Below are 60,765 nucleotides of genomic sequence, written 5' to 3'. Positions count from 1 at the left end.
AGGAAAGGGAAGAAAATATATGGGAAGAAAAGTCATTTCAGGTTTGTCATTAGATAATTTAAATGAAATAAAATTTGTTGTTAATTACATTTGCAGTGTATGTAATCTCTTTTTAAGGTATTCAGTCTTAAGACAATTGAATTAATTAATCAAACTACATAAGCTACTGTAGTTACTGAAATTAATTTTGCATCTGAGTTTTAACAGCTTGAGTATCAAAGAATACTATGGGCATTCCATCTTAGCCAGGTGTCAGTGCCAGTGTAACACTTGAGTTAAAGTTTTCTATGCAGCAAGCACTACTAATATTTGCTTGTAATACCACACACTTTATAATGATAAGATAAAAGGCCGCCATCCAAATATATAACTCCAGCATGGATTTTGAAAAACTTGGACAATTCTTTGTTGAATTTTGCATGCAACATCAATTTCCAAAACAAACTTCTTAAAAAAAAACAGAATTGTTTATTTAAATGTAAACTTTTAGTTTATACAGATTTATTATAGTTTGATTGTGTTGACAGCTGTCAGCTAATTGAAACATTCTCAAATCATTTCTTGGAACTAACCAGTATTAAGCAATGAATGTATAGTTTCTTGCTCAAGGACACAATGGCTAGCAATCTTTAGGTCACTTGTTAGACTTGTTAACCACACAGCCACATGGTCACACCAAAAATCATTTTTGCTGGTCACTATCCAAATTACACTTGAAATATTTTAAGTTCAAGTTTTGCTTGCTTTGCAATATTTATGTTTATAAAACTACTTATTCAATTCACATGCATTTTGAGAAAACAATTCATGGTCATTTTAAGACCTATGACTGTTGCATGGATTTTGAATAAAAGAGGCTTAATAAAAGTGTATTAATAAAATTCTTTGGTCAATATTCAAGATATGTACATTATTTGTATATTTGTAAATGAAATCATAATTTTTACATTGTCCAGCTATAATACTATTAAGCAATGAGAATATTCAACAAGCTGTCCTATCAACATCTCTTGTTGTTTTCGTTATATTGTAATTTTGTGGAACAAAGTAGACAATTATTTATAACTTTTTAAAATTCTCCTACAGGTCAGAATTAGATTTATTTGATAGTAAAACAATAGAAATAAGATGTTACATGTTAGGCTATACAATTAAAACAGTATTAATGAATTTGATGTGTAGTTGAACCATCTATTACTTCATTTCCAGAAAATGCTTTCATAATTTAAAATCTATAACTATGACATTCAAAGAGACGTCTTCAGTGATCATGAGATATAACAATAAGCAATGATAAATCTTCCCCAAAATCAATAAACGCTATGGTATGTGTATAGGCAGCACCATTTTATAAACCATTACTTGCCCTGTCATTTTAGACAGAAGGTAAGGGAATATTCTAGGTTATCAGGAGTATTCATAAAATTTAATACTGAATTTTACACTAACCATTGCTTTGCATTTTTTTTTTCAGAAAAAAAGCTTTTTTACAATTTTGCTGTTAACTTACTGCATGTATGAAAATTCTTGCTAAGGAACCTTAGTATGATTAAAGAAATTGTAAAAGAAGTGTGTCTTAATGTTTCCTGTTTGATTTGTTAAGAAACTATGGATCTCTTATTAAAGACAAAAATATAGTGCCATGTTAACATTTCATTGCAACAATACTATTTATTTCACATAAATTTCACACACCTTCTATTTCCAGAAATATGGATGAAAGGACGACAATCTCCACAGACGTTGACAGAGATTATTTCTTCAGAATTATCCCCCCATTTCTTGCCCTTTTTTAAATTTAACTTCTCTTTAAATTTATTTTTTATATTTGGTAATATTTAAACATTTTTTTCTTCAAATTTCATTTTATTTTGTTAATATAATGCAACAGAATTTTGAATTTTTTCTGTCAAATTTTGCTTGAAACTTTTCATTTATATATGAATATGATTGTCATGCAAACTCTTGGGCACAGCATCCATCAGAAAAAAAAAAAACAATTCAAAAAGGAAAGGGGGTTAAATTTTTTTTGAACTTTACCTTTAAACAACCTTGCTATCAAGGACCAATATTTATTACAATTAAAGGCTTGAAATTATGTTATCTAATAATATGTCTCCTGAAGCATTTGAGTTCATATAGTTTTGAGCAATAAGTTTGCCACTTTCTTCTGTCCCCCTATCTTGTCTTGGTCATTAACTTGCTGAAAGAACAAGGGAGGTATGCAACATATGAAGCTTTGTGTTAGGTTATATATAATCTCAATTTAGTAGTATGGCATTGCAACAATTGTCATTCTGCCTTCCCTGATTTTGGGGTTATTGCCCTTTGTTCATTTTTCCACTTTGATCATTGTCCGGGACATAGCTTTGAAACCATAAGAGGTATCAACAAGAAAATTCGTAGGTTGATAGATATCATTAAGCAAAAGAGCTGTATTTCTTTATTTTAAAGTTATTGTTGAGTAATTGCCCTTTGGTCATTTCTTAAGCTTTGAACTTGTCCTGGACATAACTCTGAAACTAAAAGAGATGTCAACCAATTCATTTTTTTTTAATTTTATTTGAACATGATAATAATGTATACTATGAGTACTCTTAACTATTGTATTACTCCTATGATGTGTTTGATTTGTAAGTCATGCATGTTCCATGCTAGGCAGTGGCCCTTGTTAAAATTTCTTTATTGTTTCTATTATCTGTTTTGTAAATATGATTACTATTTCATATTGTCATTTTAAATAAATCATTTAAACTATTCATATTTATTGTTTTTGTAAAGATTGCTTTACTCTGTAAACCTGTTTAGAAAGAAATTGTGACATTATTCTGTCAATGAATTACACACAAGCTTTGTTCAAGATATCACTTTCGCTGATGAAGCACTGATCATACAGGAACACTGATCATACATTTTACTGGAAGACAAAGCTGTCCTGTTTGCAGTATATCAAATGTACTGCTTGAACACAGGGCTAAATGAATATAGCATATGATTACTGTCTAAAAGATGATAATTATAATTCCCTTGTGGGAATAAGCAATGATATATTGTTTTTAGCTGACTATTTGATAAGAGTAAGAAGACCTTTCCTAGTCACCCGAGCGTCGGCGTTATCTTTATATTTAAGTTTTTCAAATATTTGCAAAGTTCATCGACGTATACATGGCTTTAAAGTTGATATTTTATACACTTCTTTGAAAACATAATAGGAATTATGGCTTTGAAAGTTTGCACACTTGTTCACCATCATGCCCCTAACATGTAGACAGGAGAAGGTAACACTATCAAGCATTTTAACAGAATAATGCCCCTTTTAAAAAAAATTGTGTAAGTTTGATACCACCGCATTGCAAGGTCAAGTGACATATGGCTTTGAAACTTTGCACACCTTCACCATCATGCCCACAACCTGTAGACGGGAAGAGATAACTCTATCTTGCATATTGACGGAATGATGCACCTTTTTGGACTTTGAACCTGGGTTAAAGTTTACATATTGTACCGCCTCAAATATTTTCTAAAGTCCATTGGCTTTGAAAGTTGAAACTTTTATAATTTATTTGAAAGCATAGTAGGACTCTACAAAACCTTTAACTGTAACATTGATTTGAAACAATTTTTCCCCATTTGTGAACTTTTTACATTATCAAAGCTCTTTTACTATCAAGCACTAAGGATAGTCGAACGTGCTGTCCTACCGACATCTCTTGTTTTAAATGACTTCAATGTACACCAGCTTGTAGAGCAACTCTTCATCTTCACTTCTTTCTGTATTTTGTTTTGTAAACTTGTCAAACTATTATAACAAAAAGTTACCCTTCTTAATGTCCTTAGTTTCCACTTTGTGCCATTTGAACTTCTTACAAGAGTAATTTCGGCTTATATATGACACTAAATACGATTTTTACAAAAATTTTCAAAAAATTTATTTTCCTTTTAACTTTCCAAAAGGTGGGGAAGGGTTTATAAAATTTCAAAAAACAAATCAACCCTCCAGTACTTTTAGTGCTTTAATTATGAAAACTGTTATTAGAAAATGGGTATGTTTTTACTGGATTTGATGCCCGGCAGCTTTGGAAACCCCAGAGAAAAGGGGTTTGAGTATATAGACAGAAAAGCCCAAAAAATTTTGTCACCCAAAGGGAACATTGCACCTGATGTTTTCCCAAAGGGCACGTTTCAGTTAAAAGGGCCTGCTTTTCTTACCCCATCTAACCTGATGTACCTTTTTTAAAAAAAATTTTCTTTGTTTTATACAGTGTTTACTTTTAAAATGGGGAAGTTTTTTTGTTCTTTAAAAAAAAATTTAAAAAAAAAGGGGAAATTAAAAAGCATAATTTTCCCGTCTTATGTGTTCCCGTTAAAAATTTTTTTTCATCAGGTGCCATAGTTTGTTTCAATTTCATAGTTATGTTACATTATCTGTTATATTACACATGTTTAAAGGGACTCCACTGAGGTTTTTTGACATGATTGGATTGGAAATACTTTTTCAAGATTTTAATAACTTTAACTGTAGGTCTATACTATGATCATGTGTGCAAAATTTTAGGTCATTAAGCAAGAAGAAAAGTAAGTGTTTTAATGCTTTTAACTCAAATCAGGCTAAGAATTGCATTAAATTTGGATTTATTTCTTTACTCTAAGTATATTTCTTCATTATCTTTTTCATACTTTTCCATTTTGTGTGCCTCACCTGATCTATATCTGATTTTCAAATTTTATGTTTTAGACTTTTGGACCTAAGTGGAACTTTTTTAATGTGAATGATCTTTTAACAGATTTGGCATGGGGGTGTATGAATATTTTATACTCATCTTGCTATGTTATCATTGCAGAATATAAATTTTACTGTTCACCCCGGGGAAGTGATCGCCCTTGTTGGTCCTAGTGGTGGAGGCAAAACATCCTGTGTTAACCTATTAGAATATTTCTACACACCAGAGAGTGGCCAGGTGCTGCTAGATAATATTCCTATACAGCAGTATGACCATCATTACTTACATAGACAGGTTAGTTTAACCCATTACCCCCTTTAAAATTGTGTTATGGACTCATCTGGCTGTGAAATTGGAAGTGTCCATTATTGATTAAAGGGATTTGATTTAATGAAATATTTTTAATGCAATAAAGCAGCCAACAGTATAGAGCTCGGTAAAACTACATGAATGAGCATGCTGGCCAAGCTCTATACTGGTGTCTAGCTGGGCCCTAATTACCTTATACAGGACTTGGGCTGTGGTCCTGAGGCAGGGGAATTTAACATTGTTTTGTAAAAGGGGAGTGTTTTTTATAAAATAGGTGACAATACATACATGTATATTAATTAAAATACTTAAGTCATGTATTTTAATCAAGGTCGTGAATGGGGCTGATAATGGGTCCCAAAAATCGTTAAATGAGGGTCCTGTTTAGTCATTTTGGCAGTAAAAGCTAGATTTATTGTATGTTGGTATACTTAATGGAGATAGTGGAAATCTGACAAGACTTTGCATATATCTATTTTTCAACCGCGTTCATAAGTTTAAAGTGTTATCTAAACAAACTTCTTTTTTTTGTTTGATAAAACTCTCAGAAAATACTATGAATTTGAAATCTTTTTACATTTTTTTGCCAGTAACAAATTTTCTAATGTAATGTGTAAGTCACAAAGACAATTATCAAAACAATAATGTGTTTTAATATGAGGTCTGGCATTTAGTTTTGTGCCAGTGAGTACTTAGCACAGTAATGAATTTTTATATGTCTTTCTATAAAGCTATTTTTGGAATCAGTCCCACATTTCAGATATGCAATGCTAAGATTTACTTACTAATATTGGTGAGCCAGCCTTGTGGTTAAGGTGTCTGCCTTTCAATTCATGAATAGTGGGTTTAAATGTCTGTCATGATCATATTTCCTCATGTGACATCAGTACTGGTTACTTCCAGAAATTATACCCGAGACTGGTTCAGATTAGGCTAAGATTCAGCTAATATAAATTTGATATAACTAAATTTATCACATACCATTGTGATTCAATAAAAATGGTATTGCACGGAGGTTCATTATATATATATACATAGCATTAAGACGTGCTTAATGTTAGTGTTATACTACAGGCGCGTTAATAGAAAATGCTTCTTTTTCACTTTAAACTGTCTTTTTTTGTGATAAAAAGATATTTGTGTAAGTTCATTACTAAATTTATTGAACTCGAATAAAATAATGTCACACAATATAATTATATTCAACTCGTTTAATAAATTCAGTATTAAACTTACACTCCTTTAATATCCTCTACATATTGACCATAGACCCAGCAAATCTGAGCTTTAATAATTGACCAAACGAGTGAAATTTTAGTAAAACTGTACAGGCTTTCAAGATTAATTATTTTCATATTATTTCTTTGAAATTTTATATCAAGACCATTCTATGACTCTGATTATGATAAATACAATGATATATATACATGTATATTATATATAAAAAAAATGGTTTTTTTTTTTTATTTCAATTAAAAATAGATATCTTTGGTTGGACAAGAGCCTGTGTTATATGCTAGAACTATCGAGGAGAATATAAGATATGGTCTGAATGAGAATGAATGGAGTGATGCTAAAATTGAGGAAGCTGCAGAAATGGCCAATGCTCACAATTTTATCACACAGTTAAAAGATGGCTACAAGACACAGACTGGGGAAAAGGGCGTTCAGATGTCAGGTAAGAAAACTTTGATTATGCTGATAAGAAGCTCACTTGAAAACATTTGATAATTACCCTGTGTCTTAAAAAAGTGAATGTTGCACAACAGCATTTTACTTGTTTGACAAAATTTCTGTGAGAGAAAATGTCATGTCTTTTGTTGAGCTATACTTAAGTTTTAAATGGTGGTTTTGTAGCATTATTTGTTTCCAGGTCTTATGTCAATGGGTCAAAGGCCCTTTGAATTGTGAAAATTAGTGCAGTAATACCATTATTTGTGGATATAGTTCTTATTTATACAGTTAAACATTAGTCTTGGAAATACACCTTGATTCATGACAAACACCTTATCTGATAAAATCTCATGGTTTAATTTCTGTATAACATATGATTTTAAGTCATGGCAACTATTTCATTGACTGCAATTAGACCATTGTGAAGTTTCATTCAGCAGTTGTGAATGTGACCCGAATTTGTCCCCAAAGCTACATTACCCAAAACACACTGACAAGCTGCACTGATGAAAGCACATCAGGTCCTCGTTACATAAAGACTGAGCACGAGTTGACACAACAACTTTTTTTAAGCTAGCTGGATAGCTTTTCCAAATTTAAAATTCTATACATGTGTCCCTGTGGGGAATCAATCCCACAGCACTGAGGGGTCACACAACCAATTTAGTGTCTGTAATCTTGCTAGATTATAAATATTTTGCTTTGTCTGGCGTGTTTCAGGTGGACAGAAGCAGAGGATTGCCATTGCGAGAGCGTTGCTACGGAAACCACGAGTTCTGTTGCTGGATGAAGCCACTAGTGCACTTGACTCAGAGTCCGAATATCTGGTCAGTGAATTTATTAAGAATTTGAGCATATTTAAAGTAGTCATCTACAAACCTTTTTTTTCTTTGCCCTACATATTTACATCTTTTAGATTGAATGTCAACTTGTATGAAGCACAATGGTGAAAAAATCAGCAATAGTACTGTAGTTAACATTGCCCTTACCAAAATGTAGAGGTGGTTTACCTGGTGAGATGTCCTAGAATTCCCTGTCAGTTTAAATTCTTGTGTCCTGTTAAGTATACAAGCTTGAAGCTGTCCAGTTAGCTCAATAGGTAGAGCGTCAGAGTGAGAATCAGGGGACAGGGCTTTGATTTCCGGAAATTTACTCATCCTACAGTCATTCCCACTGTATGTGGTTCTACTCAGGTGCCCGTTCGTGCCTGAAATAATGCATGGAAGGGTACCTGAGATCTTCCTCCACCAGTAAAGCTGGAACATCGCCATATGACCTATATATAATGTGTTGGTGAGACAAAAAAAACCAATTAAACAAATTTCCACTGTACCTCTGCTCTTGCATGTTCAGAAGTTATCAGTTCCGAAAGTGACGGAAACTAGTACTGGTAAACTGCTTGACAGCCTGCCCAGAAATAATGCAGTGGCTGAATAGTGCTCTAGTAAATTTAATGACACGAACTGCTGTGATCAGGTGTGAAAACGACCAATACTTCCACTAGTGTAGAAGCTGAAAGTGCTCCAGAATAATCTAAATGATTGCAGCTGTTTGTCAAAGCATTGAAAATTTTGAACATCTATGTAGGTTTATTATGCCATTAAAGATTTACTCTAGTTCAATGCAAAATGTTAAAGTACCAATGTTTATATTACAGGTACAGCAAGCATTGTATAAGAACCTGAGTGGCCGAACCGTGATCATTATTGCTCATAGACTCAGTACTGTGGAGAGAGCTGACCGTATTATTGTCATAGATAAAGGTGAGGTCATTGAAGAAGGAACGCATAAACACTTGTTGAGTTTGAAAGGAATATATTCAAATCTTGTAAAACGGCAGTTATTGATATCTGATAACGCATGGTCAAAAGATGGACCAACTTCTCCAGTAAGGGATGTGGGTCAGTTGTTGTCTCCACACGAGTGCTCGTGCTGGAAGAGACGGAGTAGACACACAAGCGGGAGAGTTTCTAGTCGACATGCCAGTGGAGCTTCGGTACTTTCCGAGGAGGATGGGACAGGGCAGCCAAATGTGACTTTTATTGTTGGTTCAATTTGAACATTTTATTTTGACTATTTGAACTTTTTATCTTGACTATTTTGAGAAATAGGGAGTGCTGGCGTTGATGGCAGCTGTGAGCGTCACTTTCGTTCAGTTTTTGCTGGGAAATTGACATCTCCAAAGCTACTGAAATGAATGGGTTGAAACTTCAACTTCTTCTCTGTGATTATCTAACATGGATTGGCATATGTCTCATAATTCTGAGTTACCTACTTATTATGAATACGAATTATGCCCCTTTTCTTACTGTCAAGCACTGACAAAAGTTGAGCGTGCTTTCACAGAGACATTTCTTGTGTTATGTGTTGTTCATTTTTTGTTGTTGGTTCTTTTGTTTTTGTGGTAATAATGCTCTGCAAAGTCAATAATGTATTCACGTAGATATATATATTATGTACAAGCTTTTAGTATAGGTATATGCTTTCATTTAAAACAAAAAACTAGTCGCAATTTTCTTATACATTTTCACTTATTGAAATACTTGCCTTTAAAAAAAAGATTTTGTTTAAACATTGTGATTAACTTTGTGAAAGATAATGGTTTTATGATACGACTAACAATATTTCATTGTATTTTGTAAATATCTATATTTTATGTTTAATGTGCAATTTAATTGTGGCATAACTTGAACAATATTCTTGGTATTTTTATGAATGCAAAAATTGTTTGGTTTCAGTTTGATAGTGACTAATAATTTAGTTAGGTAATGAATAGGTTAAGGTAATAATTAGCATGGTAATGAATAGGTTACATGTAGGTAATGATTAGTATAGTAATGAATAGGTAATGTAATAATTAGTATGGAAATGAAATAAATTATCCAAAGAGATATAAAAAAATTAACTGTTTTTATGGCATTTACTTTGCTTTTTAGAAAGAAATTAACTTTAGTCATAAAAAATATTGGATGTTCGCAGCCAATCAATGTTTAACGTCTTAAAGTTGTTAAAATAAAGAAAAAATATTTTGCTCAAAGCCAACTTAGAAATGATTCAGTGACTCTTGTCATAAAAAAAGTTAATAGGACAAAAGAATTGCTGTTATATTTGCAGATCATTCTCGTACATGAAAGATGTAATTGCTTTACTATAAAGTAGATATATACACTGCCTACCAAAAACACATTCTCACACATTGTTTTTATTTGTTTATCTTAAAATAATATGTTTTCAATTGTTTAAATTTCATATTTTGAATTGATTTCTTGAAGACCTTGCACCTATATTATACTGATTATTACATGTGTACATTTTGAAATTTTTATACAAATGTATATTCTCTAAATAGTCTGATATTGTTTTTCGTAATCAGCCATTATTCAGATATAATATATGTACGAGGGGTTATCCAAAAATTTGTGGACTTTTTAAATATCTCTTGAACATCAACGTGTATTGTAATAAAATTTTATCAGCATACATTGTAGACTATTATCAACACATTTTGAAAGAAACAGTTGTGTCCATAAATAATGATTTTATATTGCTTTTAAATAAGCACATACAGGGCACCCGGCACATGGTAGAAAAACGCAGTAAGTCATCGTATATTTTTGCTAAAAAAAAAAACCTAATAAAATAACGTAGAAAACCCGCTGAACATTGCATGGTTCTTGTATGATGTCATTTAAGTAATTTTTTAAAATAATGGACGTCATTTCCGTTTATTTTTTTTTTGATATCGCTAGAAACGCCAGACGCCATTATTGTTTACAACGGGAAAATGACGGACACGCGGTAATTAGAAAATTGCAAGATCATACAATGATCTTAAATTTTTGTTGTAATTTGGGGATGACACCTACAAAAACATTTCATAAAAATGAGCCAACAAACAGAAAAAAGAAAATTTCACAATCATTAGTGTTAAAGTGGCATAAGAAATTTAGTTTTGGACATGACTTTGAGAAGCAGTAACCGTCATTGACTGCGTAACGTTGAAGCACAAGTTGTACGTTAATATTATGACGTTGACGTCAATAATTTTTTTGGAGTGCGCCGCTGTCGCCGACATGTGTTTATGCAAAATTAAATATTGTTGGAATGTAAAAAGCTACTCACATGAATTTTTCTGTGTTTATTTGTTATTAATTCTACTAAGCAGTGTAAGAATTTCAAATTAATATCTCAAATATACTTTACGCAACGAAGAAAGTCCACAAATTTTTGGATAACCCCTCGTACATTGAATATCACATCATATTCAATGGCTCACTAGTCAATAATTGTATGATATTGATTATTGACCTTAAATAAAACAGGAAGGAATTGAAATTATGAACTCTGGTGTGCAAAGTGGGTATTTTGTCAGTAGGCTTTAAATAAAGTTGATGTTGATGATAATAATATGACATTTAAGAGGGTTTTATAAAGTAAATAATGTATTTATGATTAGCTAATTGATTTTTTTTATGCTGCAAAGTTTCAAAACAGAGAAAATCAATTAAGGCCAGTAAAATATTTTGTCTGAAACATTTTTGTAATAAGAAAAAGGCAAAAGAAATGTGAGAATTATGAAAATAAATTATCAAAAATTGTACAGTTATAAGTAGGGAAAATGATATATACTCATCTAGTCAATGGCTGTGTGGTTAAGGATGGTGGTTTTAAACCGCTTGCTCTTCTAACCATGGTTGGTTTGAATCCCGTCACATACTTTAGATTCTTTCATGTGAAGAAGTTATCCAGGTATCAAAATGTCTGTTGATCTACCCGGGTTCCCACTTGTGTCTGAAATATTGCATGTAGGGGCTCCTGAGGTTCTCCTTCACCAGTAAAACTGGAATATTGCCATATTACATTGACAGTGTTGTTATTACTTAAAACCCAATTGATAAAACACTATATAATTGTTTTTGTGTATATTTTCATTTCATGTTGTTTAAAAGTTTGATTATTATGTATTACTGAATGTTGTAGAAACAGGTACTTTTATGTTCATATATGGACATGTCCTTGTACATTTTAATCGTAAATAACCCTTTGGGATCTGTATTTTATGATAAAGAAAAATTTTGTCTATTTGAATGTACTGTGAAATCAATATTTGTAGTATTATCAATGTCTGTGAAATTGTATTTTTGAGTTTGTGTGCAATTGTAAATTTTATTGAAATAGGCTTCCACTTCACCTGTCAGAAATATAAACACTTTAAAGTGCTTTAGAATGTGTTACCATATCAGCCAGCAATGTTAAAGTTGAAACTATAAAATGTCTAATCCTCCAATAAATAATTATGTAGAAAAAAAACCTTTGACAAAGTAAATGATGTCTGGGCATTAAATCACATGGTTTGCACAGGTATTCAAAAGTACTTGAATTTTGTTATCACCTTTGAAAAGTACTTCACTTCAGTGTTGCCACATAAAATGCAAACAAATATTGAATTTTTAGGGATTTTTTTCTCTTGAATTTATGTAAAATGGCCTTAAATTTTTGAATTTATTTAAGATTGGCTTTTAATTTCCTGAGATTCCCAGAGGTCATGAGTTCCAGCCCTACTCTGGTCACAACCATGTTTCTTCATATGACACCAGTATTGGTTGGTTCCAGTAAGCAGACTCAGAAGTGGCAAGAACTTGTTTGGCAATCAAGCTTAAATTAATATGTTAAAACCAAATTTCCTGAGGGTCTTTTCCTTGAATTTCTGTAAAATGACCTTGAATTTTCTAGTTTTTTTTGTCCTTAAGTTTCTGTAAATGATCTTGAATTTCCTTGAGAGTTGAAGTTTCCCTGAACTTCTGTAAAATAACCTTGAATTTGCTGGGGGGGGGGGGGTTCTTGCATTTCTTGAAATTACTTTGAATTTCCTGGGGATTTTTGTCCTTGAATTTCTGTAAAATGACCTTGAACTTTCTATATCATGAGTCATTATCAGTTTTAGATGCAAGAAGGGGTATGAATTTTTTAGATAAGTTGTAATTGTTGAAATAAATCCATTGTTAGATTTGTTAACTCTCATTATTTTTATAATGCTCAACACTACTGTGATAGAAGAGTAGCCACAAATATCTTGTAATTTTGTCGTTGTTATGCTTATATTTTCAATTTAATAAAGGAACTCCACAACGACTCAAAGACATAAAAGCATAAAATTTGAAAATCTTCAAATATCAAGTGAAGCAGTCCAAATGGAAAAAAAGTCTGTAAAGGATGACCAAGAAATACAAAGATAATTAAATCAAAAATTGACATTTTTTTGCGATTTTTATCCGGATTTGAATGATAAGCGTTGCCAGGTTTTTCATTATTGGGTATATTTTCTAAATAGAAATGATTATTGTGATAAAAACAGGGTGAAGGAATGAGCTTAAAATTTTCACACAAGATACTAGTCCAGACTTACATCAAATGGTACACAAAATTCAAAAAAATATTTCCAGTCCTGTCATGTCAAAAAACCTCAGTGGAGTCCCTTTAAGAACTGTATGTAAAGCAAGATTCATCATAAATTCATTTGGATACTATGATGTTGAGCAACAGATTCTAGTATATATTTTATTACCAGTATTTTTGAGAAATGAGAAATATAGTTCTAACAGTTTGAAAATCTTTGTCCGCAATATATGTTTTTAACATTCTTTTGTAAATAATATTCCTTGATTTAAAGGCACATTATGCCTCAGTTCCAAATAATTTTGTACTTCTTTAGAAAAGGCAAACATGAGTTTTGAAATGTTTAAATAATGGTTTTCGAGAATGTAAGATTCTTGTTACCAGAAGAAAGTAGTGATAAATGTAAAAAATATCTGTCATAAAAGAAGTAAAATGTAAACAAATTAATATTTTGACTTCCATACAAAACTGTATTTATTGCCAGAAAACAACATGTGGAAAACATGGTTCAAGTAATTGCGATGGGCAACCTTTTTGGATATCGTAAAATTACACCAAAATTACAAGGCTCTTGAGAAATAAGAATAAAAGCATTTCTGAGGCAAAATGGGCCTTTAAAAAAAAGTCATAATAATATTGTATTTTCATAATTTTTGAACAATTATTTAAGGCTGGTATCATGTATAAAAAAACAGTTTTATTCATTGTATCAGTATAATAGAATCTCACCAAAAAACAAAAATCACACCTGTGTTTAATTGTTTGACATTGATATATATTTATATAGATTTATCTTTATTGGTTCTACCACCAGCAACTTACTACCTGCATGTAAAAGTAATGTCACAAATTCTTATTTCTTTTAATCTGCATAATAAATTTGATCTGTCATTATATATTTGTTACTTTTTTTAGCCCATGTGAGTCATATCTCGGGCTTCTTTTATATGCTGGCCTGGCACAAATGTTCACCATTCAAAAGTTGATTGTCCCATGTTAAATTGAGGTCTCTATGGTCAAGGTCACACATAGAGGTCATAGGTTAGGTAAAGACATAGACATTTGTGAACAGGCCTTTTGGTTATCATGAATTGAGGGATCCTAACTTTACTGGTCTTTGCGGCGCACAAAAAACCAGGTGCACCTGTATTTATGGAAATGATGATAGTAATCATTTAAGTTACCTTCCTATTTTGACATGGCACAAGTCTTGCATGATTGTTTAAGGAACGAATGCAAAATGCTTAAAATGGTCATGGACCAAATGTTTAGTAAAAACTTATTCTATTTAGCTTTTCATTGCAAATCTGGTCAAATACAGTGCATAAATTATGTTTAAAGCATATTTATGTGTTAATAAACAAAAAAACTGCAGGTGTTTAAAATTAATTTTTATTTTCTTAATCAATACTGGATATTTGTTATAATACGTTGTTGTCAAGGCAACCTAATGTTCTCGTGGTCTCAAAACAACAGGTAATCCATTCAGTGAACGCATTATGACGTCCGGTTGAAGTTCAGGAGTGTGGTCTTTCACAGGTAACACTTCAAATCTACAAAATATTATGAAAAAAAAAAGAATTAGAAACATGATGGACCAGTATAAGCTCGAAGAACGAATGAGTCAATTGAAAATGGCCAAACATTATCGATAGTATGAGCCATTTGGTCAATCGGTCACTTATTTTAGCTCACCTGTCACAAAGTGGCATGGTGAGTTTTTGTGATTTCTTTTCGTCCGGCGTCTTTCCGACGTCCGTTAACTTTTACTTTAAACCACATCTCCTAATAAAGTGGTAAGCCAATTTCATCCAAACTTCACAGGAAAGTTCCTATGGTATTCAATTTTAAAAATTGTTCAAAGATTTAATTCCATGCAGAACTCTGGTTGCCATGGCAGCCGAAAGAAAAGTAACTTAGTTCGGGAGTTAATTTAGAATCCCTTAACCTTCGACAAAACTTTTAATAATTTGTTCAAAGCATGGTAAGGTATTTTATACGAAACTTGTCTGAAAAAATTTAAAGATTTCATTTACCTCTTTACTAACTTGGCCACTGTTATCTTTATCTCGTTCATGGCAAATACTTGTCCGATACAATTCCTGCAAAATATTAGTTACTGTCTCAAGTTTCTTGTAATGTAATTCTAGTCCATCGGCCAAAATACACAGTATGATATTAAAACGATGTATATCTGGTTGTGTCACAAGTTATGATGTACAATACAATAGCATATTCCATAATATTGAGCATTGTACAACAAGGTAGAGAATTAGCCCTTAGTTTACAACATGTAGTTTCAAGTTCAAAGATTGAAAAACTATACAAAAAATCTTTTAATGCATGAAAAACTAAATTTTGTTTACATTTGCATATTTTTCTTGAGAAAAATATTTTGTCAATTTCTGTCATAGAAAAAACTATAAAATAAACATTTATGCATGGACATTTGTTTACATTTAAGTATTTGTGAAACAAAATCATTTCCTTTCAATGTTAATCATAATTTGTTGCTAAACACATATATTGTTCATTGTTTAATAAATGGAAAAACTATACCATATAAGTAGGATAAAGATGTTTATCGAACTTTATCAAAACTCAAAAATAAAAAAAACCTTGATGTAAGTTGTTCATTACTTGCAGGTCAAGTATTTGTTAATGTCTCTTTTTAGCACAGGGGGGGTGACATTTGTTATATATATAGAATCGGGAGCATTTACACTTAAAAAGTAGCCGAGGTACCAATGTACTCAACGTTTCTCTTTCCCTTCCCGCTTCTGTTTGTGTATGAAGTGAGCGAGAGCGTTCTTTGTATTGCATTAAAGCCCACAGCTACACCGATAATGTCATGTGATGGCTTTCATCCTTTGTCAGTTAAGGCATGCTTCAGATTGCTGACACGGACAACTGTGTAGAACCATTGAAGTTTCACCAGCGTACCTCATTAGCTTCACAGTGTATTCAAACCCCACTGACTGTGAAAGCATGCAAATGGAAAGACCCAGTGCATTTTACCATGTAACTTACACTGGATGTCTTTACGAAAATACAATGATCATTTATGAATTATTATTTTTTTATGTTAAAAAAGTTATGTTTGTAAAATTTTACCATTCACTAATATTAAACTATGAATTTTAGATAAGAGTGCTCTACTTTTGTATATTTTCATACTCTTTCCTTGCAATGCTTTGTAAGCACTTGAATGTTATTCAAAATACCTTGATCCGGCGGAGAAGGGTATGAATCCGTAAATGTTCGTTTCATCTCTATGGTGTTGGTCAAAACGTGATGGGTCAAAAGTCTGGAAAAAAATCAGTAAGATCTCAAAACGTGATTATTATTTTTTCAAAGAAATTACGGCTATAATTTACAAATGTATTTCGCTGTGCTACTATCTTTAGAAACTCCAAGAGAAAAAATCATAGTTATATCTTGTATAAAATTAACGATTTTATTCAACACATTAGTTTAGGATCGGATAACTATGATAAGTGAAAAAAATGTAACAAACAAATATATGATAGAAACTTAGTACATGTTTAAAAAAAGTTCAGGCCTGAAAATATTATTTGCAAACCTCGGGGTTCTTCCAGATTTCTGGGTTATGGTGAATTGCGTAAATATTAACATCAATTCTCGGCCCAGCAGGGATTTCTATGCCATCAATCGTAATGGGATCAGTGGTCCTCCTGGCGATCATCGGTACCGGGCTGTAAAGTCGCATAACCTCCTTTATGAACAATGGCAAATATTCGAATTGGGAGAGACAACTTCTGCGAGAAGAAAAAAAACACGATTGTATAAAAAAAACTTTGCAACGTCACAGTCACCCTACCTTATAAATATTATAGCAAGATTCTTCATCATTATGTCTAAAATTTGTTTTCATTGTTGTCCTAAATTATACATTGTACTGTTACTACAATGTTGTTTAATATATTACGATCGAAATGATTGGTTTAAATCATAATATGACATCTCATAAAATCATATGACATAAAATCATATTATGACATTTTATGTCATTTTTTTAAAAAAATTGTATGTAAAGCATCACACACTTCATGATAATAAATGGAATTGTATAAAACAAGACAACATATTATGCTCAGCGCATTTGCCAGATATTTATTTTGCGCATGTTGTCGTAAATCCTTTACCTTTTAAAAATAAACCAAACCACTTCAAATTAAGTTTTCTTTTGAGAAAATAGACAATATCACAGATCTTACTTGATCATATATACAGGTTTTGTTCAAAATTTCAGGCAAGATTACTAATCTCTAAAAGGGCAACGACAATTAATAAAGTGCTTAGAGCAAATCCTCGCGTGGGATATACATGCATTAGTCTCCCATTGGAATTTTACTAAGAGCCTCCCATTGGACTTATATTCAGAGATTCCCACTGGATTTTTATTTAGAGCCTCCCATTGAATCTATAATCAGAATCTCCCAGTGGATTTTTATTAATATCCTCCATTTGGATTTTTATTAAGAGTCTCCTATTGGATTTTTATTCAGAGACTCCTAAGAGCCTCCCAGTGGATTTTTTTTCTGTTTGCCATACGGAGTAAGATTTTGGCGACATAAAGGGAATACTTCTTCCGTCGTCTGTCTGATCCTTCACAGAATTGTCCGACACTTTACCCTCATAACTAAGCTGGTGCAATTTCATGGAAACTTTACAGGAATGATCAGTATCAGACCTAGTTGTGCATATTGTCAGCATTTTCCGGTTCAATGATTTTTGTAAGTGTTATGGCCCTTTAATAATTTTTAACTTTAAAGTTTGTCCGGACTACTTCTCTAATACCACTTATGCAATTTTAATGAAACTTTACAGGATTGATCTGTAGCTCAAGTCCTTGCGCATATTGCAGGGGTTTTCCGGTTGAATGATTTTTGGCCGAGTTATGGCCCTTTGATAAAAAGGTGTTTTTTCTGTGTGTTGCAAGGTACGCCAAAGCTTGTCCGAACTACTCCTCATAAACTACTGGTGCAATTTTATACAAACTTTACAGGAATGATCAGTACCAAGTCTAGTTGTGCACTGTCCGTCTGTCTGTCCGTCTGTCACAAAATTTGTCCCAACATGAAGTTGGCCATCATGAGGCGACACATGTGATTACTGATCCCTCTTGTTATAATCCTGATAAATATGTATACTTTTAAGTTGTTATAATTATTTAATTATGTGGAATAGGAAAGGAAATAAAATTTTCGTCTTACTGTGAGATGCCTTCACTATCTCTCGTTATATTTTGCACATCTTTGTACACCTTCTCTTGAAGATCCGGATGTTGTCCCAATGCATATATCGACCAGCTAATGGCCGAAGCTGTTGTATCGTGGCCTTGAAACAGATAAAAAGCAATTTACGTACATGTATAGTATTGAGTATACCAGTTTATCACATACGTGTAGATAAAATATTAAGAAATATTGATGAAATCAAACATATTTTTTTTCATTTTGACTGTGAAGAAATATTTTTATTGCGATGAAAAATATTTTCCGTATTTCTGCTGTACTGTGCCGGACTACTTCCTTATAAATGCACTCAACACACAAAAATAATGTTTAATTCTTTCGAAACTGTAAGGTTCAAAAAAGAGGAAAAGTAAGGGAATTCACCTAGTGGTATGAAAACTATCACATGTCACTCGTGGCTACCACGACTCGTGAAATATTTATTTTTTCATACCACCGGATGAAAAAAAATCTCGTATTTATAGAAAAAAACCTGAATATCTTCTATTTATTTCTTCTTTTTATTCATATGGTATGAGTGAAGAAACGGTAGCAAATAATTAATCTTATTAATCAATTATAAAGTATATTTCATGTTTAACTTAACGCATACAAAAGTTGTACAAATTTGTTGCTCAATGTTATTAGGAGATAAATTAAATGAAGTTTTATATATCGACAGTTTTTAAAAAATAAAGAGTTTGGAGCGTTGCTTGTATTTGTTTGTATTTTTATATTTATCTTTAATTTTTATTTATAAAAAAGAGTAAAAATTTGGTGTCAGAAAGCTTGGATGGATAATGAATGATGAAACGATTTCAAGATTAATAAAACAAACAGTGCAAAAATGCAACTGATTAAGCAACGATTTCAAGAACATATTCATTAATTTAAGATTAACGTTTATTGAGAATACAGAACTAATAAAAAACATTAAATTTTAACAATTCACACCGAAACTGTTCTGAGGGGAAGGTATCAGATTGCCATTGGTGATAATATAATACAAATGTACCAAAAGAAAGCAAACAAAAGATAGATTAATTAAATCATTTAACATAAGAAATATGCTGAAATGTTTAACGAATCTTTGACGGACGGGTCACCCTATAAAACGGACAAGAGGGGTTGAGCAATATATCAAAATAAACGTAGCAATACCCTCAAACGTGAATGTGTCCACTTCGTCTTGTATTTCCTGCTTTGATAAGCCGTTTCCGTTTTCATCCTTTGCGGTTAGTAATATGTCCAAAAAATCGAGACGTCTCTTTTGTTCCGTTAGGTCTGTTTGTCCTTTCTTAATAAGAAGAAAAAAATGCAGATAAAATAGCTCATCAATATACTCAAACAGATACTACAGATATGTATAGACCCTTTTAGCACGGCAATCCCAAAGTAACGACAGTTATGCATGCGCATTCTACATAGGACAATGTTCAGTGCAATGTCGATGTAAACTGTTCCAGATATAAGTGAAAGAAAACATTTTATATGGATTTTTCAAAATAAACATTCTGATTTCATCAAAAGGATACAATTATTAGACCTTACGAAGAATATTAATCTTCCTTGATTTGTTATTGTCATAAAGTTTATTGAAATTTGGTTATTATTAGAATTTTATTTTACGTGAAAACAGCGGAGAGGTGAAAAGAAAACGTTGCAGACTTGTAAATTTTTGTAAATACTGTTTTTGCATTTAAATACTTGTCTAAGTACGTGACAGCTCATCAGTATCTGATGTGCACATGTCTACGGATCAACACAAGAGTTCTACATCTAGATCGCATGAACCTTACACGTAATACTTATAAAGTGGGCGGGAAATACGTTCTATTCATATGTACACTAATACCTAAAAATATGATATAATCGACTAAAACAATCGTACAATAAGTAATTTTGTTGCAAATTTTGACAAGAGATATATGCAAATATTTTGCTTTAAAATGTATACAAAATTTCACGTAAACAAGTATACATGTGTCCCCTATTTTAGCGTGCCAGTATGTATATGCCGATGCTCAAAATGAAACCAGCGAAATAAAAGCAATACCAAAAAAGGACATAAACTTCAACTGTTCAAATAAGACGTTTACACTTTTTAGTAAATACTTTAGAAGCCGGATACATAGCCCCTGTGAAAGATTTCATGAAGATTCATCACCATATGTATCTAAATTCAATAGCCCAAATGAACTCAGACTGTATTACGGGCCTTATGTAATGTACGTGATGAAAAAGGCAATAAAAATGAAACAAGAGGAGAAACGATTACTGAAACCACTAAAATGTGCAATGAAAAAACCTGTTTGAAAATCATATTTACTAAAGTGTTTCTCCTTGACTGTATGAGACCACCAGTAAATTTATGGGCTACATCCGTCTCGCGCTTGCTCTCTGAACCCAAGGGAGATAATTTGAAGATAAAATCAATCAAAAGAATTGGCTGCCTGAAAGAAAAATAGCGTTGGGATATATCAAAACATTACAATTTTCAAGCATAAATGTTAAATTTTCATTCTGTCGGTGCTAGGGGGAGGGGTGCAGCGTGGGCAATAGCGTTTGTCATCACTGCCATTCATTAACAGACTCAAACACCACTTGTATCTTCAAATTTTTGTTCAAAGCATATTCGTCAAAGTCAAAATGTAAACATTTATTGAGAATCGTTTAGTTAAAAAAAAGCTTTTCTTGTAATTTTACTACATTGTAAATATGCCAAGTCAAAATAAGCAACCATTATTGCCCTTAAAATGACACTGTTTGATAAAAAAACGAGCTGATAGAGTGCACAGTAGTAACTATATCTAACTGACAGCTGACTTACTTTCCATAATCTATCAGGCTATACATTTTGTACTTCTAAAATTAGCTAAAATGAGAACTTTAAAGTCAATCGACAAGGCAATAATTGAAAATACTTAATTGAACCTCTTCATCGGTGGCAGGTAAATGAAATATATTGTTCACGCTCCCTCAGCACCGTCTAGATCAGAATTCGAAAATAGATTCAAAGATGGTGTATAAGAAATTCAGAGATTAATAACACACGAATTACACGATGACAATCTAGTACCCTTCCACTGGACACATATTCGTACCATCAATGGAAGTGGCATATGATATGATTTATTTCACAACTGTAACCTCAAATGACAATCTATAAACATGTTTAATTATTTTAAAAGGGAATTTTACATAAAATTGAAGCATCTACGCTTAAACATCATCAAACTTTTTTGTAGCTAAAGCACTCTATACTCACAGCATTCTCTCCCACATGATTGTTGTCAAGCGTTGCACGGCTTTAATATACGAATGCCTGTACGAAAAAATAATTGAACAAGAAAATGAATGATATTTAGTGAAAAAGATCACTAACACACGATGAAAATTGAACAATTTACGACAATATCGCAGATGGATGTTAAACTAAAAATACCAAAGTTATCATTAATTGACATTAATGAATATCATAAGCATTGCCTGTATAGAACCTATATTAATCACTGTTTAAGGTAGTCTTACTTTAATGCTTTCCCGCCAAAAAGTTTCTAACACCGGCCAATATCGTAATAAATCAGTCCTTTCCGGAACGTCTTGGTATTAAATAACTTTAACCGTTTATAACTGGAATTTAGCACAAATCCTTAAAGGATAAGTGATTGTAAATAATTCAATGCCTAATATTTCGAAAAAATACCGTTCCGGAAATAACCGATTTGCCACGATATTGGATGATCTTGGATTTTTTTGGCTAGAAAGTATAACAGTAAGACTACTGTTAATCCTGACCATGCTAAATATCTGAAAGTGACTTTTCCATCATTAAGTCTGAACTAGACCATTGACCATTTTTAAGGACAATTCAACAAAAACAACTTACTGACTTATTAGCGATCAGTGCAGACCATGAAAATACGGTACGGATGTTCCGGCAGATCATGGTCTACCCTGGTCGCATTGGTGCAATCTGTTGCCGCCAATCGGGCAAAGGGTTTATATTTCAAAACACCTTCAGTTTGTGATACTAAAATAGAGAAAATAAGAATCCCTAAAGAAAGTCAAAAGGGGCAAAATTGAAAATGTTGCAGGTTCGGTCACACGCCAAATTCAAACAAAAAAAGGAACATTACAAAAATTGAGCATGGTAAACTATGACTTACTCTTTAGACTCCAGCATACTGCCTTCGTATGACAGTGAACATCTAAGCATGTTATCAAGAGTTGATCTACACACGTATGGAAAAACATCCACTGATTCACCGCCCTGTGTAGCCTCGCCAAGTTTGTCCTGGCATTTATAAAGAAATGCTACAACTTCATTTTGAGAGCTGGATTAACTTACACTTAAAAACAATTTTATTTACGATATCAAAACCGAAAAGCAATTGATTTTGAGAAATATACAATGAGAATATATACACACATGCCTAATAATTAGTATTCAGTAACCTTATAAGAGCTTTATTGTTTTTATTGCTTTATAACTGAAATCAGCTGGTGGTTTGTCAGTTATTTGAAAATTCGCATTATCAGATTTTTTTCTTCAAAAAGTCATTGTATTTTATTATCACAAAACAATTATATTTCAAATTATATTTACTAAAAATTGTTCCGTGACGTCGTTCATGACGTCAACATATCCATTTAGAATATTAAAATGAAATGCAGGTGTAAGTAAACGTCTGTTCCTTTCCCATTTCTTTCCCTCACTTATCAATAAGCCTTCTCCTGTAACAACAACAACAACAACACGCCTGGTTAACAACAGAGCTTCCTCATTCAGGGGTACACGGTAAACTGCTCTATCGCTACTTCCGAGCTAGTCCATGTCGTCAAATTTAAGTGTCACTTAAGGTATAATGTTGTCTTATATATTTTTTGTTAAATCGTCGAAGAATGCTATTTGTTTATAATCTGGATTACTGTTTCATTAAATATGAGGCAATAACCACTATTGCTGAATCCGCTTACTGGGAAACGCCGTCACTACTACAGTTCAAACATAAATACATTAACTTTAAGTCCCCTTGAGACTGTTATCAATTCGACATGGCAATGCAGTCTTTGATTTTTGATATTCCACTTAAATCCGGCGACATGCTGTATCTCGGAAGAAGTGGTAGAGCATATTATCTTATACCTCCGAAATGGATGATTCTTTTGTTTACCAGGCGTGAACAAATACTAAATGAAATAAAACAATAAAATGAAAGAAAGAAAGAAAGAAAGAAACAAAGAGCATAAAAACAGATGTAAAAGCTAGCATTGTTACATGGGACAGTTTCAAATGTATTGGTATTGCTGGAAACCATGAAAATTAAAAAAGTATATAAAGTACATACAGTATTTCCTCCATTTTGGAAGAGCTAGAGTATATCATATTTACAAACATTATAATATCATGACAATATTTACAAATGTTATATAATCATGACAATATTTACAAATGTTAAATAATCATGACAATATTTACAAATGTTATATAATCATGACAATATTTACAAACATTATATAATCATGACAATATTTACAAATGTTATATAATAATGACAATATTTACAAATGTTATATTTACATATTTAATGTTTAAAAAAAAGTGTTTAAAAAAAGATATTCATAACCATTACACACATTTATCTTGTGTCTAGGACCACTTGATGTAGGGCTACATCCTTGAATATATTTTACGGACCTTGATTTCAAGATATAAGCCTAATATACATAAAAGTTTATTTAATGCATTTTGACTACAAAATGATAATATGCAAAAAATACAGAATAGCATGCATAAAAGGAAACTTTATACAGGTAAATTTCAATGTGATATATACGGAAGAGCATTAGTGCCAAGTGTATGTTTTTTATTAACTCGAAATTTCGAGTAACTAGCTCGAAATTTCGAGTTACTTATCTCGAAATCGAAATTTCGAGTTACTAACTCGAAATTTCGACTTAGTAACTCGAAATTTCGACTTATTAACATTACAAGAATGGCCAAAGTTATTAGTTAGATGGTATAAGATATAGTAGGCAGTGCCTTTGAACGACGGAGATGGAGAAACGGGTGCCTGGACAAAAACTATTGAAATTTAACTTAAAATTAGTAATGGCATATACACACCCGACCTAAAAATACAAGGCTTCCTTTAATTTGTACGTTCAGGCGTTCTTCAGCTCATCTGTTCGAACATATCTTTTCGCTAATCATATTCTTCTCATCCCTGTAAAAAACCGATCCTATACTTCACGTGTGGGACATCTGAGGAAAGTATCGCGGCGTGGCCAAAATAGGGCGTGCTGAGGCCTTTGTCAAAATTGTTAGACTGACTATATTTCTTGTAAAATCGGATCAACACAATATCAAAGTATTAGTAAATAATGATTGTATCATAGTTTGGAGACCTTTCTGTTGAAAATGTGTCAGGGTTAAATCGTATACATATACATGTACAGTGCGTTAACTGGAGTGCGGGTATTAGTTACCCGCACTCCAGAGCATGCCCATTGATTGGCTCATTTTTGCTGGGGTTTACATATTTTGACGGCAGAAAAAGGGAAAGCGACAGAAATGTCATATTCAGATGTATGTTCATTGGTTCATTTTTGCCGGGGTTTCATATTGTGACAACAGGGAACGCGCTGTTATGTTTGACTATGATACAAAAGAGAAAGAACACCAAAACACTCGGCAATCTGATTAATACTCGGGGGCTACGCCCCCTCGTACAAATCAGATAGCCTCGTGTTTCGGTGCTCTTTCTATTACATAATGTTACAAAAACATTATTAGTATAAAGAAACGTGACAGACTCACTGGCGTATACACGCCAATTAAAACTTATTTAACACATGATATTGCACAGTTTACAATAGGGTGGGTTTTGGACTTGTTGTTTCTCCTCATGATGGTTGTACGTTTGCTTAAGAAAAAGAGACACCCGGTTAACACAGAAATGTGGAAAGTGTGATTTTACACCCCCCCCCCCCCTCCACAAAAAAGCGAAGGATATGTTCAATATGTGTGGACAATTTGACCCTATAAAATTGTTCTGTTAAATAAATGTTAAAGATGCTCTGTCAATGTGCAACAGCTACACACGAAAGAAAGTATCTTGAATTCAATCCTTGCTTTCACCGGCAACCAATGAAAGTCGTGCAATGTAAGTCGAAATTTCGAGTTAGTAAGTCGAAATTTCGAGTTACTAACTCGAATTTTCGAGATAAGTAACTCGAAATTTCGAGTTAGTTAGTCAAAATTTCGAGTTAATAAGTCGAAATTTCGAGTTAGTAAGTCGAGTAACTCGAAATTTCGAGATAGAAATTTCGAGTTACTCACTCGAAATTTCGAGTTAATAAAAAACATACACCTGGCACTAATGCTCTTCCGTAGATATATCATTACCAAAAAAAAAAAAAACGCAAACACACACAAAACATAAATTAAAAGTTTAATGAAAAGGTATAATCTCTCTTCTACTGTTCGTAGGATGGAAGAGTGGTAAGGGAAGTAAAAAGGATATACATAAATGCATTCCAGTGTTAAACAAAAAATGTTATATTCAAAATCAAAAAAAGTTTAGAATGTATAGACATTGTCAATCGCGCGCATTTCAATGAACGAAAGGGTTTTGCGCAGATTTATTACAACTTTGCCCAACCGAGACATCTCCCTTTCAAATGAAAGTGTATAGCACTCATAAAATTTATACGACTGTATATGCGATATGAAATGATTTTGCAATCATAACATGCTTAACAAACATAAATATGATATTGAAGCATAACGTTAACAACAAAAAGGCATTATAATTGTTACCATCATATAACAGTTAAATGTTGTAAAGTATTTCGATCACATGTCATTTCAAATATATTATTAAGCTATTTATATTTGTGTATTACAGGCATCTCATATCATATAGAAATGCATGCACATGTCAGATTTTTCCACTAAAACAGAAGCTTACTCATCTTCAATGGACGAGACATGTATTATGTATTCACCATATATTGAATTTTAAATAACATAATGCTAAAAATGGCAATTGATCACGCTATAATGATTTTAAAAAAAATCATGTACTTCGGTATTTTCTTTCCTTACCTAGCCACGGTTCTAGCACCCTATAGCCATCAGTAAAACCACGTGCTTTATTGTGCGATTGTTTATTAAGTTGTTGAAACGTTTCCGGATGACAAACACCTAGAATAGGTAGTGGACCATTCCACATACAGTACATCCTGCCACCCCCATTCACGATGTCCATGACGTAGTTACAGTACGTGATCGAGTCCTTTACCTGCAAATGTGTTGGTTTTTTTGTTGCTGTACAAACTGGTTAAGATTGACACTTATAGTAGATAGTAAAGTACTTATGTAAAATTTCACGGGTATTTAGAACTAACAAAAAATTCCACAAAATGCAAACAATTTTACACGATACTAGTATATTGCACACTAAATCGTTGTGCTTTCAGTGTTTTATGACTGTTTACATTTCGTCAATAAAGCATTACATTTACAATCTTTAGTATTATTACACGCAAACACAAAAAGACTGTTCTCAGTCTTCAATGAGGACCATCTGTTCTAAAGTTTGATTTAGAATATTGATAAGTAATTCTCTGCAAAGGAAGGATGACGGATGGCGAACGGACATTTATTAGAAATTTTACTTTGCCTCACCGAACATAAACATAATTATGCATAACAATGAAAGATAATAGATGTCGATGTATTTTCGGATGAAACTACACAGAGTCACTGGATTTATTTTTTGCAAGAAAATGTCGGGTGTCAGTCGTTCAAGGTGAACGAGATACAAAAGCTGCAATATGAGGCCGTAAAATTTTACTTGATATAGATTTTAACAGATGCATTTTTTTTTAAACTGTCAAATCATTTAACTTTCCACTGACTTATCAATATCGTGATGTCATTCAGTATCGTTGAAATACAATTAAAAAAGAAGATCACCTCACAATCCACTTAGTTCCTGAGTGCCTATTTTTTAGTCACGCAGCGTAAAAATACTACAAGAAATACTACAAATAAGCTTTTAATTGCACTACTTGGATCTTGAATCTTATCTTTTCTTCAACTCTTAGCACATTTTTCTCAAGCTTATTTTTCTGGAACTTTTTAACTCGTCTGGAGGCATGCAGCTTTAACATCATTTTTTTTCTCCTTTTTTATGAAAAATAAGCGCAAGACCCCTTACCTCATTTGCGTTTCCTTTCAACCAATGAGACGACTTCTGTGGAATCTTCCTTAATTTGCGGCATAATTCTCTGAACCTGAATAATTTTGCCAGCACTTTCCACATAAACATGAAAATTATCCCTAAAAGCACAGTTTTCATTAAAATATCCATGATTCTATAAAGGAAATTCTGAATGAAAACATGAAACTTATCTGCCTAAATGATGTCCTACTTTTGTTATACTTGTTTTAAATCTATCGGTGCAAGTTATACTAAAGAACCACGTGATTCAAACATTGAATGCAGTGACATGATATTTACTTTTATAAACTTCAAATATTTAAATGAGCACAAGTTCATGAATAAAAAGCACGAAAAGATTAAATTACATCGATCATTGTGTTAAATCACATTAAACAAGACCCGACCGTAATAAAAGCTTGATTGACCATTCTCGGTGCTTAACGGTAAGAAAAAGGGCATAACTGTAAAGGGTATAAACCTGTAAGATAATCACAAAGAACAAGTGCGTGAAGTTTCATTTCCATCAGATCTAATGTTATGGAAATACCAGCATGCACGCGAAAATTTAACAAAGGTATAACAGCGATCGCCGACACCGACGCCGGAAGGAGGGGGGGGGGTGAGGCTAAAACAACAAATTCCCGGGGTTTTTTTTAAGAACGGTGTTGGAAGGGCATTCATAGAGTTTAATTTTTGAAATTATTGTTTGCACATCTCTTGTCCATTTTGATTTTTTGTATATGCTTATTTTTGTGTACTAAATTGAGGTTCGTTTGTAATGAAAAATCCAAAGTTGCTAGATAACAGAAATAAGATGTGCTAGATATTGAATTGTTAAATATTTACATTATTATCGGCAGGTTATTTATAGAATTAATGTGATCGCACTAGGTTAAATTTATAGCGATGATAAATTGAAATTAGTTTTAACTGTCAAGTTTGAAGTTCAGCACTAAAACAATGGAGATTTTAACAAAAACTTTACTAATTGGTGTTGTTGTTTTCATTATTTGGAAACTTGTGACAAGTTTAATGTCATATATACAGCTTGTAAGAAAATTCAGGAAAATTCCACAAAAACCGTCACATTGGCTGTTTGGACATGGCAAACAGGTAAAACCTTTTCTGTATTCACCTGTTGACATTATAACTCTTCCTTCTATCAGAAGGAAGAACTATTTTTGTTGACACTCTGTAAACGTGATGCTATTATACTTCACATAGAAATCCATAACATTCAGAATGTATATTGACCGCGCCTTTATGTTCTAGTTTCACTTTGGGTTAAGAAAAACAGTATAATTGTGATCATTGTACAAAGAAGCAAAGTTTAGTTAAGAAAACACGGCAAATATGTAATTACTCATCACACATTGTATCTGAACTGTTATACAAATGTAAGTTATGTCTGTTTGATTTATTTCTTCAGTTTCTTTAAATACATAGTACCTCCCACCGCACCCCGCCTGCACCTCTTCAAATCGGATGAGTCCATTAAATTGTTTATTGCATCAGAAAAGCCCGTTTCAAAGTCAAAGCAAACTAAATCTACATGATACTGTTATCGTTATCGCTTATGTAACACTGTTGTTTATTACGGTAGAATGGAAAAAGCGATCTTTATAAAGGGACCACGGGATCTTCATTGAATTGTTAAATATTTATATTATCATCATTAGGTTAGGTGGTCCCACGAGGTTAACTTTATATCGCTGATAAATTGTAATAAGTTTTAACTGTCAATTTTACAGTGCACACTAAAACAATGGAGATTTTAACAAAAACTTTACTTATTGGTGTTGTTGTTTTCATTATTTGGAAACTTGTGGCAAGTTTAATATCGTATATACAGCTTGTAAGAAAATTCAGGAAAATTCCACAAAAACCGTCACATTGGCTGTTTGGACATGGGAAGGAGGTAACCCCTTTTTGTATTTGTGAACGTTATAGTTATTCCTTCTCTTATGAAAGAAGAACTATATTTGTTGAAACCCTCTGAGACTTGATGATATTAAACTTTACATACAAATCCAAAGCCTTCATCTGCAGAAGTATATGGTCCGCACCATTCCCAAGGACGGCGCCATTTTGATATCAGGAAGTTTTACTTTTGGTTCAGAAAAACAGTATAATTGTGATCATTGTACAAAGAAGCAAGTTTAGTGAAGAAAAATGGCAATTAGGGTTATTAATCATCACACATTGTATCTGAACTATAATATAAATGCCATGTATTCGTGTTAAATATATTTCATCGGTTTCTGTAAATACAAAGTGCCACCACCGCACCCCAACTGCACCTTTTTTCAAATCTGAAAAGCCCAGAAAACTAAATCTAAATGATACTACTTAATAATCGTTATCGATTATGACACCCTTTTGATTACTACGGTAAAATGAAAAAAAAACGATCGTTATAGAAGGACCATGGTTTCTTCATTGAAAGCGATCGTTATAGAAGGACCATTGGTTCCTCATTGAAAGCGAGCGTTATAGAAGGACCATGGGTTCTTCATTAAAGATAAACTATGCTCATCTTTGGGTAAAATATTTTTATCTTAGAAATGTATTGAAATCCATGAAATTCTTACTGAACATGTTTAATTTGAATAAAATAATGAATAAACTATGTATGGGAAGCTGCATTCTCTATTACCGGTCAAGTAAAGTTGGTCTTTCCTTAAAAAAACTGCCAGTTTTTTTAATGACACTATATATTCATATTGTGACCACCTGTAGTTTGTAGAGTTCGAAACATAACATATCTACTTTAAATTAAGTCGAAACACGTTTCTTTTATACATACAAAGAGATTGTGAAGCAATTATTAATATTTTTAAAAATCAAGTTTGAGCATAGTATACCTTTAAAAGCGAGCGTTATAGAAGGACTATGGGTTCTTCATTGAAAGCGAGCGTATAGAGAGACCATGGGTCTTCATTGAAAGCGAGCGTTATAGAGAGACTATGGGTTCTTCATTGAAAGCGAGCGTTATAGAAGGACCAGGGTTTTTTTCATTTTAAAGGGGGTTTTAATCACATTTAAATGTTCATGGTTCAAAATCATTTTCTCAAAAATCGGATCATTTTAGACATTTTTTTAAATTTTATAGACAAAAAAAATAATGATTGATCATCAGCAGCATTTTTGCTTACGACTTTGAACTAAGCTGTTATAAATATATATTTTTAAAGACAAATGTATAGCTCCTTTACCTGACCTCCATTTTGTAACCGTATTTATAAATTTAGTGAAAAAAATGTGCAAAGGATTGGCTTTATACGTTAAGAAATGATTAACATCACTGAGCAATAAAAAGTGGTGACTGAATAATAAAAAGTGGTAAAGCGTGCCTTAACTTAGCACAAGAAACACACTGGCAGTAACAAAAGTTAACAGAAGAACTCTAGGACATTTGAAAAATTGGGCATAAATTTGTTTTTTGCAACTTGAAGGTGCAGTAATGTGTCGTAAAGATAACAAAATGTAAACAAAGTATTATTTTGAGTTCCGTACAAAATACTGATTCACTGTAATTTTACCATTTACCAAACTGCAAAAGAAGCAAAGATAATTTCAACTCTATAGATTTCTGAAATTGTAAAAAGATACCAAAATTTAAAAGTTTTTTAGAAATAAAAAATACAGCATTTCTGAGGCATAATTGGCCTTTAAGCAATAGTCATTTCAGTTAATTGTCGTACATTCACTTATATGGTGGAATAAGATAACAATTCACTTTTATTTATTATTACATAATTATTTATATTAAAGTGACATTATGCTCATTTTTTCATTGTCAAGTTGAGGTGAGTCGACCATGTATATATCAACAGATCGACTGTTATAATGGTATTAACCTAAAATAAAAAAAGACTGTCACACTCATTTAATAAATTAAACTTTACAGGTAAACTCCGATGGATGTTTACAGAAATTTCCTTGGGCCACGTATGCTAGTAATTAATAAATTTGAAAGGACCTAACAAAATGTAAACTTTTATTGAACTCATCATGTGTCCTTGGATTGGGATAATGGCCTTATTAAAAAAATGTTATATAGATATTCCTATTTTACAGGTCAAAGATTCCATTACATATGGAGATTATGTAATGGACGTTATGAGAGGAGGTGGCAGGCTTTATTGCATGTGGAACGGTCCATTTCCTGTATTAGGGGTGTGTCATGCTGAGACTTTCCAGCAGCTTAATAAACAAGTATCAGACAAGGCACGAGGCATTGCTGATGGTTACCGGATATTGGAAAAATGGCTAGGTGACGAAAGAGAATCATCTCATTCTTTTTCTATAACTTTTAACGAATCTTAAAAAAATATTACTTAGATTCAGTTAATTTTTTTATAATTAACAGTAAACATAAATCGTTCAGTCAGATCATTCATTTGCCTTTCTGGTGACATCGTCCTTCGACTTGTTAGATATAAACTGTTGAATAATAATTATAATAACCAAAATCAAATGAGTTTAGTATAAAAAATGATGATATAAAAAATTGTATGATTTACAGATAATTTTTGCATTCAATTATAACAGTTATTCTTTTTTATTTTGACCCCAGATATATAGTTTGGGAAGGCATTTAACTGATATACTTTACTGCCTGTGCGTTCGGAATGGCGGGGCCAAAACTTAATTAAAAATTGAAAAGTTTGAGTCCTCGTTATCCACCCCCCCCCCCCCGGGGGATACAATTGACTGATACGTACTATTCTAGATTCTTTAACTTTAAATATTTCCACAGGAGAAGGTCTGTTGATAAGTAATGGAAGGAAATGGGAAAGAACAAGGCGCTTGCTTACACCAGCATTTCATTTTAACATTCTAAATGGATATGTTGATGTCATGAATGACGTCACAGATTTGTTCTTGGTAACTATTTAGAATAATAATTCTGGCCATATTTCATCTCTGATAATGCTGAATAATGCATCGTTTAAAGTAGATTCAATGAAATGAGCTTATGAGTACAATGAGTATACAGGGTCGTTATGGTAGTGAAATCTGAAATTTCTTTATAGTAGAGCAAATACTTATAGAATTTTCTTAAATTATATTGGCCATCATTCGTTTAAGGCCCAATATGCTTCAGAATAGCTATCATTTTTATCTAAAAACTTGTTTATTTTGGTACCTTGTTACAGTTTTCCAAAAACATACTCATTTGTTATATACATGATCTTTCTTTTGCATCATCTTGAGCATTGTTGGCAATAGGTAAAATCATAGTGAATTAGTACTTTGTATGGAAAAAAATACCAGTTTATTTACATTTTGCTTCTTTTCAGCATATTACTGTATGTGCAGCACTACGTTTGCCTGTTATAAAACAAATAACATGCTCTTAATCTATTATTAAACACGTTTGACATTTGCAAAGAATTTTGAAAAATCTGTATCTGAGGTATAATGTGCCTTTAATAAAAAAATATGAATGTAGGATAAATTGGAGGCCGTGACATCAAAAGGCCAGTCAGTAGATATATTTCCATATGTATGCAGAGAGACACTTGATGCCATGCTGAAATGTTCATTGTCTTATGAAGGCAGCATGCAAGACGTTGAACAGTATGTAAATCCAGTAAATTTATTTATTAAAATCTAAGTATTTCAGTATATCTTATTCACTAAATTTTTGGAGAAATTGCGGATAATTCTATCACACCTTCCTCGTACTCCACAGAGTTTTCTGGAAACAATTTTTCTAGATAAATGTTCTATTTGATGTGGGCCTAGACAAATGACTTGTGTGCAAAATTACTCCGTTTTTTCCAGTACATGTATGTGCAATATTGCATTTTTTTTCTAATATTTATTGGTACTGATAACGTTCTGTATAATTATACAGTTTGTAGATTTAGTATTATGTATATCTTAACAGAGATATTTATCAGTTGCACATATATTTCAAAGGTAGAATACCTGGAACCAATTTTCACATGTTATTAATTAAACCCGAAGTTTTAATAGCATGTATTTTGTTATATGTAACTATTTTCGTTTGTGTTTATACTAATTTACAAATGTATCGACAAGCAAAATCTTAAAACCCTACAGAAAAAGAAAAGAATGCTTACTTCCATTTTAACCTTAACAATATTACAGTTATTTTAAGTTTCACATGCACTTATTTTACAACATGTTATGTAATATATTTTTCAGACATGAGTACATTTCGTCCATCCAGCGCGTCATTCATATTATGTGGAGTCGATTGGTGTAAGTACATATTTCTTTGGAATGATTTTAAGTTAGATATATAGATCGAGGCCCATTATGCCTCAAAAATATTATCATTTTCAATTCTAAATGTATTTTATTTTTGGTATTTTGTTACAGTTTAAAAAGAGTTACTCATTTGCCATATAGTTGAAATAATAATAATTGTTAATTAGTTTTTAGAATTGAAGTCAAAATACTGATTTGTATATATATTTTCCTACCTTTATGAAACATTTCAGCAGATTCAGTGCAACGTTCCTCAACTGTTAAATATCTTATATGCTCTAAATCCATTATTAAAACATTATTTACATTTCTAAAGAATGTAATAAATATGGATTTATAACGCATAACATTCCTTTAACTAGCATAGTACGGCATATTTTATCACACACATTAATCACACATTGAAAGTTCATGGAGACCGTCGTATGAACACATCTGCGAATGTTTCTTAATTCAAGGTTTCACTGTTTCATTTTTAAATGTTGAATTCTGCTTTAGTCTGTGCTAGTGGGCCTGGACAGTATCGCCAATGAACAAGTTCAATCAAACTGAGACTTCAACATTTTCAATTTTGTCGTTTTGGTCGCTCTTTATGCATTCCGTTTTCTTTATATTGTCCTTATACTTAAATGGCTTCTGCTGTGCTGATTTTAATATCAGTTGACTCAAAACTACTGAAGATTTTTCGCATTCACTCTTACGTCTTGTGTTATAATATTTATGATTAAGTCTTTTTGTAATTGTGTTTTGTACAATGAAATTACCTTATACAAAACTGAGAATTTTTTGTGCTTTTTTGTGTTTACAGGAACCCTTTACTACTATTTGACTTCTTCTTTCGGAAGACTAGCCTTGGACAGGAACACGATCGTCTGATAAAGATTGCACGAACATTTACTGGGGATATCATTGAATCTAGAAGGAAAGTTCTGGTGAATATGTTGTGGTCTTTTATTATAAGTATATTTAAGCTAAACATATGAGGCTTTTCCAGTCGAAGGGGGGTGATGAAACCGCTTCTTTGTCCTGATAATGGTATAAAAAAATTGTGTGGTCTTCATTTTATATGAAGACATGTGGTCAAGTTCCGTATACTGATGCAATACCTTCTTAAGAATGTTATTTAAAAGTTTTGAATCGTAATAACAAATTTTAAATCTTAATGTTTTAATACACACAAACTTGAAGAAAGATCTGATAGAATAGTTACTACATACATGAGATCAAAAGAAGAAACTGACTATTACATAGATCTTTGGAAGATTACGAGAACCATCTTATCATTTATTGGATACAGAATAATTATTATAACCTTAAATATATGGTTAACTTAATAATATTTTGATCAACAAAATCATACTTTTTATATAAAAATGGCAACTCTTTGTCATGTTTTATAAATAACGAACAACATTTATTTTGATGAAATAACAATATTATGAAAAACATGACAACGTTGCTCTTTTTGGTTATCAAGAAAGAACATCCAGATGCAATAAAGCAAAAACGACGTCTAGATTTCCTTGATATTCTTCTTACTGCTAAAGATGAAAATGGGAAAGGATTGACAAAACAAGAAATACAAGACGAAGTGGATACATTCACATTTGAAGGTATAATAAAACATTTTTGGATGAGGAATAGGTGTAATAAAAAAATATTCATAAGATGATTTACTTTTAGAAAACATATTTGAATGTAAAAAGTACCATAGAGTTTTAATAAAAACAATAGTATTGTTACAATTAAAGGTGAAGAAAACACATTTAAGAGCCTTTTACGTCAACATTTTAGTGATGATTTAAAACTACGAATTATTGCATGTATAATTTAAGCTGAAAATTTAGAAATTAACCTTGATGAAAATTCTAAACAATATGTAGTCATCATAAAATGAAATGATATATACTTATATTTTCTTTTGTAGCATATATGATCCTTTTCTGAAACACTGGCAGAATTCTTTTATAAAATATTGTTTATTTTTGGTTTATTTAGTCGAAGTCATAAATTTCACAGGCGACTATGAAAACAAACACTCGAGATTTATTCTAAATGGTTTAAATGATTAGAATATGGAAAACCATTGCTTGATAGAATATATTTACCATTTTCATGCTTGAATTTTAAATTTTGCTTAAGGCGGTGATAGGGGGCGTGGACGGTATTATGCAATTCCAGTTCCGTCCATGAACAGCTCTGTCAAACTAAGCATGCACAATTTTCAATTTTGTCGTTCTGGACGTTCTTCAGTGAATCCGCTTTTCTCTATTTGTTATATCTTTTTTGGCTAAAAATATATATTTTTATTGAAATATCTTCGATTTATGAATTTGTAATATTCAATCTAAATACATATGATTTATATACTGTAACATTAAAAAGTGTTATTATTTATTCAATAGTACATTCTATATGGATGAATAAATACTAACAGACAGTAGTATAACTATGTTTTGTTGTCTTTTATCCAAGGACATGATACAACATCGTCTGCAATAAGCTGGTCAATATACGCTCTTGGACAACACCCGGAATTACAAGAGAAGGTTTACGAAGACGTCCAAGCTGTATTAGATGACAACACCAAAGTAACACAGTAAGACTTTTGTCACAATATATTAGTAATTTGTTACTTTGATACACTCATTTGTCAGTTTCTGTTCATTTTCTTCTACACTCATTTGTCAGTTTCTGTTCATTTTCTTCTACACTCACTTGTCAGTTTCTGTTCATTTTCTTCTACACTCATTTGTCAGTTTCTGTTCATTTTCTTCTACACTCATTTGTCAGTTTCTGTTCATTTTCTTCTACACTCATTTGTCAGTTTCTGTTCATTTTCTTCTACACCCATTTGTCAGTTTCTGTTCATTTTCTTCTACACTCATTTGTCAGTTTCTGTTCATTTTCTTCAAGCAGTTTTTGCTCTGTTAAAAGAAGTATATCTAACTCTAAATGACTTTCTTGTTTCTCAAACAACTTGATGGAATGGATGAAATAGAACGAACGTGTCCCACTGAAAGTTTCATTATATATTCACCGTATATTTAGGATGTTCCTAAATTCAAAATTTCATTACTTGTTAAATTCACATGTAGTAAAAAAAGTAGTACTAGAGGACGTCCTATATTTCTAGTGACCTTTTCCGAGTCAGACTTAAAACTATGTCAACCGTTATCAGACTGAACTTATTTAAGTACCTTTTTTAAATGTTTATTAAAACTGGCGAAATTCTTATATAGATAACACTGTTCAAGCAACTTTTGTAGGACCTTGAACTATATTTAACCATAGGTTGTAGAAATAGGACACATATTCATATATAAATGACATTGGTTTAACACTTCAAATGTTAAACAGTCCATATTGATATTGACGTAAATAAATTTAATCTAGACCATATAAAATGAGTCATACATGCCGTTTGTAAACAATTATGAATTTCCATTTACAATCTATAAAATTTCTATATGATATAATAAATAATTGAATGGATATTGATTATAATAAAAATATTATAATCTGGAAGCATGGCTAGAAACCTTAAATAAAGTATTAGAATATTAAAAATCACTGCCACCTAAAAGTGTTATTGCCAACAATATGTATATCCAAAATTTCACCATTTTATGTTAAAATGTTCATTACTACTTAAGTCCTTGTTATGGCGCATGGGACTTGGAATGTAGCTTCTATTTATGAAAACTACCGCTTATACACTTATTGAATTAGACAAAATCTCAGTATTTTAAATTTTGACTTTTTGGTTACTAATTTAGGGATTTCATTTTTCGCTATTTGATTTTCTTTTCACAGGCTTTATAAATCGTGTATCATTGGTATGACATTTTCAATGTAAGATTAAAATCCAAAAACCTATTTTTATCATAGTAGCTGCTAATAATAGATTTATTCACATTTGTAGGGTTTGCATATCGCAGTTCAAATATTTGCCACTCTTCATCAAGGAAGTAATGCGGTTTTACAGCCCAGTTCCAATGATTGCCAGGAAACATTCCAAACCAATAACCATCGATGGGATGGAAATTCCTACTGGTCCAAGAGTTGACATTTATATACACGCTATACACCATAATCCTCAAGTATGGAAAAATCCGGAGGTACCTGTGACATATTTGATTATCTATATGGTACCCTTTCTATCTTTCTTTGTTTATAATATAGTCTAGCTATATACAGAACTACTGTACATTGGTCTATTTCATCTATTTATCATTTCTTTCGTCGCTTTTCGTTTTCATAGAACTGTGTGGAACGAAATATATATATAAAAAACAACAACTTTGATACAGTCGAGTAACTGGTGTTTTGTGTCATTAACACTGTCCATGAATCTCTTTTAAGTATACACATGCAATATTGAAATGCGCATTTCTAGAACCAACAAAAACGAAATATTTCAAACATTCCAAAAGCTTTGTTCCTTAAATAGCTAAAATTTACCCGGCTAAGTAGTTATCATTACATCATTGCTTTGTTCTACTTATGAATACTATATAATTTTTGTTTCTATTAAATTCACTATGGACTGGTATTTTTTCTATGAAATTAATGTAAGCATATGAAATTTATCAATTATTCTCTGACCCCTTAAACACTTCCGTCGCGTTTGTTCTTTCACACAATTCATTTTGCATTTTAAAGACTTATGAATGTCTTAAACCTCTCAATATACTGCCTAATTTAGATCGCGTAACAAGAACTTACTTTTAGAAATGTAGCGTCATATTAATAAGCATACACGAGTATGGGAAGAAACAAATAGGTACATACATATATGAACTTAGTTTGGTGAAAGAGCTTTCAAATGACGATTTATGCTTTGCTTGCTAATTTTATTTTCACTTTTGTCATTTGAACATTTATGTTACATTTAAGGAATTTAATCCAGACAGATTTGACGCCGATCATCGGGATGAAACAGATATTTATGGATATATTCCTTTCTCAGCTGGAGCAAGGTTGGTAGTTGCTGATAAACTCGATCTTACAATGTCTTGGATTGGTCTTTTTAGGCCTTATAACTCATTTAAATCAAGATCTTGTATGTTGTCAAAGAATATTGTTTTGATGTTGGTAAATATATCAGTGGTTGTTACCACAATGTAAGGCAATGTTGCTCATGCGTATACAGTAGGAATAGGTGCGAAATGATATATATCCCTTATGTACGAAAACCCGGTGGGGACTTTTAAACCTCACGAATTCACAATTTCAACTTCACAAAATTATGATTTCAACTTCATAAATTCACGATTACAACTTCATTATTTCAGGATTTCAACTTTACGCCGTTGAAGTTGAAATCGTGAAAACATGAAATTGATGTGACCCCACTGGCCTTTCGTACTTTCGGAAATACACCTTCTTAACGTTATAAATGTGCTTTCATTTTCTTTATTTTTCAGGAATTGTATAGGACAAGTGTTTGCTTTGAATGAAATCAAGATAACTCTTGCAAAATTTGTCAAAAGGCAAGTATTATAATATGATAACCCGCATTCATTACTTAAATTACATCTATGATAATGTGAACTTCTGAAAAAGATAGATACACAATTAACAAGGGAATCAATTTTATGGAGTTTACCATTGCCGCACATAAACGTGATCAAGACAATAAAATAGAGAAAAAACGGAACCCCTAAACATGCCCAAAATGACAAACTTGAAAATGTTGCATACTCGGTTTGATTCAGACTGCTCCATTTTTCAAGTTTGCCGTGTAAGGCACTCTTTAAGTTTTCTTGACGAATATGAGTTGGATTGTATTAGTTTGGGTAAAACTTCGTTTCCGGATTGTAATTATGTTGTGGATATGACTATTTTCAGATTTGAGGTAAAACCAGTCAAGAGCCACACGCCAAAACTTCAACCTGATGCCATTATGAGGTCACTCAATGGACTTCCGATACAACTAAAGAAAAGATAACCTAAAACGCAACTTTATTACATGAAATCATAATGTATTTAACATTTGCTAACAGATTCTTATTGTTTTCCTCTTCATGTGACAAAATAACAAGACCCCACACTAGAAAGATATTTTAAATTACGCTGATGTCAAGAGACACTTAAAATACAGCATGCAAAAATTAACTTTATGTACGTCTTTTCTTGAAGTACACATAGACATTTTACCATGATACTGACAAATACAAAAGATGGACGTTGAAATGACAAAACACGTTTTCTCCACATTTCACGGACACCACAATTTTTCGATGTATACGTTTTATTTATTATAATTTATTCATTTATTTATTCAAGTAAGATAGTATTTCCTTTTATATACGTACAAAATGTAAATTTTCTATTAAAAAGGTCGATTATGAATTACATGCATACGCTATTTTGTATCTCACTAAATTCCATATCTATGTTTATACTTCAGCCAGACTTGTCTAAACGTCATTAACAACTGTCACTTGCCATATTATAGTACATGATTGATTTAAACTAAGTATATCAGTAATTCTATATTGGAAAGGTGCATCATATCAATGTTAAACCTTTTTCAAAACATCTTCCCGACGGTTTTTATAACGCATCAGCCACGTTCGAGTCTAAAAATAGAAGATAGAAAAGCAAATCGTCTGCTTTACTAATTTAAAGTGACTGCACTGAGGTTTAAAAGTCTAAAAACATAAACATTTGAATTTCTTACATAAATGAGCCGGGGCACTTAAAATAGAAAGATATGCAAAGTGAGTTAAGAAATATACTTGAAATAAATTGAAAATCGTGAAGTTTTGCACAAAGATTAGTGGTCTAAACCTTCATCAAATGGTACAGATGAATATCTTCAGTCCCATCATGTAAAAAAGCCTCAGTGGAGTCCCTTTAAAGTATCGAGGGTTTTCCTCATTGTTTATGTATTTTATCGTCAACGAATTTCATTTTCACCTTTATTCTATTGATTTGACAATTATATGAAAGATTTATGTAAACAAACATATTTTATCCTTTAGAAAAGCTGGAGGCCGCTTGAATACAAACAGCTTTTCAAGCAATGAACCTTATGCCATGTTATTGCAGTAATAAATTTAGATAGCCTTTGGTAAAGCTGATTCAAATATATTCCTGATCAGACAAAAACATACAACGGTGAACTCATAAATCCATAAATCTTCTGTTTTAATATACACTTGTAATATTCATGTGTTGTGTAAAATTGACACAAAGGGTGTTCCATATTTCTAGTGACCTAATGTATTTCCACATGTCTAGTCAGACTTTAAACTGTGTCAAACGTTATCAAACTAACTGATAGTATTTTAGTACATATTGTTTGAATGTTAAAGAAAACTGGTGAATAACCTTATATAGATAACACTGCACTGTTTAAACAACTACTGTCGTACCTTGAACTATATTTCACCATATGTTGTAGAAATAGGACATTCTTATACATATGTTAATGATATTGGTTTAACACTTTACATGTAAATGTTAAACAGTCCCTACTGATAGTGACACATTTAATCAAGGTCGAATGATGTTTGTCATACATATAGCCTTAACAGCTACGAATATATATTTACGCGAGTACTCTATAATTTTTCTTTACATCAATATAATAAATAACAGTGCGTTTTTTCATAAAATAAATATTACAATCTGGAAGCACGGCTAGAAAAGCATGTTTTTCTCAAATTGTATTGTGAATTATAGAATATTGTTTATGTTCCCCTCGCGTTTCTTACCCGCAAATATCATTGCTACCCAGAATGCTTTACCGCCAAACAAAAAACAAGAGATTTTCTAAATTTTGAAAAAAGGTCAATATGTATCAAATCCATGTCTTTGCCTTGTAAATTTACAAAAACTTTCAAACTTTGGTTCTATAAAAACTCTTAACAGATGCCCAGCATTCACAATTTTTGAAATTTATATAAATCCGATAAATATGTTCAACAAGAGACAACGCCGGGGAGAGACATGCTCGACTATTTTACTTTTTCTAAAAGCAAACAAATAAACGGTTGAAACAAATCTTTAAAAAATGAAAGAAAGAAAAAAAGTTTTTCTAGTCTAGCCACACTTTTTGTTTTGTCCAAGAATGCCATGTCATTAGTGAATGGAGGTCAAGGTTAGTCTGGCTTAATTCAAGGGTTGTTGTCGTCAGGTTAAGTATGTAGACAATACTCTAAAAACTTCAAAAAAGTAATAATCAAGGTTCAATTTTCGCAACGCCGACATGACAATATCAATAACTCTATGTATTTATTTTTTAAAATAATAAAGATATTTTACCTTGGCCTACCTACCCTATTCAAACAGCATGTGTCGCAAGAGACAAAAATAATAATTTTAAGACCAGCATTAAATCCTACCCTTGTTGTATGCAATAAGTAATATTTGAATTTTCAAATGTTGCATTTTTGGTTTGACTGGAACTGTTCATACACATCAAATATAACTTACATGCTGACAAATACTAACTCAAAATTTACATACATGTTATGAATGCTCTGAGTCAATGTAAATGTGCTCATGTGTTCGGGATCTTTTTAATTTCCTTGTCGGTTTCTTTGTTTTTATTATGTATTAATAAAGTAATTGCCCAGTCCGTGCTTTGCCTTATGCCCTGTCCTTCTTTTGTTTGGTGTCCTCCTTGGCTCCTTGTCGGTGGTCCTGTGTAGGGGTTGCGTTCTCTGAACGCCGCCCTTCCTTAATGCACTTGTTTTTCATATTTTAATATCCTTCCTTGTCGTAAAATTATATCCCTTTTCCGATTTATTTGTACACGATATTGTCTTATTAGATGTTGTAGGCATTTCAAATATTCTATGAAATTCCAATCAAATATTGCATTGTTATAAAGAAGCAACTGTATTACTTCTTTATAACAAAAAAAACCAACAACAAATCAACAGCAACAACGAAATACAAACATAAAACAAAACATAAATGCAATCAGCACTTCTTATGCGAATTATCCTGGCTTTGCACAGGCTAGAAAACAGCACTTATTCATCAGAGGAAGATGTTTCAAAATGTTTTGCATAAGAATAATTAATGACTTTTTTATAATGTTCACTCACGTGCATTGGTCGAATCTGTCATTATCGCCGACTTTCTTACTAAGCTGTGAAGGGAGCATATTTAATATGGTACTGGACAATATAATTCAACAACAAACAGATTTTCCTGAATATTATAGGTTTATAATCTAATTTGGAATTTAACAGCATTCATTCAATGTTTCAAAATATCAATAAACATATTATTATCAACGAATCGAACACTGTAGAAAAAATATTGACTTGAATATTTTAACATGTATATCAAAAGGATTTGCGTTACAATGTGATCTTACTAAAATATTGTTTACTGCTATATTAAACTCCGTAAACAAAACACATTTGCTATATGGTTGTATTCAGTCTCAACCGTATATAAAACAAGTGACGTTGAAGCGTTCAGCATACCCATTACAATAGTGTTCATTTTCAAGGATTGTTTCATTTCCCACACCATGCTTATCTGGATTTAAGGGTGACTGGGAGTCCAGTGAAAGATCTCATTACTATATCCGGTAGCAATTCGTGTTTGTGACCCTTAACTGGTAGAACTTCATACCTGAATTTAAAAAATAAAATGTAATCAATCTTTTATATGAAAATTAAAAAAAATAAGGATATATTCAACGGCTGTCAAATTCTGTGTTTCAGTGTTACACAGTTGCTTCAAAATATCATATTCCGGTTCAGTGTTGTAATATATTGCAGGTCATAGTCCATATTATCATAATATCTCAAGAACAGACTTTAACCAAACTGAGTCCGTTTTTTTACCTGTTATTTTTTTGTTTATGTTAAATGAAATAATGGAGTAAAGTTCTTAGTTATAACTTATACAGAGGTGAAAATGAATGTAGAGGTGTTTTATGAAAACCAAAAATTCTTCGATTTGCACAGTTTTGTCAATTGCGTTATTCAAAATCAAATTTACAACAATACAAATATGATTCAAAAAACGGTTTAATTAATAAAAATCATTTATTTATTGCTAGAAATCATTAAATGTGTTACCTCTTTACTAGCTTTGCAAGCACTATTTTGATCTCATTGTTTGCAAATACTTGCCCAATACAATTCCTAAAATGAAATTATTACAATCATAACAAATATTCGTCTCAAATATTTACACTTAACGTATATAGTAGCATTTCTTACGTTTAAATATTCCAAAGATATGCATAAAAAATTTAATAATGCATATAAAAAAGTATAAAGAAAGAAAAAACAAACATATGGAACCACTTAAAACAATCAAACTAATTCAAACAACACTTATCAAATGATACTCAATTTGATTTTCGAATCAAAATTTTTGTACTTTTACGTTTAACACCTTGATTTTAAAGTATGACTTTAAAAAAACTCTTTTTGCAAACACTACTTCTGTGAAAATGAATAATCTTAAAATACATTGGGACTGAATCTGGTGGTCTCGAAAAGTGGATAGGTGGGGTGGTCTTAATTCTGGATCATGTAACTATTGATGTAAAGAACAGAAAACTCCGTTCGTTTTAAAAAAAGACAGTGTTAAAAGTGGGGTGGTCTTTATATCGAGGTGGTCTTAAATAGGGATCATACAGTACCTTGAACCTGCTGAGAATGGAATGAATCCGTATATTTCATTTGAATCTCGGCGCTCGGTGTTGAATCTACATGGATCGAATACCTTCAAATATAATGTTGAAATATTACCTTCAAGATATTGCTATATTTATTCTATATTTTTCAAATATAACTGGTTTTTTAATGTTATGGTCTTATTAGTATTTTAGGGAACTTGGGTTCAGCTAATTGATTCATTAATTTATGAAAATCAATGTTTTCACCCAGTCAATGATGTATTGATATTATACGTTGTACGTGTTTAATTTGAGTAGCGAAATAGGATCACTAAAGACAGCCCTAGATGAGAAATATGTTAATGTTTCAGGATCATGTTCATGGATGATAGTGGTAAATAAACGCTTTTGCTCTATTTTGATTTAAAATATGAAACACAAAATCAACAAGGAAGGGCAACGTTCAATGAACGCATATCCAATACCAGAGTTGGCCGGATTAACTCAATTTGCTTTTATAATCCTTGTGTTTGAGAACAAAAATAGCAATAATGATTTAGCAACTATAATTGCATAAACATGCCATGTAATCACTTCGTATTTTTCATTTTATCCTTATTTATATGATTAAACAAATATCTGTAAGTATAATCGTTAAACAAACAATTGTTGGTATGCGTGCATGGTAGAGGAATTTCGAATGTTGAGTAAAAAATCAAGTCATCATTACCTCAGGGCATTTCCAGATCTCTGGATTGTGGAGTATGGCTCGTAAGTTAATATCAATTCTTATGTTAGGTGGCACCGTCTTGCCATCTAGAACAACTTCTTTAGAGCTTTGTCTGGATATCAATGGAACTGTGCTGTAAAACCTCATCACTTCTTTAATAAACTGTGGGAGGTACTTGAACTGATTCATCTCGTTCCTGAAAATCATAAATGTTTGATGCACGTTTTTCTTTATTACATGTTTTGTTCGTTGTTTTTCAGTGTTTTTATTATTGTTTTGTTGTTGTTTCTTATTTTCAAAATATGTTTAGCGTATGGTAGCTGTAAAGTTGTACACAACTTAGTAATGCTGTATTGTTCTGATCCTTTGTGATCATAAAAGCCAGCGCGTTAGTGTTTAAGAATGAAAACCGTTAGAGCCGGTACTGAGGGGCTTGATAAATATTGTCCTGATCCATTATCTCTCTTGAACAGACTCAATCAACCGAGTCTGCAAAGTTCATATTTTATTTTTGTGTTTACTGCGTCCGGGGAATTAAACATTTTCCCGACTTTGTTACGTTCAATTACAGTAAACTAGATGTTTGCTGTCAGTAAAGAACTTATATCTAATTTTATACCCTGGTTAAACAACGGGATCACTGCATTTATCAATTCTAGCAATGATATATATTATAAAATTATGATTGATATTTTTCTTAAAAAGATTGAGTATTACTTTTAACTTAATATAGATAAACGGATGGTACAATTGTTGCTAGATAAGTTTAAATGAGTGGTTTTTTGTAAATGCAAAATTCCGTCAACATTCCCTAGCACCGGCTAATGCAGAACTGAACAAAATATATGACATTGTCGTTTTAAGTCGATGGCAACTTAATTGTTGATATTTCAGTGATGAATATGTATATCTTACTGTGTTATTTCGTCGACATCATCAGCAACATTGATGACATCTTGGTACACCTTTTCCTGTATTTCCGGATATTGCCCCAATGCATAGATAGCGTAACTAATTGCCGAGGCTGTCGTATCATGACCTGTTTTGCAAAGGGATGAAAAAATTTAGTACTGTTTTTCATATTTCAAACGTAACGATACAGTTAATATATGTATCATGTAATAGAGAGGAATAAAATTCCAAAAGAACGCACAAGACGTCAAACTTGAAAATGTTGCAGACTCAGTATGATTGAGCCTATTTATGGACTGTACCGGACAGTTTAAGCTACCTCCATGCCCCTTAGCACCGGTTCAAGCAGAATTTAACATTTAAACATGAAAATTGTGAAATATTGAATTTAAAGTATTAAGCATTGAAAACAATACCTCCAAAAGGCTTAATTAAATCAACTTGATTAATATACCTTCAAACGTGAATGTATCGACTTCGTTCTGTATTTCTTGCGGTGATAAGCCACGCCCTTGCTCGTCCTTTGCCGTTAACAATATGTCAAGAAAGTCAAGACGTCTCTTTAGTTTTGTGAGATCCGGCTGGTCTGCCTACAGTTTCAATTTCACTATTTTACATAGTAAGTAAATAAGGATCTACTCGCATTGTTTTATTTTGAAATGCCTTATATCAAAAATAAAAGAGTTTTTTTTATAAAATTTGAAAAACAGGAACCTTGGTCCAAACTTTTTAGGTCCTTATCATGGAAAAACGTTAAAGGTCCGGTTTGATCGAGCCTGATCCTGCACTGCAGTAAAACCGCTAACTGTGGTGCCTGTAACCTAAGCTTTTTATACCTTACTGGTTATAAGAAAAGAAAATTAATGCATTAGTGTTTTCTTCCTCTCTACTTATTCCAACCTGAATTGAATAGGTTGCAAAAACGTCAAGGCTGACATAAATGTATCAGATCATGGCGTCAATAAATGCATACATAATGTTACTATCTTTAATCGGTTTCCTTAACCATCTAACCTTGTCGAAAAGAATATATTCAAGTTGAAAAATTTGAAGCATGCATGTCACACCTCTTGTGTTTCAAACCGACTGCTAGCTCAACGTTTTCACTCATAAAATAAATAAACTCTTGAATTTTGTAACCTTGACCTTTTATAGTATAGAAATAATACCTAAAATACTTCAAATAAGAAATTGAATCTACCAGAAGTTTTTGCCTCTTGGCTATAATTTCCCCTGTGAATTTATGCACTTCTTTCACTAGTTTATTATGGTCACGTCCGGATGGAGACAAGTTAAAAACGAAGTCGAAAAGTAAAGGTGCTGACCTAGAAAATAAAAAGACATTATCATTTAATGATATTTGATGATCAAATATGGTATATTAAATATATATCATTGTTTTTCTGTCTCATTTTAAATGTAAAATAAACATCAAAGAAAATCTTTTTTTATAGGTAAACTCAGTAAAATGGCAGTTAAGGCAAAATCAATTTGACCAGTAATAGGAGATGCAGCCCCTAAACATTATTTGTGCATTCTTTTTTTTCAAATTAGTCATATTCCTAGATTTCAAAAAAATAGATTTTTTAAATAAATCTATTTTACCCCAAGAAGAGGAGTGTAACTATGAGGGCGTGTAAAAACGACTTCAGTACAAGGGTGCTAACACGATTGTATCTATTGACTTAAATCCTTCCGACAATAGAGCGATCTACTAAACCGAAAATCGAAATAGTTCGGCTATTGTCAATTTCCGAAGTTTGACGGAAAAGGTCGAGATAATGCGATTGCTACACCGCATTAAGACTTAACATCATCAATATTACCCACTAAATTGTGAAGTAAGGAGAGCTTAATAAAAAAGATATATTTAATGTACAAATGTACAGAGAACATTAAATGAACTTACGTCATCCTGTGCCATATTATTGTTGCTAATTTCTGAACTGCTTTAACGTAGGTGTGTCTAAAAGCAAACATATTCAACGTTATAAAATAGAATGGTTTTAGAGTCTTATTTGTTCACCTTTATACCTCTGTACCATCAATTGTCTATACAAATATATTTTAGGTTGGGTTTTACGTTGAACCAACACACTATAAGTCATATGGCGTTTGCTTTACTTTTGGAGGAAGACCTCGCTCAACTTATTAATAGATAAAAGCTGAATAATCGCTTAGATATCACAGTAGTTAAATATTAACATGTTACATGTATGATGATACAACGGTTTCAGGCTCGATTTCCCTTTACTATAACTAGAATAACCAAAAGCAAGTTTATGGTGGTACTTTTGGCTGAAACTTTTTGTATCACTTGTGTACATCTATAGACGTTAAAATTTTTGTAATCAGTACTTTCCTGGCAAGCCGCTGAATTCTTCGAGAGTCACTCATAATTATATGATTTAACTTAAATTAGTATAAAAAGATATTTTAGCAAAAAACACTTATTTTAAGTCGTGAAATATTTTGAAGCATCCGTAGATAGCAATTAGGCGACGCTTTTGGTCTGTTGTAAAGCGCAAGTGTTTTATCTTGAGTGACTTTGGTATTGTAAGATTCGATATCAAAATGAATACATTTATGATTACATACTCCACATTTTCCTGCATACTGCCATCATAGGACAAGGAGCAACGCAGCATGTTATCTAGAGTTGCTCTACACACATAGAGGCACACGTCCACTGATCCATTCTTTTGTGATGATTCATATATTTTATTCTAAAATAATGTGATGCTTCATATATTTTATTCTAAAATAATGCAAACCGAAAATAGCGATGATGATGATGATTTGGTTGTAGTTATTGTTGCTGTTGTTGTTGTTGTGGTTGTGGTGGTGGACGATGATAATGATGATGATAATGATGATGATGATGATGATGATAATGATGATTTGTATAAATACTAAAACAAAAGCAATAACTGTAAGTAAAAGTTGTTCGAGATTGCAAACTAAAAGAATCAAGTATTTGACTTCTCAAAGGTACCTCTTTCTGTTTACTTGTATACATTGTCAAAGAAACTTTCAACTTTAGCAAGTATAAAAAATAATTTAGCTACAAGACGAACATCACCAAATCTATGCCAAAATATAGGTTATAATTGTACCATTATTCAGGGTATTCTTGCGACATTGAGTGGTCTTACCAGAAATATGTCTGCAACATCATTCATCACGGTTACATATCCATTAAGAATGTCAAAATGGAACGCTGGAGTAAGGAGTCGTCTGTTTCTCTCCCACTTTTGGCTTCCGCTTACTAAAAGCCCTTCCCCTGAAATAAACACAGGTCAGATGTTGAATTGGCAAATAATAATAAAACATTGTTTAAAAATGACTGTTTTCAGGCTCTATGACTGCCATTGGCATGTTCACCCTATGACAAATTAAGTTGAGTTCAGGACTCTCGACTCGGGACGTGTTAAGAAATTTTTGTAACAAGCATACTCAAGAAAGATATATCAATGTTTGTAAAAAAAACTCGTATATATTCAAAATCACAAATAGAACTTTGCATGAGTTATGACAGAATTTACAATTTTCATCACCGTTTTTCGTTGCCTTTTCTAACAGAGCGAAGTGTTTATTTACATAGTTTGACATGTTATATCTATAGATATAAAATGCTAGGCTACGTACAATCACATATTTTATACGCTTGACACTGTTTTACAAAAAAATGCATACTTTGTTATTTTATGAAAACTAAGTAAACATGAATCTTCAAGCCCAGTACTTTATCTTGTGGCAAAAGTCCTCCAAATGCTAGAGCATGCACTATTTTAGATGCTGGAACCTGTAAATCACATACCAACCCATGGCTCAATTAATCTGTAAGGACCATCAATTTCTCGTGATTTGTTTAGCGCCTGTTTGTTAAGCTGTTGAAATGTTTCTGGATGGCATACACCGACCAGAGGGAACGGACCGTTCCAAATGCAATATATTTTATTGCCTTCTTTCATTAGATCATCGGCATACTTGAAATATGTTACCGAGTCTTTTACCTGAAAAAATATCTTTCCCTTTATATAGTGTTCCAATTAACTTACATGTGTTTTAGATTCAATATTTTTGTATGTATTTATAAAGTATACACTGAATAAATTTGTTTATTGAAAAGGATCGCTAGTTCTGGACAAGTATCATACTATTCATGATACAATACTCTATTTGTAAACGTTGAAACTATTTAATCTTTGCTTTAACTTAAAATTGCATATACATGATTAATACCAGAAAAGCATTAATAATAAATGGTGACACCAATAATGCATTTGTCACAGCAGAACATAATTTGGATAATAAATTCAGTGAATCAATGAAAATGGTGGGTGATCACTAAAATTTGTTAACGGTTTCATTTAGGATCACTTAAATGGTATTTGCTATTTTCGGTTACTTTTTTCAACATTTGAATGATAAACAAACACCTTGTTCAAGATTCCAATGGAATATGTTTTCCGATTTAGCGCTCTTTTTATTCCCTGCGGGCCGGAGCCCGCAGGGTATTGGTACGCGTTTAATTTTTGATGCATGGAGGAGCACGTGACCTGTTTTGGTATATGGAGGAGCATGTGATCTTTTAACCGTACATGATTGGTTAATTGACCATTTCGAAAACCTAGCTAAATACCGTTTGCCGGTACGTTACGGATTTACCTCGAATTACATCTGATTAAGAACATAAAACTATTACGTGATATTTCCAATTTTCTATAATTATTTTACCGTTCAAGGTAGAAAATATTATCAATGTTTCTTTAATATCTATCTCAAATTTTACAAAATATAAATAGTTTATAGTGAAAAACTACACAATTAAAACATTCGTAGTGGCATCTGCCATAATAAATAGAGATATTTTTTGTGTAAACTTGTGTGTTATCTATATTTTTGCACGGAATTATTCATACAATGGTATTTAATCATTTTCTTAAAAAGAAATATCGTAATTGTTTTATGTTCGACATTCTCTCCGGTCTCCGGTCTTCAACGGTCACCAGTCTCCATAGACCTTCTTCTATTGATCAATTATTTTCAACTATATTCTTGATACAAACGTTTATTTATTTTTCCCCAAACAATGTTGAAAATAGTTAAATGAAATATCTTTATATCATTAAAAATGTTTCCCGCAGGAAACTATTTTAACCCCATATTTTCATCAAAATAATGCCGCATAGAATAGTTTGTGCAGGCAAAGCGAGAAAAGTAAATGTTCCATTGGAAAGTTGTGTACCATTTGAGTTTGCAAGTATTAACTTGGAATCAGTTTATGGTTATTTTTCAAATATTAAAAGATATAATGAAAATAACTTAAAACATTTGAAGTAACGGGCACAGCTATAAGCGGTGACCCCATGTTGTCAAAAACATATGTCACGTGACCACCCATCCTGAATGAAGTAGAAAAGAACATTATTTATTTATTTATTTCGCATCTTGATTATATTATGCAGGAATTACGAAAATTGTCTTTTATATATAATTTTTGTATGGTCCTTTACAAATACAACTCAATGTTTTTTCCCAATTGTCAATTTAAAATACATATTGTGTCAAAGAATCTGAAACACTTGCTATATGAAGAAAGAAAAACAAACAAACAAACAAATTCGTAGATTCTGAAAAAATGTCTTTTAAAACATGTATAAAGTAATGAAAAGGGAATATTCCTATAGACTTGTAAATAGTGACCAATATGTCTGAGACTATATGAAAACTGTTAACTGATCACACTTACACAAGTATCGGCTTTCAGTAATGAAAATTTCATTAACAAAATATATTTCATTGGCATATTACATTATTTCTGATAAAAATAACTATGTTATTAGATATTATACAAGTTTTATAAATGTACATGTATGCTAATAGGTAATAAATTAATAAAAAGCCTCGCGGGTACATCGTTTTCAATTATAAGAAAAATGTAAAATGTTTTGTAAACAACTTTTTGACAATACACAATTATCAATATCCTAAGTAAGAAGTCAGTCAGAGCATTGATTCCAGCACTTTTAAGTGTTGAAAATTAAGAAGCGCTCAAGTCGGTGCTAGGGTGCGTGGTAATGTTGCACTTTAACATGTTTTCTCATGGACAGACTCAATCAAACCAAGTCTGCAATATTCATGTTATTTTGTGATTGATGCTTCTTATGGATCACTTTTTTCAAAATTTTAGAAGTGTGAGAGAGAACATGTGTCGAGAAATTCATATGATTGTTTTAAAGTACAGTAAACTTTATATGAAAATAAACAACTTTTTATTTTTAAATGAATACAATATACAATAACTATGAAGAAACAGGAATTTTTTCTCCTTAAGACAGGGCAAATATGTGTTTGTAATCATTTTTTCATAATGGATAAAGCGCATATGTGACGATTATCACACTAAAAAGAGCACTGTATGTTAAATAATTTGTCAAAAATGCGGCCGAATGTAATTTCCTTCATACGAATTCCAAAATGAAAAAGAAAGCAAAACATGATTCAGCTATATGGCCAATGATTAACCTTTTTGAAACTGTTATAGGACAAATAAAGTCTTTGAGAAAAAACGGGCTTAATGGGCCTTTAATCATTCTTGTGCTTTGTACAAACTTATGTGTTGTGATGTTACAATACTTGATTGAAATTAAGATTCAATGAAGAATGAAATATGACATGGACTTTACTTCATAAACTGCGAAACCTTCTGGGTAGATTTAAGCTTTCTTTTAAAATAAGTCTGTACGTGCCATCAAAACTGATAAATACTGTGTAAAAAAAGACATCTGTCATTTAAAGGCCGATTATGTCTCAGAAATGCTACTATTTTTATTCAACAAAAACTTTAATTTTTTATATCTTGTATCAGTCTCCAAAAATACTCATTTGCCATCTTTGCTCCTTTTGATTTGTTGACAATTGATACAATTTGATGAATAAGTATTTTCTTTGGAAGTCAAAATACTACTATGTTTACATTTTGTTACCTGAAGGAGACATTACTTCATATTCAGTGCTAATTTCTTCAGTCAATCATTTAAACATTATTACACACATGTTTGACAATTCTGAAGAATTTAATAAATCACGGATTTCTGAGGCATAATGTGCCTTTTTATGATCGTGGCTTTGTCAATTTCTCTTTTTTTTTTCAAACATTCATTATCATTACTACATATAAAGAAATACAAAATGTTTAAGCTGCTTATAATAATCAGATTGAACAGATTGCTTTTAAAAGATACACACTCCATCCGTTATTTGGTAAGTGAATTATTTTAAATGTAACAGATAGCAAGTACATATTGTGTTTTTATATATCATAGCACTGTCGTGAACCGATTTGTTAAGAATGAGTCTTTTAGTAGCATTGTTGCAAGCTTAATTTAAGTACAGTTTCGTCGTCGTTTTGTCGAACCTTAATCACGACGGACAATATTATTACTAACACAATAAAAACACCATATAAAAGATATATTTAACAGATTACTTTGACAAAGCTTTACCTCATTATTACTTTTTAAGAATCTTAATTCTTGACTTAGTGTGATAATATTTTATTGTATATTTTGTACCTGGTAATTTTACACAATTTAACATCATTATCTTTAGCATAAATATAATGTACATACAAAAGGGTTGGACCAAAAGTTAAACCAACTGTATCAAGGATACTCCCCTAAAGTTCTATCTTGTTGGATTAATTGTAACATAGGTAGAAAGTTTTGTTTTAAGAAATTCACAGATATTAATATTATATAAATAACATTGACTTCGAGGAAAAGATAAAAAGAAACTACCTCTTTAGCGTGACCAGCCAACCAATGAGCTTTTTTCTGCGGAACATTTCTCAGTTTCACGCAAAGTTTGATATAATTCAGCAGAAAACTACCAAGTTTCCAAAATATAAACACGAAAACGCCTAGGAATGCTGTTTTTATTAGTACATCCATACTTGTCGCGTTATTTTATCAACTGGCAAATTTTTATAAATATGCACTCTTTATATCTTTTTATCTTTATATTGATAGTAAATTATTAGTAACAAGGTCAGGTTATCTCATTAACATCGCTTATGTTAATAAGAAAAAAAAAATATTTAATTAAATAGAAATAAAGCATGGAAGAACTGGCCGGCTGTTGCGTCAAAGCGTTTAAATGACATTGACCTTTTATACGTCCTCAAGGCGGTTTATTCGGAAAGACGATATGTTTGAATGGAAACATTTTTTATTAAAGCAACACACCTCCAGATTCATATCATGCTTATTTTTTATGATTTTTTAAAAATGTTTTTAAAAGTAAAATTGTGTGAAATGAACACTGGTAATTTGTGTAAATTACCGAAAAGCGGTCATACACGCAAAAATAGCACTTAATGCGTTAGTAACGCAGTAGAAATATTGTGAAAATACTGCAAAATCGGTCCTTAATCGCAAATGACACGTAAATTATTACTTGAATCTTAAATCTTTTTACTTTTCTAAAACTCTAAAACTCTTTTCTAAAACATTTTTGTCAAGTTAAATATTCTTGAAATATTTTTGGTCATCTGGAAGCATGTTGCTTTAAACAAAAGTTGCTGAAGGAAATCGAGACCTTCACACTGGACCAAAATGTTGAGCAGAAAAATAAAACTGAAATGTAGGGCAGAAAAATAGCACTATATATTCACATCAAAAGTACCCTGTCACTTTTACTTTGTTTTATCTGTTTTTGCTATCACGTTGTCCTCAGGTGACCAACTGTTCTTTTTAATTTCGGTAGAGAAGGTATATTTAAGGTTAAAAACTGAGGCAGTTTATTGACATTTGCCTTATTTACAAATATGAATATTATTGTAATTATCGGCATTTAAGTTGGAAGTTCAGTCAAATTAGTCTTTTGTTATATTAGATTATTTGAAACATGTTTACTTTATTAAATAAATTTGCATTGCGTTAAATTGGGAAGAACCCATTCGAAGTTTAACGTTTACAAATCAAGCAATCTACAGTGCACCTATTTTCTTCAAAACATAGACTTTTTCATTATCATTTACATGCAAAAAATTCTTTTGCTGGTCCCATGCATTCCTATTTTGACACCATCAACAATAAGAAATGATGTTTAACTTTAATGGCCGTAATATCAATAGTACAATTTGCACAATTTCCTTTCAGATTGAACTCTTATTGTTTTAATCTGCATACCATGTTCTTTTTCCGTTTTACTTTTTCTTGATCCTTTTCGTTCCAGACTTCTATTCCATACGCAAAACGTAAATAGTATAAAGTACAAAAGATGTGACAGTAATGAGTCTGCATTTTAACCGTCAACCTTACCTGGCTGAATCAGTGGAATGGATTTACAATATTTTGATTTGGAACTGTCCATTGTGTAAAAGGGAAAGATAGCTGAATACCAAAATATAAAAATTGAGCAGACATGATCGTGTCTGTCATGTCATACATCGAGGAGGATGTATAGACTGACCATGCTCTAAATGATTTAATTAATTAACGGTAAGGACCGCGGTCATAATTGCTGGTGACTGCCTAAGGTTGGTGCATGCATTTAAATATCGAAAAATAAAAGCAGGCGATTACCAATTCAAATTATGTAAATTTCACTAAACTAAACAAATGAGTCCAAACTGAGCAAATTTTTACACAAATATTATCCAAATATTGATGGTCAAGCACTGCCAAACTTGCGTGCGAAATATGTTACTTACATGTACTCAAATAAATTTGAAATTGCCCCCTCTGTAACGAATACACTTGTTAGTATTTTGCCCGTGAATTAAATGTTCTCACTTTCTTAAATTTGTAAAATATTTAACTTTACTTTTGAAGATTTGTTCTGACGTAGCTGCACATATGATTTTATATCGGCTCTTGCTTAGCTCATGCTCATCGTTTGCTCGACTTACTCAGACCCAAATTCTTATCAAAATGTTATATATTCACATTTCTTGTACAGATATAGGGGATCGGTGGCCTAGTGGTTAAAGGGATATTCAGGCGAAATATTGACAAAATATTAAAATGATCTTTTGTACTCAACTCGCACTAAAATGACATCTCTAATAGTTTCAGCATGAATTTCTGTTTAGATTCTATATATTTTGCTATTGAAGCATAAATATATCTATATATGTTGAGCAAAATTTAGACGCCGATAGAATCACCGAATAGTTTTAAAACAAGTTAGGTGACTTTAACAAATCATTGAAGTTACATTAACGGATACTGTAGATATCGTATGATTGAAACAAGTCAAAATCATTCATTTGACATGTTCTTTAACGATTCCAGAGTTCACTGTGACAACTATTGTGAAATCCTAGCGCTCTAACCTGACCCACGCGGGTCAGGTTAGGAAACCACCATTTTATTCTTTATATGGAGAAAAGTTTTGTTCATTTGACTGTCTAATATATTCATTTTGAGGGCATTTACAGAATTAGGAATGAAAAATTCAAAACTAAGAAATGAAAATTTTGCCTGTGTCTTTCTTTAAGGTGTCTGCCTCTCTTAACCAAGGCATCGACCATGTTTCCTGGTGCGACGTCGACACCAGTAATGGCTGCGTCTATGAAGTAGACTGAAGTGTGGTTTGAAAATGCTTTCAAAATTCCATTTTATTTAGTTCCGCCCATTGTTTTCTCGTTTAGGGCACACGCTTTTTATTACTTGGGGACCATACGCCGCTTTTCATGGAATGGCACGGAAGTGTCACATTGAAGGTTCCATGATAACCGCCGTATGAACACATCTGCGGATGTTTCTAAATTCAAAATTTTACTATTTCACGTTTAAATGTTGAATTCTGCTTAAGCCGGTGCTAGGGGGCGTGGACGGTAATTTGCACTCTCCAGTACCGTCCATGAACAGGCTCAATTAAACCGAGCCTGCAACATTTTCAATTTTGCCGTGTTGGGCTTTCTTTAGGGATTCTGTATTTATCTATTTTATGATCACATCCGTTTTATTTGTGCCGTGTGGCGGCTGTAAAAAGTCTCCCCGTACATTTTATCAATGATGTTATATTTTCGATCCTTGAAGATCGTTCAGCACGACATTATTGTTGTGCTTGTGATATTTTTAGTTTCAACTTTTCGGCATTTTCTAGTTGGGTGGTTCCAATATTCCTACTTGAATAATGTTGAATCACCCTTAGGATATGTTGCCTGCTTTTTAAATTTGTCTTTTGACGTCTTATCTGTGATACGCAGGCTTCATAACCTCTGATCCCCTTTCAAAATTCCATTTTATTTAGTTCCGCCCATTGTTTTCTCGTTTAGGGCACACGCTTTTTATTACTTGGGGACCATACGCCGCTTTTCATGGAATGGCACGGAAGTGTCACATTGAAGGTTCCATGATAACCGCCGTATGAACACATCTGCGGATGTTTCTAAATTCAAAATTTTACTATTTCACGTTTAAATGTTGAATTCTGCTTAAGCCGGTGCTAGGGGGCGTGGACGGTAATTTGCACTCTCCAGTACCGTCCATGAATAGGCTCAATTAAACCGAGCCTGGAACATTTTCAATTTTGCCGTGTTGGGCTTTCTTTAGGGATTCTGTATTTATCTATTTTTTGAATAAGCTTAATTAATTTATTTCTATCGAGCTAAAAAGAAAAATATTCAAACACAATATTGTCAGTGAAGAATACCATCTATTTCAAATCAAATGTGATTGGTATGTCAACTCCTGTTTTGGACAATCACATTTGTAACACATTTTATCTGTTATTAATGCATGCAAACCCATTTGTAATAAAGGTGGAGCAAATGTTATCTGTTACAAATGTGGTCCAAACGCGCTTCATTCGTCAAAGCGAGACGTTACTTTTGAAATCGGTGCATGTATGTGGAAAGATAAAGCTCTGGGAGTTTATTCATTTGTTCGTTCCTAACGAATATAGGTCTCGGATAGAGTGTTGGATAAATAGAGAGTACAGTGCTTGTTTTGATATAAAATAAATCAAGCAAGGGTTGAAAAAAAGGGCGTGGCTCTGCCGTTTCGATTCGATTTCATTGTTTTACTTTTTTTTCGGAACAGTAGGAGATAAAACTTCTTGTTCAATTCAGTTCATTCAATGTGTATTAATTAGGTGTCTGATAAAGCTAGGGTGACTGATAAAGCTAAATTGGTTAGATATGCAGTTTATCAACAGAAATTGATGTAAATGACATGATCAAGCTCTCGGGACACCTATATTCGTGGAGAGCTTTATGCGGCATAACAGTGGTCCTTCTTTCTTTTACAGTTTAAATAATAAAAAAACAACAGGCTAAACAAGCAAACTATCTTTTATTATAGATTTATTTTATTTCATGCCAGTTCACAAAATAATGTTTTAAATGTATGAAAAATAAATTGTACAAACTAAATGTTGACATGTACTGCTTACTTTGAAATACATCTGTTTTGATATAGTGGGATACTTAGTCTTACTGTAAAAAAGAACATTTGAAGAGATACAAGTTAAACATAAGTAAATATAAATATATTTTTATTTATTGTCAGGCATTTATGTAACACACGCTTCAATTTTAGAAAATGAAGAAAACAATAACAAAGAAGAAAAGTTATATTTCGGTTTTGATATTGAAATTATTATCATTTTTTGTCAGTATGTTTATATTTGAATTCGTTTTCAATAAAATTATCAATGATATAAAACACATTTGTCTTTATAGCTATGATACATTTTCTCAATGTTTTTTTACGCTATTAACAATGCTAATTCTTCAATTCTGCAGAATAATAAAGAAAACATAAATTAAATTATTCATAGATACTTAAATTGGTGAATTTAGAATAACAGATAATATTTGTTTTAATTTTCAAAAACTGCCTCAGTCGTACCGGGGTGGGGGGCATTTATACTTTGAATGCAAGAGCTAATGAGAATAAGACTCGTTGAAACAGAGTCTGCACTATTGATAAATTTGTAAAACATTTGTTGTCGTTGTTTTCAGTGAGCTTTCTTTTACACAAATGAATTTAGTCTACCTGACAATCCAAAAGATAACCCATGAAAATATTTAATATGTTTTCAATATTTTTCGGACGAAGTCCGTCTGTTATCAGTTGGACTTCCTGTAAACTTCCTATTTAATTAACAGGACAGGATTGAATACAAAAAGAATTTTCATTGATCATTTTAGAATTACAAACTGAAATCGATGAACCTCATTGGTCAATTTTAGATAAAATGTAAAGGACAGTTCTAACCATTCTAAACTGAAATGTAAAGGATAGTTCTTACCATTCTAAAATAAAGTTTTAAGGATAGCTCTAAATAAATTGTAAGGAATAGTTTGTGTCACTATCAAACAAAATGAAAAGGATAGTTCTAAAATAAAATATACAAGAATGGGGATAGTTCTTTAACCTTTTTAGGGGGTAATTTGTAAATGATAACAACATTTATAAAGGTAAACGTTAAACAAGTTAAAGAGACGGCTAACATAGAAGTTGTCCTACTTTGAAAATCATCAATATAGATTTGCTATAATTTAATTTCAATGTTTACAAAATGGGCATTTTCTTAGCTACAAGAAATAATTATTTTGTAAATGTTTTACAAGCACTGCTAGCATTTCTTTTTGTATTGAAAACTTAGAAATAACAAAATTTTACATGCAAACCACTTTTTCTTCGGCCGAGTATCTTTTTTAAAGATACGTCTTGTTTTTAATGCGGAATTTTTAACTATGGGTCACTTGATCTATCAAGAAGCAATTACAGTATTTCATAATAATTCTAGTCAAATTATAACATCTGTAATATTGTTCTAAACAAAATGATAGATTTTCTAATACATTGATAGTATTTTGAATGTATTTATAGTAAAAAAGTATGTACTATAATATTACACATTGTCACAAGTATATGATTAGTAGAACTGAAGGAATGAAACACAAAATTGAAATGTTATAATCAAATGTGCCTCTATATTTCTTTCTAGATTTTGCTCGATAAAAAAAAAATTTTACTCGACACTTTTAACAAGTCTAACTAATTGCTAGAAAAATCTGCATTTTGTTTCAAAAAATATGTGTGTAACGATATCAAATGTCAGTTCCAAATCTTAAAATTGCGTATATTTGATTATCCTTGTTGACTTGTTTCCTGCAATCAAGTTTATTTTGAAATAGTTGTTTTTATCATCTTTGATTAAGTGGATATCAAAATATTTAACCGGTGCTTGGGAGGAAATAAGCTTTATCATATTTACAGCACAGCTTTAAGACAATCTCAAGTCTACACTATTATCAAATTATTTTATCGTCTGTACAGTGGCTGTCATGAATATTTATATATCACAGTTAAAAAAAGTTGATTTTTTTGTAATTCAGTCACTGGATCTGAATGTTACATAATATCATAATATACATAATATCAAGATGAAAAACATGCATTACACAAATTTCATAATCTAACCATGAAACTCTTAGTCTCATTATCAAAAAAAAAACATTTTCAACAAACATCAATTTTCTTAAATAATTACAGCATATGTCGAAAATAGATGTCTTACATTTGAAATAATCTACATATATATAAAATCTTAGACCGGTTAATTTTTATATCTCGAAGTCATTGAATGAATGAGTTGAATCGCAGTTAGCTATTACATTGTACAACTATGAGAAAATGGTCCACCTAAT

At 31.8% G+C, this 60,765-nt stretch overlaps 4 protein-coding genes across 6 annotated transcripts; 2 read left to right on the top strand and 2 right to left on the bottom strand.

Moving 5' to 3' along the window:
* The first annotated feature begins 4,019 nt into the window (after positions 1-4,019).
* On the top strand, positions 4,020-9,655 carry LOC132729518 (ABC-type oligopeptide transporter ABCB9-like). Its single transcript, XM_060715294.1, has 5 exons — positions 4,020-4,043; positions 4,842-5,015; positions 6,513-6,708; positions 7,425-7,531; positions 8,362-9,655. The coding sequence occupies exons 1-5, from the start codon at positions 4,020-4,022 to the stop codon at positions 8,761-8,763; spliced, it is 903 nt and encodes a 300-aa protein (XP_060571277.1). The 3' UTR covers positions 8,764-9,655.
* Positions 9,656-14,478: 4,823 nt separating this feature from the next.
* Positions 14,479-29,063, bottom strand: LOC132729523 (cytochrome P450 4A6-like). Of its 2 annotated transcripts, none has more exons than XM_060715299.1 (12): positions 28,958-29,063; positions 26,472-26,667; positions 22,968-23,095; positions 22,528-22,655; positions 21,627-21,683; positions 20,688-20,811; positions 19,520-19,655; positions 18,338-18,461; positions 16,684-16,879; positions 16,325-16,407; positions 15,137-15,202; positions 14,479-14,653 (listed from the first exon to the last, which is right to left on the bottom strand). In XM_060715299.1, exons 2-12 carry the CDS (start codon positions 26,632-26,634, stop codon positions 14,548-14,550), a joined length of 1,311 nt encoding a protein of 436 aa, XP_060571282.1. In that variant the 5' UTR covers positions 26,635-26,667; positions 28,958-29,063; the 3' UTR covers positions 14,479-14,547. The 2 variants fall into 2 exon arrangements, with proteins under 2 accessions (XP_060571282.1, XP_060571281.1); XM_060715298.1 differs by lacking the exon at positions 28,958-29,063 and adding an exon at positions 27,589-27,776.
* LOC132729524 (cytochrome P450 4A2-like) lies at positions 28,457-40,197 on the top strand. 2 transcript variants are annotated; one of them, XM_060715302.1, is made up of 12 exons: positions 28,457-28,707; positions 31,675-31,870; positions 32,357-32,484; positions 33,053-33,180; positions 33,775-33,831; positions 34,649-34,772; positions 35,318-35,453; positions 36,316-36,439; positions 37,766-37,961; positions 38,740-38,822; positions 39,270-39,335; positions 39,694-40,197. In XM_060715302.1, the coding sequence occupies exons 1-12, from the start codon at positions 28,555-28,557 to the stop codon at positions 39,791-39,793; spliced, it is 1,491 nt and encodes a 496-aa protein (XP_060571285.1). In that variant the 5' UTR covers positions 28,457-28,554; the 3' UTR covers positions 39,794-40,197. The 2 variants fall into 2 exon arrangements, with proteins under 2 accessions (XP_060571285.1, XP_060571283.1); XM_060715300.1 differs by lacking the exon at positions 28,457-28,707 and adding an exon at positions 29,200-29,512.
* A 2,823-nt stretch (positions 40,198-43,020) lies between these two features.
* LOC132729525 (cytochrome P450 4F12-like) lies at positions 43,021-54,050 on the bottom strand. Its single transcript, XM_060715303.1, has 12 exons — positions 53,894-54,050; positions 49,909-50,104; positions 49,244-49,371; positions 48,687-48,814; positions 47,998-48,054; positions 47,290-47,413; positions 46,543-46,678; positions 46,092-46,215; positions 45,177-45,372; positions 44,471-44,553; positions 43,899-43,964; positions 43,021-43,446 (listed from the first exon to the last, which is right to left on the bottom strand). Exons 1-12 carry the CDS (start codon positions 54,044-54,046, stop codon positions 43,347-43,349), a joined length of 1,491 nt encoding a protein of 496 aa, XP_060571286.1. The 5' UTR covers positions 54,047-54,050; the 3' UTR covers positions 43,021-43,346.
* Between the last annotated feature and the right edge of the window lie 6,715 nt (positions 54,051-60,765).

Source organism: Ruditapes philippinarum, unplaced genomic scaffold (genome assembly GCF_026571515.1).
Source record: "Ruditapes philippinarum isolate M1 unplaced genomic scaffold, ASM2657151v2 ctg1928_1_1_1_1, whole genome shotgun sequence".
Taxonomy (NCBI): domain Eukaryota; kingdom Metazoa; phylum Mollusca; class Bivalvia; order Venerida; family Veneridae; genus Ruditapes; species Ruditapes philippinarum.
This window is presented reverse-complemented; position numbering and strand designations above follow the sequence as displayed.

Coding starts and splice junctions, on each gene's coding strand:
- LOC132729523 (XM_060715298.1), bottom strand. CDS start 27,741: ATGGATATTTTAATGAAAACTGTGCTTTTAGGGATAATTTTCATGTTT. Junction 16,408..16,683: donor AAATCTGGAAGAACCCCGAG/GTTTGCAAATAA, acceptor ATTTTTTTCCAG/ACTTTTGACCCATCACGTTT. Junction 14,654..15,136: donor GTGGCCAAGTTAGTAAAGAG/GTAAATGAAATC, acceptor AATATTTTGTAG/ATTTGAAGTGTTACCTGTGA.
- LOC132729524 (XM_060715302.1), top strand. CDS start 28,555: ATGGAGATTTTAACAAAAACTTTACTAATTGGTGTTGTTGTTTTCATT. Junction 31,871..32,356: donor GATATTGGAAAAATGGCTAG/GTGACGAAAGAG, acceptor ATATTTCCACAG/GAGAAGGTCTGTTGATAAGT. Junction 34,773..35,317: donor AATCTAGAAGGAAAGTTCTG/GTGAATATGTTG, acceptor TTGGTTATCAAG/AAAGAACATCCAGATGCAAT.
- LOC132729525 (XM_060715303.1), bottom strand. CDS start 54,046: ATGGATGTACTAATAAAAACAGCATTCCTAGGCGTTTTCGTGTTTATA. Junction 50,105..53,893: donor TGGCTGGTCACGCTAAAGAG/GTAGTTTCTTTT, acceptor ATATTTTTTCAG/GTAAAAGACTCGGTAACATA. Junction 43,965..44,470: donor CCATTCTCAGCAGGTTCAAG/GTACTGTATGAT, acceptor ATTTCATTTTAG/GAATTGTATTGGGCAAGTAT.
- LOC132729518 (XM_060715294.1), top strand. CDS start 4,020: ATGAAAACTGTTATTAGAAAATGG. Junction 6,709..7,424: donor AAAGGGCGTTCAGATGTCAG/GTAAGAAAACTT, acceptor GGCGTGTTTCAG/GTGGACAGAAGCAGAGGATT. Junction 7,532..8,361: donor ACTCAGAGTCCGAATATCTG/GTCAGTGAATTT, acceptor TTTATATTACAG/GTACAGCAAGCATTGTATAA.